Raw genomic sequence first — 58322 nt, forward strand, 5'->3', positions numbered from 1 at the left:
AAGAGTTGTACTTTGGGTTCCTCAATTGTATCCAACAACAAGATTGTATTGACCTATGCAGTGCGAATAGTGTCATTCTATCATCCTCTCCCAAGTACAAATGAATTAAACCACAAATGAATTCAACCTTGTGGTTTATTAGCCGATACAAACACATGATTGAATTTAATTGAGGAGCCTAAGGTTTAGTAGATAAAGAACTCTACCTAAGATTTAACCCTCCAAAATTATGGTATTCTTTAACAGGTTTAGAAATCAATCAGGAAACTTCAAAAGAAAAAGCAGTTGAATCTCACAATTTCTGATGAACCTTTTATACCAGAAAAGGAGAGAAATGAAATTATGTTTAGTAAACTTGTTTCAAACAACCAATTTACTACAATCAGTCTAAATCTAATCCAACAAGTCCCATATATGCATCTCTTGCCCTTATAATTAAAAATTAGGATGCCTAGATAATTTCTTGATGAACAAGTGACCTTTGTTCAACTAACAAAAGTTACAAAACATGCATAGCAGCAAAAGCAAGCAGCTATTCAAAGCTTCAAACACCTTTTACCAACGGTATAAACAGATCTTACACAATGACAAACATTACGAATAAAACTAACCGTAACTACCATTACCATCTAATTAAGCAACAAAACATGACAGAAATCACACCGTAAGCTCTCCTACCGTTACATTTATTCCTCTTAAGAATACATCCTTACTCACTGCATAGAATTCCATTCTGCATTACTGCCAAAAAAAAAAAAAATTCCACTGTAATCAACCCAAGCATACACCTCCCATTTTACTTGTCCATGGTGAGTTCTTGCTTTCCTTTGGCATCAAATATGATAAATGGAAGCAGCCCAAGCTATTTTACACAGGATATTGTATTATCAATCCAATAGCTTCCCATTAGATGCTTTCTTTAGTTTTTCATTGTTTGCCAAAACTTGTTAGACATTTTTTATATTTGAATTTGAATATGAGCAAGATATAATTGCAAAGTCAAAATTCAAATATAATTGGAGAAACCTTGATAATTCTTATATTACAATATGGTGAATATACACAAGCTAATACAACTTTTGACAGTGGGATTGGGCGAGGATTTTAGAAAGACATAAAACACAAGATGATTAACATTGTTGAACCATTTAATCTAGAATCATAATGCATACGATGATATCAAGTAAACTTCAATCCATTCCTTTTCCATATCAGAGGGTTGTACTAAGTTAAACTATAATAATCCTTGTGGTGGAAATGGAAGGAGTTTAAAATTTTGTTTTTTACTTGCAGCCCATACGGGATCATGGGCAGAAGCCTACCCTGATATTGTGACATGTGCAAACATGTTCTGGTGGCCAGCTGGAAGTAAGTGGGAAGACCGTCTTGCCTCTGAACCTGGAACAGGCCACTTGAACCCCTTAGATCCCAAGACTTACCAAGTCCTGAAAAGAGTCATTAACGATGTGGCCACCTTATTCCCAGAACCATTCTACCATGCTGGAGCTGATGAGATCATCGCTGGTTGTTGGAAAGCTGATCCGGCCATTCAGTCCTTCCTCTCAAATGGTGGAACTCTCAGTCAGCTACTCGAGATCTTTGTCAACTCTACTTTTCCTTATATTGTATCTCTAAACGGAACAGTGGTTTATTGGGAAGATGTTATATTGGATGGTAATATCAAGGTACCAACCACAGCTCTTCTTCCAGAGCATACCATCTTGCAGACATGGAACAATGGACATGAAAACACCAAAAAGATTGTTTCTTCTGGATACCGGGTTATCGTATCATCCTCGGATTTCTATTATCTGGACTGTGGGCATGGTGACTTTCTAGGGAACGACAGCCAGTATGATCAACAAACAAGTGATAACTCTGGAAATGGCGGATCATGGTGTGGGCCTTTCAAAACATGGCAAACCATATACAACTATGATATAACATATGGGTTGAGTGAGGAGGAGGCCAATCTAGTGTTAGGTGGGGAGGTGGCATTGTGGTCTGAGCAAGCAGATCCTTTAGTTATAGATGCAAGAATTTGGCCAAGAACTTCAGCAATGGCAGAGACACTGTGGTCTGGGAACCGAAATGAGACAAGTAAGAAAAGGTATGCTGAGGCAACAAATAGGTTGAACGAGTGGAGATAGGCAACAGATAGGCAACAGAGACACCCATTCAGCCACTTTGGTGCATTAGGAACCCTGGCATGCGCAACACAGTTCAGCCTTTTGCTTAGTCATTTCCTTCTTTTTCTTTTTTGTTGATAAGTAGCTATTTCCTTCTTATATACTTCAAAAATAATATACTAATAACTGTTACTGATTTGATTTTTTGTGTTACTTTTCTTGCTATAGAATGCGTTAGTTGAGGAAGATGAATGGTAATTGTATTTAATTTTCCAAATATATTGAGCCTTCAACTCATGTGACAAATAGTTTGACTCCTTTCTTGTTTTAAATCACTCTGCTGTGTGCAACGCTAATTTGAGCAATGAGCCTCCTTAACCTTTTTATTGATGTTTCTTTTACAATTTTTACCTTGCATTTGAATCTTTCTCTTCACCTATCAAAAAATAAATAAATCTTTCTCTTGGCTAGCACTAGCTTGGGAGGGTGTTATATAAAGGAATTAAGATTGTGATGAAGCTATAGAGGAAAATAATGAAAAGGAAGTGGGGTTTTGGCTATGATACTTTCGTTGGTGGAACTAGAACAGGTAATCTTGTACTCTAGTTTCTGTCACAGTGATTAGATGATTGGATTTTTGTTTGATGTTAACAAAATACTTTTAAGGAATTTTTAGAATTATTAAAATGAAGGATTTTACATTAATTAATAGAATTGAAATTCTATCAACTCAAATTTCTAATAATTGAATGAGTATAATTAACGCTAAAGAAAATAGAACATTATGAAAATGATCATATGGATGGTAATGGTGGTGAGAATAACTAGGTAATAGTGGAGGTGTGAAGTCATTGTTGTAGACCTCACAGGAATTTATGAAGCTATGTCTACCACGAAAAATAAAATGGCTTTGATTTATAAAATTATCCAATTTCTAAGAATGTATGCCTGGTATTAAGCATTGTAATCAATTTGTCAATTAAAGTACCTAGAGCCAAAGACAACAATCACAACAACATCCTAGAACCATAGACATTGTACAATAAAATGTAGCTTGGCAGGGAGTTGCAGATGGAGAGGGAAAAAACTAATGTTAGCAGATAAGACACACAAAGATAGCTTAAGGATTGCAACAAACCAGCCCTTATCACAGAGAAAGAAGCTGCAATTTTATGCAGCAAACAGAGAAAGAACAGAGCAGTAAAACAAGGACTCCAGGGCCTGTTTTTTATTCATTCACTGTTTTAGCCAGTAAATTTAGTATGTATACATGAACATGGCTCATATTCAGCCTTACAAGTTACAAGTGAATCACTTCATAATCAAACAACTATTTTTTAGTTGACCAAACCAAACGCAAGTTAAAACTAGTGTTACAACTTATTTTATTTGAAGTAACAGTTCTGTGAACAGTGTCTGGATTTTCAGCCAAAATGGCTTTATATTTTTCCATGGCTTATATAGACAGTTAAGTTTTCTTTTTCTTTTTCCCCTGTAGATAGAGGGTGGCATAATGATATCATATTTCGATGGCTCATTATTTCTTGTTTTTTGATACCATAATTCCAAAAGTACAGAACAAATGTTGAGAGAAAAAATAAGTCAAAGAGCTTTAGTTGTTATTCTAGGTAAAATTTCATAGAACTTGGAAGCAATATTTGCTAATGCTAACGGTTTAGCTAAACTGAGTTTGTCCACTTGTCCAACCTACGCATTTTTCATCTGCTTCTTTACCTGCTTAAAGTCTAGCATAACTGCCTCCATAGACCAGCTAGAGCTACACATTCCATTACACAAATCAGACACTGCTTTGCTGCACTTGAGTACTAGAACTGAGTGAATATCCCTACACTGAAGCTTCAGCATAATTTGGCAAATAGCAAGGAAGGCTGCAGCCTGCAGTTATTATAGAACTTGAAAAATCACTTAAATTGTTTTTTGACACTTAACTGTTTGTTCTGTTTGTCGCCTATACAGATGAAAATATAGTTATTGATATTTGGAGGTTGAAACTAAACATAATCAAGTTTGTGCATTGCGACCAGATGAACAAAGTTTTACCTTATTCCAATCTGAAGTATAATTTATGTTCAATTTATTCTACTGGTTATTGATGTTTGTTGGGTGCAAAAAGAGGGAGGGCCATATGTCTTGAAGTCAAGACGTTAATGCCAAATTATTTCTTGTAGAAACTGTCTTCCATTGATATTGATTGTTTTGGTTGTTTGCAAATAAAATTTGCTGATATTTGTCAATCTTTACCACTTAGCTTTTGTCTCCACTCAAAGCATAAGCCTGCCTCAATCCTGAGTAAATGAAAACCCACCTGAACATGTCAAACTATCAACAGTGCCATTTTAAAACTTTGTGATCTATGAGATGTATCAATTAACTACCTGCTGCCTGCAGTTTGATTTTCCTGACTATTTTGACCCTTTGCAAATTTCAAAGTCAACAATATTTACCAAGGCTACACATTTAAGTTCTTCATAAGTCTACCATTGACCACTTTGTATTAGCACCGTCTTTGTCCAAATTCGCTATGCAATCACACACTGCTTTATGCAAAATATATTATATTCATAGATGACATTGGGTACTTCAACTATGCACTTAGAAACATAGCCTCGCTGACTAAAAAGTTGAAGCTTGATCTATTATGAGGTCAATTTTATCTTTTGAATTTGTTTTTACTCTACACTTGATGAAAAACATTTTAGAGATCACAAATGAATTGTCAATAGTATTGTAAAAAAAAAAAAAAAATTAAGATATAGTAAATGCTACGGATCTTGTTAAAGTGTCTAAGTAACTATTGCAAGTGATGAGAGATGATGAATGGATATCTTCATTGACTAAAGTGTCATCATTTTGTACCACACATGATATTCCTATCTTGAATATGGATGAAATATTTGTAGTTAGTGGGAAGTCGCGACGCAACACCCAACAAAATACAAATTTACATCATTATCGTGTTGAGTTATTTTAAGCAGTCATAAATATGCAACTTTAAGAGCTTAACAACTGTTTTTCAGAGGCGAATACCAATTCGCTACTTTGTATGGCTTGCTTGAATCCAAGTAATTCATTTGTGACTTTTGATAAGGAAAAGTTGATACGTTTAACAAAGTTCTATCCATCTGATTTTCTTGGGACAGATATCTTGACACTAAACTCTCAACTTCAAAATTACATTTTTGATATGTGCAACAATGACTTGTTTTTAGAGCTCCAAGGAAATAGTGAACTTGCTGAAAAGTTAGTGAACACCGGGAAGCATGAGACTTATCCATTAGTCTATTTGCTTGTGAAGTTAGTTTTGACCCTTCTTCTTGCTACAGCAATAGTAGAAAGAAGTTTTTCAGCAATGAAATATATAAAAAATGAATTGCGCAATCGAATGAGAGATTAGTAGATGAATGATTGCTTGGTTGTGTATATTGAAAAAAATGTAGCTTGTAGCATTGATAATGAGACTATCATGTAACGATTTCAAAATATGAAAACTCGTAGAAGGCAATTGTAAATTTTATGTATTTGCATGTTTTTTTATTATTGTTTTTGTCAATATATAAAAATTTTCTTTTTATTAGATTGTTTAATTTATGCTTGTTGAGGAACACTTTGGAAAAAATTCCTGGAGCCGCCACTAGTGAAGGATAACCCTCAAAGCTTTCAACATAGGTCTGATGATATGTATTGGGACCTAAGTACGTGTTATAGGACTAGAGAAGGAACTATAACGTACTCTCTAGAAAGCCTGATAATAGAATCATTTTGAGTCCAAATTTAATTCAAAAATTATATTGAAAAAAATTGCTTGTTTGAAAATACAAAATGAAGGATTTATGTAGATTAATAAATACGCCTCCCTTTCATATTAAGCAATCCGAATTAATGTTTCCTTGCTCTTTTCACAAAATCAAGAGGCGGACCAAAAGCTTCAAGTGATTTCAAAAAATAAAAATAAAAATCTCTGCAAATTTTTTTCTTAATGTGCGAATCAGGATCATTATTGTTTGGTCCTTTATGGTCTTCATAAAATTTGTTTTGGCTTCCTACTGTTCGTGGATCTAGTTATAGTTGTGCCTCTGGCTTTATGTCTAACTCATCTTCCTCTTCTAAGTTTTCTTCGGCTATTTTGAAATTTTTAGTTCAAATATTTATCAGTTAACAAAAATCATCTTACCAAACAACGTTCCCAAGAATGGGAGCAAAAATGGTTTGATTTTGTTGCATTCTTGTAATTGTTGCTAGGAGTTTTGAACATGAGTTCCAAATATTAACCTTACAAGCCCCTTATTTTTTTAATCTTATTTTCACTTTTTCTTTGTTTTCTGGTTTTGGAAGGAGAGAGACAAGATAGAAGAAAAATACAAATTTATTACTGTTTTTAAAAGAGGTGGATTATGAAAGTTAAACGGAGTGAATTTCAGGTGAGTAAAGTGACACTTTTCAAACCACATGCATACACGCAATGTGAATTCGAGCCAAATCACAGATGAATTTAATGTAATTGCCCTTTTTTTTCGGTTTTGGAGAGAGAGATAAACTATGCAAATGGTTTTTGATGTCTTGTCATCTCTTTTTCTTTTTCTTTTCTTTTTACTTTTCCTTTTTCCATTTATAGTAAGAATTTTTTTCTTTTCTTTTCTTTTTCTTTTTCTATTTGTAGTAAGCTAACACTTTTCAAACCACATGCATACATGCAATGTGAATTTGAGCCAAATCACAGCTGAATTTAATGTAATTGCCCTTTTTTTTTTTGGTTTTGGAGAGAGAGATAAACTGTGCAAATGGTTTTTGCTATCTTGTCATCTCTTTTTCCTTTTCTTTTCTTTTTACTTTTCCTTTTTCCATTTATAATAAGAATTTTTTTTTTCTTTTTCTATTTGTAGTAAGCTAACACTTTTCAAACCACATGCATACACGCAATGTGAATTCAAGCCAAATCATAAATGAATTTAATATAATTGCCCTTTTTTTTTGGGTTTTGGAGAGAGAGATAAACTGTGCAAATGGTTTTTGCTATCTTGTTATCTCTTTTCCTTTTTCTTTTCTTTTTACTTTTCCTTTTTCCATTTAATGAGTGTTTGGATCCGGATGAAATGCATGTTTTGCGTTTTGTGTTTTACCTTTTTTTTTTTTTTTTCCTTGCACGTGTTTCTACTTTAGGGGACAAGAGCACTGTTCACACACTGTTGAGTACTATTCATACACTGTTTAGCACTGTTCACGGGTTAAAAAATATTAAAAATAGGTTTCACAGTACTATTCACACATTTAAAAATTATTTTCCTACTGTGTTTTCAGTTTTCAGTTTCTAGTTTCAGTAAAAATAAGTTGTATTCAAACGGACCCTTATAGTAAGAAATTTTTTTTTTTTTTCTTTTTATTTTTCTATTTGTAGTAAGCTAACACTTTTCAAACCACATGCGCAATGTGAATTCAAGCCAAATCACATATGAATTGAATGTAATTACCCTTTTTTTTGGGTTTTGGAAATAGAGATAAACTATACAAATGGTTTTTGCTGTCTTGTCATCTCTTTTTCTTTTTCTTTTCATTTTACTTTTCCTTTTTCCATTTATAGTAAGAAATATTTTTTCTTTTCTTTTTCTTTTTCTATTTGTAGTAAGCTAAAACGGTGCCCGATGGATTCTAAAGGTGGATGTGTTTGACTTGAAAAGTTTGAGTCCCCACTCCACAGCCTATGAGTGAGATATTGAGATTCCAGTTGCTTGCAACTATAATAATTAAATGAAAAGAAAAAAAAAAAGATACGCTGTTTTTGTATTTTTTTTTTTTTTAGACCATGCATATATATATATATATATATATTCTTTCATTGTACGACCTAAAGTTGACACTGACACGGGTTCAAACGTAAGTGTGTAAGTGGGGATTCCGACTTTTTCTTTTTAAGTTTTTCCTTCAGTTTAGAGCATATATGCAATATGCACATGTGACAGAGAGAGAGAGAGAGAATGTGTACGAGATAGAAGATCAAATAAAAAAGAAAGAATCAGTGCTTGCCTAAACTATGGAATGATCAGCTTATTTTTTTCCTTTAGAGAAAGTGATATTTTTTATTCAGAAAGAAAAAAGAAAACAAAGACAAAAAAATACCAACAGTGCTAATTCCCAATTTTGGCCTCGACACCGACAATTACTTGCAAAAATACCATTTGCTGAACATCAAATAATGAAGTGTGAAAATAACCAAACGCATTAATTCAATTATTGTTTTCCGCGTGGAAAGGAAAGGAGGGAGTGTCACTCAAAAAAAGAAAGGAGGGAGTGGAAAAAGAACGAAAAAGTGATGTAATTATATTATTTGACCAACAGTGCTTCCCAATTTTGGCCCGACACCGACAATAACTTGCAAAAATACCATTTGTTCAGCGTCAAAGAATGAAGTGTGAAAATAACCAAACACATTAATTCAATTATTGTTTTCCGCGTGGGAAGGAAAGGAGGGAGTGTCACTCAAAAAAAGAAAGGAGGAAGTGGAAAAAGAAAGAAAAAGTGATGGAGATTGGAGATGACTTTGTGAGCAAACCATACCCTGAGGATGGGCAACGGCTACAATATTTTCCCCCATCTCTTCCTATCTCCTTTGTTCTCTATTTATTTCTTTGAAGTGTGGTGTTGGGTTTTTTACATTGGGTGACCTAAAAACGTCTTAGTTTTAGAAATTCAAAAATACCTAAATTATGTCCTTTTATTGGAAATGCACTTAGTTAATGGAATTGTTGTGTTCAGAGTAAGCAAGCCTAGTACTATTGGGTATGGGTTGTCACTAATGAGTTCAAACGTATCTTATCAAGTTTGATCACACTGAAAAAATGAGTGTTAAGTCCTGTTTTTATTTTATTTTCAAGTAGTTCTTAATATGAGATAATTCTAGGTTGTGTGTGAGAGTAGCAAACTAGCAATTAATCTTTGTAACATGTCACAATATCTTTATTGTTGTTGTTGCGTAGACTACGATATATTGATCTGAAACATGTTAATATTGCAATTATGGATTTGTATTTTTTTGATTTGAAGATGACAATTAATTCTTTTTCTTTTGATACATGTTGAGCAGGCTCTGGCGGATGCTCGCAAACTTATTGAGCGTGAAATGGAATGATTTAAGATCTGCGAAAAGGAGACTAAGACAAAAGCATTTTCTAAAGAAGGACTGGGTCAACAACCTAAAGCTGTAAGCATTACATTTTGTGATGCCTTGCCTGATCACCTGATGTTGTGTAAAGTTGAGAAATGCTGTTTGTAAGATTTTTAAGTGGCCTTCCAAATTGAAAACTTTCTTTTTTTGGGCTAGTGTGATGACAGATCTGCAAGCGGAAATGACCTGTGTCCTTTCCAATTTTAATAATGGGAAAATTGCTCACCTTTGACTGCTAGCTTTGCATATACTAATACAGTTTTTTCTAACATAATATGAGAGTTTGCCTTCTTTTTTGTCTGATGGTGACAGCCACAATGCACGTTGCTTCTTGTCACACATCCTCTCTCTCTTCAATATGTATATCTGTTTTTTTTTTTTTTTGGTTTAATATGTATATCTGTTTGTATGTATAGAGATAGTGAAAGTGGTTGCTGAGGTGACACCATTGAATAAATTAACTATACCTCTCCTGGAGCTGTATTGCTTTCGGTGCAGTGTATGGGCAAATTTGATAGTGTAGTTATCAAGGGTTGAGAATTGTTTTGGTTCCAACATTTTCTTTCCACATATACTTGGAGATCTAAATGAAAACCCACCTGAACATGTCAAACTATCAACAGTGCCATTTTAAAACTTTGTGATCTATGAGATGTATCAATTAACTACCTGCTGCCTGCAGTTTGATTTTCCTGAATATTTTGACCCTTTGCAAATTTCAAAATCAACAATATTTACCAAGGCTACACATTTAAGTTGTTCATAAAGTCTACCATTGACCACTTTGTATTAGCACCGTCTTTGTCCAAATTCGCTATGCAATCACACACTGCTTTATGCAAAATATATTATATTCATAGATGACATTGGGTACTTCAACTATGCGCTTAGAAACATAGACATAATCTTATTATTGAAGAAACAAAAATAAAAATTGGCACACATTACAGAGGTCGGCTAATATACATATTTAACCATTGGTGCCAGAAAGAAGCACCGCTAAAACAGAAAATAAGGCCGAAAAACATGCAAGGCAAGACGACAATAATTTATCGTCAGTTATGGCCAGTACTGAATTAAAATAACTAAAACATAGGGTGAGGTTGAGTCCCAAGCACAGAAGCTTAAGGCGTCCATTTAGAACGACGAGAAGCATCATTGAGCTTGAGATCCCAAACATAAAAGAATTAGTCAAGAGGAACAGCCAAAAATAGGGAGCTCTCTCCAAAGCAATGGCTGTCCCTGCTTTGTGTTCACACACTAATATGGTATCACTACTCCCTCCCCCTACCTCTACGCTATTACACCGACCATTGTCTTTCCAAACTCCAAGAGGAGGGCTGAGCACTATTTGAAAGCTGAATCCTACCCCCAGTGCTGCAACCACCAGAAACATACAGCGCAATACTCCTGATAACCCCCTTATTTCACGTCTTAAATCCACACTCAAAAGCCTAAAAAATTGTGGTATTGACATTGTATGCCGTTTAAATCTAGATGATGGACACGTGCAAGTGAAGCAATCGAAAGGCTAAAATAGAACCCACAAAGCAACTTACTCTCTCTAGAACAAGATCAGGGAAAAGAAATTGAACCCAAGATCAAACCTTAGTTGAGAAGATCGGTGCTTGCCAGAGAAGAGAGGAAACTTATCTGGGAAAATGAAAATTCTTCTGAAGCTTAACACTATGTTCGGTTGGAGGGATTATAGGGAGGATGGAAAATAATGGGTGGAAAATGGTGTGGAAAACAGTGTTTTCCACTGTTTGGGAAGCAAAGGAAAACAGAGGGGATGGAAAATCCGGGAGAAGGGGGAAGTTGGAGACTGTGGTTGTTGGTGATTGGGATAGGGCGTTGGGGATTTGTGGGTACCGTGGGTTCGGGTGGAGAAGGGGGAAGTTGGAGAGAAGGATTTGTTGAGGACGGGGAGCGAGTTTTTGGATAGGGAGGATGAGTTGTTTTCGGTTAGTAGCTTGGATGAGAATGTGGGGTGGAATGAGAGTGCTTTGGATAGTCTTGTGGAGGAGATTGTTGGCGCGAGGGCGGAGATTAATGGGGTGAGGATTTCGGCTTTTGATGAAGGGGAAGAGGAGGATGAGAATGGGGAGGTGGATTTGTTATGAGATAGTGAGGAGGAGGAGGAGGAGGATGATGAGTATTATTAGTGGTTGGTTGGTTATACTTATACAAGGCATGTATATACCTATTTATATACATGGTTTATAATGGCATTTAAGTGGTTCTTTGGGTGTATCAACGGTGTGGATCACGAACTAGGAAGATGTGTCATTTGAAAAAAAAAAAGAGGTAAGCCCCTGATGCTTTTTTTTCTTCCCCAATTCTGTTCATCGTTTTCTTTTACTGCAAATAGAAAAAGTAAAAGAAAAAGAATTCTTACTATAAATAGAAAAAGTAAAAGGAAAAAAAAAAGGAAAAGAAAAAGAAAGACAAACGTCAATAAGCAATAATTATTAATTACTAACACCAATAAAAGCATGTGACTCTTTGAAGAAGTGATCTGGGTTGGTAGTTTTTGAGAAAGAATGAGAGAAGGGAGAAAAGAGAGAAACAGAGAAAAAGAGAGAGGTGTTCAGTTCAGGAAAAATGAGTAAAGAGAGAGAGAGAGAGAGAGAGGGAGAGAGTGCGTGCGTACGTAGGCAAGGGTAGTTGAGAGAAATAATAAAAAAATTGAAAAGAATAAATATTTTATTGAAATATCTTATAAAATAGAAGAACTGATGTGGGTGTCTTATATAAGTGATAATGTAAAATAAAAAAAATAAATCCTCGCTTAATAAAAAAACAATATTTTGTGACACTTTATAATGGCATTTAAGTGGTTCTTTGGGCGTATCTACGGTGTGGATCACGAACTAGGAAGGTGTGTCATTTGAAAAGAAAAAGAGGTAAGCCCCTGATGCTTTTTTTCTTCCCCAATTCTGTTCATCGTTTTCTTTTACTGCAAATAGAAAAAGTAAAAGAAAAAGAATTCTTACTATAAATAGAAAAAGTAAAAGGAAAAAAAAAAAAAAAAAGGAAAAGAAAAAGGAAGACAGACTCCAGTAAGTAATAATTATTAGTTACTAACACCAATAAAAGCGTGTGACTCTTCGAAGAAGTAATCTGGATTGGTAGTTTTTGAGAAAGAATGAGAGAAGGGAGAAAAGAGAGAGACAGAGAAAGAGAGAGAGGTGTTCAGTTCAGAAAAAATGAGTAAAGAGAGAGAGAGAGAGAGAGAGTGCGTGCGTCTCATAGACAGCACACTTTAGCCAATTTTAGACTCATCTGTCATGTTCAAGCTAATAGACAGCACACTTTAGCCAATTTTAGACGTGCAAGCTCTATAGTGCATGCTTTGACTCATCTCCCTTACACACACACACATACATTCTGTTGTGACTCTTTGCGTCTCACACTCACGCATGTATCTATACGCTTTTCAAACACCCACACACACACACACACACACACAAACCCATGAAATTGAAAAGCCCCAAAATTCCCAAAACAGCCCCAACTCACCACCCTTTATATCAGTTACAACACAAAGTCTGAACCTGTAATTTTCTCAAATCCCAAGGGCAAATAATAGCAGTTGTAGTAACAAGACAAGAACAAATGCTACTACTTTAGCTTTTACCGCGTCCACATTGCTTGCTACCAGAGCAGAAAATTTAAAAAGAAAAAAAAATAAAAGAAAGAGTGAAGCTTTGGAGGTGAGCATCTTTTTTTTTTTTTTTCTTCGATCAGTCTAGTCTTCTCGAATATTTTGCTTTTTCTCTTTTCTTTTCTCTCTGTCTCTTAAAATTCCCTAGCACTTTCACTCTTTTTTAGAGTTATATTTCTCAGAGCTTGAGAGAAAGAGAGAGAGTTTGGATCATATCTGTGTTAATATATGTCTATTGCTGTATTCAGCTAAATTCATTTCAAATTTTGGTGTTTTTCTTTTTAAGTGAATTTCTGTTAATTTTGTTGGGTTTTTTGGTTACTAAATTTTGAGTTTTTTTTTTTTTTGTTCTTTTTTGGTGGGTTGGTTTTAATCAATTAGCATCGTTTCTACAGAGAATTACTTTAATATTTCTTGGATTTTTTTTTGTAAAGTTGTGCTAATCACACATATGTCTGATTTGAAATGATATGGGGTGTTTAAGAGTGTTTGCTTTTGGTGGTTCACGCGCCGTGCAAGCCGCTCTTAGCTCGTAGATCGGAGAGTAGTTTCTGGGTTTGAGAGGTAGAGAGACTTGATGATTCGGGTTCGGGTTTCGACAGGCGTGTGTTGGGTCCGGGTTAGACCGAGACGCAGAGAGCAGAGGAGTGGTGGTGATCTGTGTGTGTCACGGTGGAGCTTGGATGATGCTCCGATTCCTTTAGACCGTTGAAACCGAGGTCTAGGAAGAAGCGTAGGCTTAGATCGGGTCTGGGTTTGAGGCATTTGAGGGATGAACCACCGTGAAGTGGTGGTGGTTGATGATCGGAGAGGAGCTTGAGTTGTTGACCATGGAGAGGTTTAGAGAGAGCTCAGGCCCAGATCGAAGAGAGAGAGAGAGAGATGGTTCTCAACACATACGGCCAGGGTTAGAGGAGAAAAGGGTTGGTTTGGGCCAGACCCGTTTCTTTAGTGGGTTTCTTACCCGTTTCTCTTAATGGGATTTGGGCCAGGTGTGCCCTAGGCCCAATTCGAGGGTTATCTCCATTTTGAACCCAATTAGCCCATCAGCTTATAGGTATTGGGCTTGGTTTGCTCCCTAGCACTTATCCTTCGTGGCCCACGTTTTCCTTTTAACCCATCTCATATTTTATAACTGACAGCCCACTTTGGCTTTAAATCCATTTCAGGTTTTCAAACACACTTTCAGCCCATTCTTTTAAATAAAAAGGGAGCCCGTGCATGTTTTCTTTATTAAAATGCCACCTTTTCTTTATTTGCTATTTTTGTTACATTCTTTTTAATCCCTTTTCTCATATTTGCATATTCACATATTTTTGCTATGTTTGCATTTTAATTCATTTTATCATGTTTGCATCTAATTACGTATTTTCCCATATTTGCATATTAATTCATAAATTTCCAAAAATCATGTTTTAATCTCAAAATTCCCAAAAATCATGTTTTAATTCATAAATTCCCAAAAATCATGTTTCAATTATCAAGTACTAAACAATTAAAATTCAACAATAAAACTCATAGATAATAAATAATCAAGAGCTTATTGCTACGAACACTATGAGCTGTGAGATCACAACTTCAATAATATTCTATATACTCAATAGTAGATTTTAAATCAATTTTGAAAGAACTGGGATTTGTCTCAACTTTTTCATCTTCTTTTTTTATATAAACTTTTGGTCTCAAATTTAGCAATTTCTTTGTTTTGGATTACATATTTGGCCATATAGTGGATCTCACTAGCATTACATCAGTTCTTTATCTTAAAGATAAGGCTTCTATTTCTACAGCAAGAACCATTTAAGTATGTATCCTTTGCAAGCATACATGAACTTAAATTGTCTTTTAATATATGCATGATTTATTATTTTCCAATAGTTTTCCCATGCATTGCACAGGTTAGGGACTAGTATTTGCATATTCACATATTTTTGCTATTTTTGCATTTTAATTCATTTTATCATGTTTGCATCTAAATATGTATTTTCCCATATTTGCATATTAATTCATAAATTTCCAAAAATCATGTTTTAATCCCAAAATTTCCAAAAATCATGTTTAATCCCAAAAATTCCTAAATTCATGTTTTCACATTTTAATCCAAAGTTTTCAAAATTACATCTTGACCCCAAGTCTCTCTTAAATTGCAATAAAGCCCTCCATCTTTTCAAAAATCACAAAGAGGCTCCCGAACCCTTTGGAAGTTTTTTAAAGGCATTCAAACAACTTCCAAGGTCTTTCAATCATCTTTAAATCCACACTTTTTACTTATCTTCATTTGGAATAATTGATTTGCACCTTGTGTGATGTCTGCATGCCATGCCTAGGTTTACATACTCACATGTTTGCTTCCATGCTCCTTACCCCATCTATGCTTAGATCTACATGCTCACATGTTTGATATCATGTCTATGGTTATGCCTTGCTTAGATCTACATGTTTGTATACATGTTCTATGCTCCTATGCCTATGTTTATGCCTTCACATGCTTGTATGCTTGGATTTGTGTTCTTCCATGCTTTTACGCTCACATTCACATGCTTACGTATTTGTTTCCTTGCTTATATGTTCCAAATGTTCTATGCCACCTTCCCTGTGCTTGTGCGCTCCATGCCATGTTTGTGTGCTTAGGCCTAGACCTTGTTTGTCATGCCACGTGCTATTGTAGCCCTTTTATTCCTTTTATCTTGCTTTCTTGCGTTTTTGACCTAACGGTTAGGACCCGATCTAGACCCTATGGTCTTTGTCATCGTCCATATGCCGAGGCCTACATCAAAGGGTTTGGATCACCCTATTTTCATGTCTATGCTTGCTTGCTGCTATGTTTTATGCTTGTGTTAGCCTCTCTAGTTCTAGGCTTTGCCACGTTTGATGCCCTTAGCGGGTTTGTGGTCGTGTGGTTACATCCAACGCCCATAAAGACTTGTTTGGATGTAACCCTTGTAGGGTGCCTAACACCTTTCCCACACGTAACCAAACTTTCGGATCTAAGAATCAAGATTTTTTACCATCCACATTAGATTAGGAAAAATGCTATTTTTCTTAACCTAGAATTGGTAATAAAATCAATTAAAAACAGGTGACCAATCACACCTTAGAAAAACTTAATAATTGGTGGCGACTCCACTCACCTTTGGTAATCACCTAAAATTTGGCCCAGATTCCTTTCATAACGCTAAAGGTAGACCTACCTTCCTTCATCGAGAGAGCACTCAAAGCTCCGCGCGAAGCACGTGTGTGCGCAGCCACTATTGAGAGGGGCCCATGTGCGGGAGTTGTCGCCACGGTGGGTGGTCGAACAAGGGCCCGCAACGATGGCGGCAATTTTTCCGCTACCGTCCCGATCTAGGCTGGGCGTCGACATTAGTTCCTAAGACTATTAAGACCTGTTTATCAGGCCCTTGAGGTGGTTCTTTGATTATTGGAGAAGCGTGCATGGGCTAGAATAGGTTTTGTGTTTCCATCTGTCCCAAAAAAAACCCTCCTCTATTTCTCTCCCTAAAAATGTTTCATCCTTCCCCTTTTTGAATTTCCCCACTTTTATACTCGAGTTGGTGGTCGATAATAATGGGAATCTTCTACCTTTGCATTGTTCCTACCATTTTTTAGAATCAAGGTGGCCATCTGGGTCTGGTCTATTGTTCCAACATATCTAATTTGTAATTAGAAGGTGGGCCCTCCTAATACCGTCGTTGTAGCAATTTCCTTGTAACTTGTGCCATGCATTGAAACCTGTGCTCAGATGGCGGACTCATCCAATGCGTCATATCTCTTCGTTCGAGCTCCATTGATTAGTTACCCTCGGCATTATTATCCCTCCTTAGTGGGGATAGTGCAGGTTGGTTGGCCTTCAACACGATTTTTTGTGTTATGGATTTGTTCAGGACCTTTTATATGTCACATGTTGGGCCCTTAGCCTCTAGGACATCAACCCAAATTCAATTTGGGCCAAATATCATCCACCCCAAGATTCCACTTTCGTTGTGTCCGATGGTGGGATTGTGGTTTAATCCTTGGCAAATTGGATCGTGTTTTGTCAAAGCTGTCAATCCTTAATGATGTTAGTTGTTAGGAATTAATTGCATCAAATTCAACCTTTCAGTTTTCACTCACCTCTTAACACTTGTCCAAGATCAACAATTATGATTGATTGTCTTTTGGTTCCTAAGGAGTGCAAATTTTAAAAGGTATTGGAGGCGGCGAATTTTCCCGCTCATTCAATCTTCATAAATGCTTTTTGGAGGCTCTAAGCCCCATTTTCCTCCATTTCTTTCCCTTATATAAAGAGTTGCCTCCTGAAACTATTCGTTCACTCTCTCTATAAGTATCTTCTTCCCATTCTTTGCTTCTTTACTAGTTATGGGTGGGTTTGCCCATCGCTTAATAATCCTCCAAGTCTTAGTGCCTTTAGGACTAAATATAGGGTTCCTGATGATGTAGGGATAGAATACTATCACGAGAATGACATATCGCTTAGGAGGGGATAGAATACTATCACGAGAGTGACATATCGCTTAGGAGGAGACCAAAAACTGTGTTCATCCCATTAATAGTAATTTCAAAGGGAGAGGTTAGGTTACCTTTGAGTCTCCCCTCATGTTTTTATCATTGAACCCAATCATTTCTTTCGTCGACCTTTGTCTCTTTTCTTGCCAAGCTTTAACATCCTAATCTTGTTGGGGGGTATTAATTAAGATCCCTCAGCACCCATTACCATGGTTGCCACTCATCGGCACAATATGAATGACCTCAATGATTCCCATGAAAGGTGGCACGGGCCTTTCTCTACTACCCAAATTAGATTTCAAAGGTCCATCCCCTTCAGTCATCATGAATTACTTCAAGAGCCCGGCTTTGGCCATCCACTTTAAGTGATCTCAGAAAGTTTGGCATTGCTCGATGGTATGGCTCTTCTCTTTGTGGTAAGTGCAATAGAGATTCTGATTTCTTCTTGAAGGGTCATCGCTCATCTTACTAGGCTAACGAAGGAAAGTCTCATGCTTTATCATCTCCAGGATTTTATGCACTGGCTCCTTGAAAGCTAAGTTCACAACCTCTCCCTGAGGATTGGGATTCTAAAATCTGGGATCTTTTCTCTGCCTTGGAGGAAATTTTTTTGTCCTAGTCTCCCTTCTATCAAGTGTAGCGAGACGACCCTTCCCCCTTACTTGGAGTTGGTTGTCATTGAGCCTCTTATATTCTTCTATCCATTCCATGAGATGTTGCATGTCTTCGGGGGTGCGTGAGGGGGGGCTGTGTCAGTGAATTCCTCAAATAGGAATTTAAGGGGAGCCACAACTTAAATGTGCTCACTGCTACTTCGTCGTTTCTTCTGACTGCATCTGCTTCCACCACCACCATAACCAACTCCACCAAGCGAAAGTTGCTACATAGAGAGAGAAATGGCAACTATAGCCATTGGTTTCAACAAAGAATGAAACATGATGCCAAAAGGGTGGCACACCTTATGAATCGCATGGAGCAAGTCGATATTGTGGGAGAAGTTGTGTCTGGTGTGAATGAAGGAATTGGTGAGTACATCATTCTGATAGCGATAGGTTCCCCACCAATAGCCTAACATGTAATCATGGACATTGGGAGTGACCTAATCTGGGTACAATGCGAGAAGTGCCAGCAATGCCATAGCTAGTTTGACCTTATTTTTGATCCGACACGATCTTCTAGTTACACAGAAATACCATGTGAATCTTTAGCTTGCGATAAACTCAATGGAAAGTTGGATTGTGATCATGCAAGTAGTTGCTCATACCGGGCATTATATATGGTGATGGGTCCGAGTCCAAGGGAACCTTTGTATTTGAAACTATAGTGTTTGGGGACGCTAGAATCCTAAACATGGCTATAGGGTGTGGTCATACGAACAAGGGCACATTTGGTCATTAGGCAGGGATTATGGGTTTAGGAGCTGGCCCTTATCCCTTGTGTATGAGATTCCAGTTGGTGGATTTTTCAGTTACTGTTTGCCCAACTAAGATCACCAAGTGTCTGGATCGCTCGTGCTAGGAAGAGAAGCTATCTCAACCGGTTCTGTATGGGTTCCTTTGCTTTCCAGCATAAAGAACCCAAGTTTTTACTATGTTCAGATGACAGGGCTTGGAGTCGGAGGCATTTGGCTGCCTATTTTCGAAGACATTTTTCATCTAACAGAATCAAGTGATGGAGGAGTGATCATGGACTCAGGGACCACCATGAGTAGATTTCCAAAAGTAGCTTATGAAGCATTCCGTGATGCTTTTATTGCACAAACCATGGACATCCCTCGAGCACCCAGAGTGTATATGTTTGATACTTGTTTTAGCCTACCCACAAACCCAATAGTTATGCCATAAGTGTCTTTCCATTTCTGGAGTGATATTGGTGAGGTATCATTGGTGATTCCACCAAGAAACTTTCTCGTTGCCATAGCTGATATAGGAACAACTTGCTTTGCTTTCACTCCATCACCTACCTCATTTTCCATCATTGGGAATATCCAGCAAGAGCATATCAAGATTTCATATGATACAGTTGGTAGAACTTTGGGATTTGGTTGGTCAGGACCAAATCCCAAAGTTCTACCAACTGTATCATATGAAATCTTGATATGCTCTTGCTGGATATTCCCAATGATGGAAAATGAGGTAGGCGATGGAGCGAAAGCAAAACTAACTGTTCCCATATTGTCTACGACAATAAGAAAGTTTCTTGGTGGAATCACTAGTGATACCTCACCAATATCACTCCAGAAATGGAAAGACACTGATGGCATTACTGTTGGGTTCGTGGGTAGGCTAAAACAAGTATCAAACATATGAACTGAGTGCTCTGTCCATGGTTTGTGTAATAAAAGCATCACGGAATGCTTCATAAGCTACTTTTGGAAATCTACTCGCGGTGGTCCCCGAGTCCATGATCACTCCTCCATCACTTGATTCTGTTAGATGAAAAATGTCTTCGAAAATAGGCAGCCAAATGCCTCCGACTCCAAGCCCTGTCATTCGAACATAGTAAAAACTTGGGTTCTTTATGCTGGAAAGCAAAGGAACCCATATAGAACCTGTTGAGATAGCTTCTCTTCCTAGCACAAGCAATCCAGACACTTGGCGATCTCAATTACGCAAACAGTAGTTGAAAAATCCACCAACTAGAATCTCATACACAAGGGATAAGGGTCCAACTCCCAAACCCATAATCCCAGCCTAATGACCAAATGTGCCATTGTTCGTATGACCACACCCTATAGCCATGTTTAGGATTCTAGTGTCCCCAAGCACTATAGTTTCAAACACAAGGGTTCCCTTGGACTTGGACCCACCACTATATGCCTGATATGAGCAACTACCATCGTGATCATAATCCATCTTTCCATTGAGTCTATCGCAAGTTGAAGATTCACATGATATTTCTATGTAACTAGAAGATCATGTCGGATAAAAAATATGGTCAAATTGGCTATGGCATTGCTGGCACTTCTCGCATTGTACCCAGATTAGGTCACTCCCAATGTCCATGATTACATGTTGGGCTATTGGTAGGGAACCTATCTCTATCGGAATGATGTACTCACCAATTCCTTCATTCACACCAGACACGACTTCTCCCACAAAATCAACTTGCTCCATGCGAGTCATAAGGTGCGCCACCCTTTTAGCATCACGTTTCATTCTTTGTTGAAACCAATGGCTATAGTTGCCATTTCTCTCTCTATGTAGCAACTCTAGCTTGGTGGAGTTGGTTGTGGTGGTGGTGGAAGTGGATGCGGTGATCCTAGATAGAATTAAAATGATCACAAAGAATGCCATAGTGTACCTGTATTAGAAACCCTCAATTAGTGGATACCAAGGTTGCGTTTGGGATTAAAGTTTTAAGTCAGCTTATTTTACTTTTTAGTTTATTCTTCTACTATTCAACTTATTTTTGGTACTATTCATGGGTCTCAGTGTACTATTTCAGTTAACTTTTACCTTTATTTACAATACTTTTAGTAAAAAAATTTCAATTTCAGCTAAATAAGTTATTCCCAAATAGACCCTAAATTTCCTATGCGTAAATGTAAAATACAAGAGAGAGAGAGAGAACAACAATAAATGAATCGAGCTAGAAAAAATTGAGATCTAAATGGATTGGACATTTTATTGTTAAAAATGTTTTCCCCCATGGTGCCATAGAAATTGAAAATCCTAAGAATGGTAACATATTTAAGGTGAATGGACTATGTCTTAAGCCATTTCTTGAGAATTTTTCACAAGAGGAGGAATCCATTAATTTGGAGGATCCCATTTATCAAGACTTGCCAAGCAATTACCATGAGAGTTTGTGTCGTAGTTTTTTTTTTTTTTTTTTTTTTTTTTTCTAACCCCTTTTGCAGGTGTTGTTTTTTTTTGTTCATTTATGTTCACCTCTACAAGGTACTCTCTGTAATCTCTACTCTTTATTGTTTTTCCTTGTTAACATTGAGGACAATGTAAGTTTTAGGTTGGGGGAGGAACTTGAGATGATTTGCATTTGTTTTTATTTTATGTTAAAATTTTTTTTGGGGTTATTTTTAGTGATTTTTGTTTTTTTTTTTAGTCCAATTTTCCAAAAAAAAAAAGAAGTGTTGCTTTAGCAAAAGTTTTAAGTCAAAGTTCTTTATGCTACTTCTATCTAAAGAATTCCACTTTTTTTTATGCTCAACTATTATGCACATGCACTTTAGCCACATGAACATGTTTCTTGGTTGAGAGATGGATTTGATTTTGAAAATCTTGAAAATGTAATGTAGAGACTATAACCCAAGTGAGTTCTTGAGCCATTCATTTTTTTAGAGCGTTATTTTCTTTTGATCTCATTTTTTCATTTGGAAGCACATTACTTTGTTGTTGCTTAGTTTCATTATTCTTTGATTTGGTCAAATGCTAAGAATTCATCAATTTTATGCCATACTTGAATATATTAAAGTCATGGATTTTGAAGAACTATCCCAATCCTTAAGAGATGATTTTAGGCCATCTTTGTTAATTTTGAGCCTTTATTATTTTCTTTTTTGATATATTACCGCTAGTCACCCATTTGAGCCTATTATTTTAGCCATTCTTTCTCAAACCTTTTCCTAAAGTGTTCCAAGAATGAATACAATCAAATTGTCTTGTTGCGGTAAATTTATGGTGAAATAGTTGTAAGAAAAGGAGGACTCACTCAAAAAAAAAAAAAAAAAAAAAAGAGTCATAAACAAGAAAGGAAAAATGTTGAAAAAAAAAAGGGGAATGTGAAAGAGGAAGAAATAGAGAATGAATTTGTTGATGAAATTTTGAAGAAAAAAGAAAGAAAGTGAAAGTGCAATATTGAAGAAAACTTGAGAGGATAAATCAATTGTTATATACTCAAAAGAAGTTGTTTCTCTAGTTATTCTTGGGAACACTTTTTATTTTTACCTATACCCTTTGTTCTAAATTCCTCCTCTTTACCCTACATTACGTCCCAATCAAAATCCTATTTGATCTTAAGGAGGGTATGGTTTGGATCTTGACATAACTAATCAATGTGTGTGGTGTAATATTCTTAGTGTTTGGCATCCTTTCATGAAACTATAAATGTCCTTTATTTTGCTTCACCGTTCTTCATCTTATTTATATGTGAGATATTAGACTTTGTTCTATATTATTCTACTCATATATGTTTGAGAGTGTTACACCCTTTTCGGAGTGATTTTATTTTGTTGAGTGTTAACAACTGTGAGGTTTGAGTTGAAGCATAACTTTGGATGGAAATTCAAGCCATATTTTATCTTAAGACTAAAGTTGTGTTTGTGGTGGCTAAACTATTCACACACTAAGTATTGATGGTATGTGGAATATCCTTAACAGTTGTTAGTGTTTTGATCTTTGATTAACTATTTCTACTAAAGTAATAAATTTTTGTTATTTTGTGTCTTTGTCTCGAGTCACTTAAATTGCTAGGAACTAGCAATGAGCTAGTTGGGGAGTGTGATAATAGCTTAATTTTGCATATTTATATAATTATTAGAAAGCATTATCATACTTATTTTGAGTTAATTCCTGCATTTTATAGTTGGTTTTGGAATAGTGCTAAATAGTCAATTTTGTACTTAATTAAATTTAAATACGTGAATTTGTCTTTTGTAGGATAATGAAATTAAATAAGTGGATTTGTGCAAAGAAGAAAGTTAATGGACTTCACTTTTATAAGGGCCATGATGAAGTCAAAGAAGGCCAACCCAATTAAATTCAAATCCATTGGAGCATAAGGAGATAAAAAGTATTCTATCTCTTTGGGGCAGATCTGAATGTGAAAATTTTGGTTGTTTTTATCTTTTAGACCATCTACATAAAAATCTATCTATTTTTCTATAGCTTGTGGTTGTACACATTGACTTGAATGGTCACCTGAAGGCCTTGAAAGACTATTTTCTTTCAGCAAAAGGAGATTTCTTCAAGTCCAGATTCTATCTGATAGAGAATCTTTTCTAATAGGATCTGTAGAGAATCTTGTATATTAAACTCGCTAACAACTGATTTCAAATGATATGTGACTGGAGTTATTAATATTTTAATATTTAGGATTTAGTGAATTGATTATATTCAGTTTCATAATTAGGGAAGATGCCAAAATCTGCAGTACAGGTCCATAGCAATTACAAGATATAATTAAAAAGCTATGCTCTAGAATAAGGGGTGAAAATTGAATAAGAATTTTTTTTGCTTAACTCTGTTTTTGGGTATAAGCCTTCAAAGTTGTCAATTTATTTAGTTTTTAAATTCGACAGTTACAATGGGAGATGAGAGATTTAGATCTTAGATGTTTTTGCTGAAAACGTTAAAATGTATCAACTAGTTGAGCTACATTGTTGTTGGCAGAAAGTTAGCAAACCATTGGCCAAGTTCACATCAATACATAAAACGAATTACAGTTACAATTTTGCAGCCTCTTTCTCTCATCCTCTTTCTCTATCTTTTTATTTGTTTTTGGTTGGTCATCTTCTATGCATGAACTCATACTCCCATTGCATTTTATGTGGATAGAGTAGCAAGTGCACAACTTGAGACCTAAATCAACAAATTACCACCGAAAACTTCCAAGATAACCATTCAAGATCTCAAAATTTGGACAAAGGATAATAATATCACTTTTAGTTAATAACTTGCCTAAGCCTTTGTGGTCAAGTAGCGATCCTTTCCCCAAAGTACAGGTATGGGCTAGCAACCCTTATTAGTCAGTTAATTAAAGAAAATGTAAAGATTAAAAAAATAAAATTATAAATTAAAGAAACAATAACAAACTCTTCAGTCAAATTGATTCCATCATTCGATGGATATGGTTCATGACTAAAATAGATTCGCAATTTTGAAGAACAAATAATCATGGACCATTGATGTGCCAACAACGAATTTAAATGGATGCCTGGGCGACAATGCTAAATTGAGAAATGTCCTTTCAGCCCAAGGTTTATAAAAGCTTATTTTTATCATCTAGAATGAGTGAGTCTAATAAGACTTGGGTGACTTGGGTTCAAATTATTTTCCACTCTTATACTAGGGCCAAGAGTGGGCTAGGCAAGAGTTGACCAAGGCAAATTAACTAGTTGTTTAAAGACGGTACAACAAAGTGGTTCCTTCATGAAAGAAATAACCCAAACACTTGACAAGGGTTTTTGGGCCACTGAATTAATCCAATTCTAGCCTCAAGTCCTGGCCCATATTAGGGTTGGGGACAATTAGGTTGGTGTCCAACAACAACACCACCTCCCACCCTAAAGAAAATGTTGGGGACAATTTTCTTGGCAATAACTTTTTAAGATAGTACGTTGTAATTAGAACAATATCATTTCAATAGTAAGTTGTAATTAGAACAATATCATTTCACATGAGATCACTAATGCTTCTTTCAATTTGTACTAATCATAGTATATCATGTTAGTAATTGTAAAAAACTTTTGTACCCGTAAACTCATTGAACTTAACTAGTAAAAAGTAGACATAAATATTACACAATCCACACTAGTAGGGGTGGCAAAATCTTACATGACTCATGGACTTGACACAAATTTAGCTAGTTATAGGTTGAGGTTTAATGAGTTCATGTCATTTTTGGCTTGAAATAATTGACCCATTTAATAAATGTATTGTATTCATGTTCAACTCACAGAATATGTTTGATCCGTTTAACTAAATGTTATTTTATCAATATACCCTTCAAAACCCTAGGTATATAAATTTATTTTCTTTCCTAGTTGCAATCTCCCATGCCTTATGGTCGCCTCTCACTCTCATACCTCAATCTCACCTCACCTTACCTTATTTTCTTAGCCACTGCTAACCTTTCGTCACTATGATGGCAAGTTGACGTTAGGGATGACAATGGGGAGGGGCTGTCACGCCCCAAACCCGATACTCGGATTTGTGATTATGACCAGCATGCTAATATCAAGCTTAAACCTAATATTAACAAGAACCAACTTAACTTTTACAAGAGCTTCCCTCTTTCTTACTTTACATTCTTGTTTCTTTACTTCCTGATATAACCTATCACTTGACATTCAGAGCATCTACACTGTACTCAAAAATTGACATAATCCACCAGTTATTCAAATTCAGAATTTCACATAATACATCTCTTAATACTTTAAGGTACATAACTTTCATTAGATCCTAAAATAAACAATACTACAAAACTAAACATCAAATACAAATTTGGAATCTATACATTTAAAACTAAAACCAACTCCTTCCAAAACTCGACTAAGGCTCCCTCTGCTCCAAATTAAAACCTGTTGACTAAAAGAGTGGAAGGGGTGAGCTACATAGTTCAGTAAAGGTAAGATACATGAGAATTTAATAAGGACGTATGTAAATCAAATCATTTCATTCTATGAATATTCAGATAGGAGAACATCTTTTCATGCATAGTATTTTATACTATTCATAATAATAACTTATATGCTTTTCATAGGTAAATAATTGTTCTCATTTTTCTTATCAGAATAATATTACCAAAACCTTTCGGATTTAATTTCTTTCATTTCTTACAAAGTCATCAAATATAATATTGATTGTTTAAAATCAATACATATGCATTCTCATTACAAAATAATCATTTTAACTTAAATCAGATAATCAATAACCTTGTCTTAAACTAGAAACATCTTAAAGAATAACAAAACTTTTCTTCATAAATTTCTTCTCGTAAAATATTATAACTTTCATAGTCATAAAACTTAACGTTTCATAAAAAACAGATATCTTATAACTTTTTAACATAAACTTGTACTTTCATCAGAAGCTTTATCTTTAAAGCGTAACAAAATTTGAAAGACTCTTATCTTTAAAAAATAGCTTTTCTTTTCATCATAAACTTCTTTTCATCATAAACTTCTTTTCATAATGCATTTAAATAAAATCATTCTCTCATGATTAATAACATAATATAGCTGTTCATAAATAACTTATTGGTTAGCCCATATCTGATAAGTCTATACTTATTTGGGAGGCTTCTAGCACCACGGTGTTATGCATCCAGCATTTCCCATAATGCCAGATATTCCTGGGATCACATTATAATACATATCTTCCAACCATAGGGGTAGGTTGGCTTCCTCCACAAGTTGGTCGTAACCAACAAGCGCGGGTACAGCAGAGCCAGTCCCACTTATAATGGTCAATCAGATAACGTTTTCATGGAAAGCCAGTAATTAACTCCTACAGACAGAGTTCAGATCACCAAAGGACATAACCCAAAAACATTTCATACTTTACATCATATTGAAATTTCTTATTTTGCATAACATTTCATAATAATAGTATTTCCATTCTTTTCTTTAAACATCATGTTCGTGGAATCAGTAATAACATCAATATGCTTAAATCATATACATAAATTTTCGAAAATTCACGAACATACCTTTGTCTGAAACATGATTATATGTCATATCTCAAATCAAAAACCTTTTAATGCATAATATACTTTAAAATAACCTTATGACTTATCAAATGCCCATATAAATTATCCCTTACTTGAAAGCAGAGGAACCGAGAGCCTACAGTCGAAGGAGCTTAGACTTGGGGAATTAGTAACACCTAAACCAAATATCAAAACTTATTACTTACTATCAATTATTCCTTATCATAAACTTACACATTCATCTTAAAGTCTATCTCTTAAAATCAAGGAAGTCTTAATCCCACCTCAATGAGGTTCCCACAAACACAAAATACATTCATCAGACAACATGATGTACTAAATCATAGAGAAATCAACATTCTCACACTAATCTCAAATCTCTAGAAGAGCCAAATTTATTTCAGAAGGTGCTTTGAGGTTAGGGCAATAATGCATGCATAAATATAAAATCCTTTAAGCATGGTCATGTAACTATATACATTCATATGGTAACATACAACACATCGGACAAAACAACTTCATAAATACAACTGTCGCATGGTTTAGAACCCCTCCTTTGAGTACTAAACCTCAAACCAAGTTACACAAAATTAATCTATGATCTAGACATACCAAAAGATAAGCATATTAAATTATAGCTCAAAATATTCCCCTAACTTAAGAATTAAATCCTCAAAGTCAGAGTTATCCTTTACTGTTTATTGCTCATTACAGCAGCATATGCCTCATTTGTAAAATACAAATGGGCTGTCCATACACATCCAAATGTCATGAAATTTTACAAAACCACTCCCCTGTATGTCCAGTATATACCATAAAATTTTCGGAGTCAAAGAATAAAACCATGATTTATTAAAAATCATACAAGGCAACATGCTCAAATCTGTCCTGACAGAGTTTCATGCAACTTAGAAATTAAACAATTATTTTTATATTGATCCAAATGCTGTGAGACCACTTCCATTACAACCATATGTGTCTTAGATTTCATAAGAAATATCCCTAGCATCCAAATTCACTGCATAAAATTTAATACATAATTTATCATGCATAAACACAGAATCTGTCATAGTGACAGCTTTGCAACATTTTCTTGTAAATTCACAAACAATTATCAAACGATGGTATTTTCACATGGGGATTTTTATACAGTCATTAAACATGTTAGAAAAAACTTATATACAGTCATTTAACTATTTAGAGTAAAATTAAATATAACAAAAATCCCAGCAGTAACATCAAAATTACTCATCCTAACCTTTTCTTACTTCCTTAATCATGTACAATAATTAATTAGTAAAAACCCTAATCTACCTTCAAAAATCACCAACACAATTTCAAAGCTTCTTAAAACACTATAAATATATAGATTTACAAGTTCATGATTTTCCTAATTTTACAAACCACAAATACCATTACTAAAAATTCTTTAAAGAAATCATGGATTCTAAGGTGAGAGTAGCTAGAACCCTTATAAAGTTTATGGTTCTTGAGGGGAAAATAGGAATAGAATCTCTCTTGCATGAAAGGATTTCCCTTTCCTAGTGGTTGGACCCAAAAGTATGATAGGTAGAGAGCTTGAGAGAGTTTTCTTTCTTTTTGGTGTTGGACCCGTAGGCATGAGAGGGAGGGAGTTTCTTGATTGTTCTAGTTTCTTTGAGAAAGTGTGAATAAGAAATGAGACGAGTCTTGCCTTTTTTTTAATGTGTGGACCCGTGAGTTTGACAAAGGAGACTTAAGAGAGCTTCCTAGCTCTTTCCGTAAGAGAAAAGAGAGTAAACTTAGAGGTGAGAATTCTGATTTGTGTTTACCTATGGGAATGGAGAGGCTTCTTGGATGTTTGTCTTGAGAAAAGTCAAAGAAGAAATGAGGTGGAACTTGGTTATTGCATGGCTGGCCAAGTCTTGGTCTTTGGGGTTTGTCAACATGCATGGTACATTGATATTACTTATCTTGAGTTTCCATTGGTTGCATGTGTGGGTGGAATTACAACTATAACATCTCATGAATCATATGCCTAATTAAAACACCACTTATGTATTTAATAACTTAAACCACTTAATATAGTTTTGTACATACTAAGTATATATTTATAATACAAATAGTCATTTCAATTATTTATAATCTTTACAATTCTTATTTAATGGCATTATAAAATAATATGTTTATTAAATACTCTTATATTAATTTTACAAAGTAAATGGCTTAAAAATAATAATTAACCACTCAAACACATAGTTTAATTATAAAATTGGGTCGGGGTGTTACAGGGGCATGATCAAAGGATGAGATCTTCACCCCCGCCCACCCCGCCCCGCCCCATATGACGGGAAAAACTTTCTTGTCCCATCCTTGCCCCTTGGGTCCCGCTCATAAAATTATACCTTGTGTTAATTTGTTCCACAGCTATTATAATTTTTTTTTTAATAAAACCTATTTTATTAATATAAATATGCTTGAAATTATAACTAAATATATCCCATCAAATCAAACTAATTTTTAGTAAGAACTGAATAATATTATTGTAGTATTTAACAAGACAATATCTCACAAAACAAAAATCTTGATATCCATGCATTTAAATAAGCTAATATTGATTTGTTTGTTTAAATAGTAGGAATTTAGGGTATGAAAAATTACAATTATAGCCCTTATCAATGTGGGGCTGGATAGGGATGGGGTGGGGAGAGGCTAAAATGTCTAAACCCATCTCCGTCCCATTTAGATCGTGAGACGGGGAAAACCCGCATAGGGCAAAGTGGGGAGGGGCGGGGCAAAATTGCCATCCCTAGTCGTCATCCCTCTTGTCCTTCATTTCTCTCTATCACTCAAAATCCTAGTCATCATCATCCTTTACTTTTATCTCTGAATTCTATCATTGCTTCATCTTTGTCATCCTTTACCTTCACCTTTATCTATTTTCCTTAAATTGATTGTTGGGATTTGACATTAGATGTTGTGGCTTATTTTGTTTAACATATTGTGATTGATTAATTGTGATATTGAGATATTCGTTAGTTGTGAATGATTATTTGTGATACATTTATTCTGTTTCTAGATTTTATATTAAAAAAAACTATATGTTTGATTTTTCAGGGTTCATATTAATTGTATTAATACTAAAATTTGAAAAAAAAAAAATCACTTTAGCAACATCTGATAAATGGATTGTCACAATTGACTCATTTAATAAACAATTCATATTAGGGTTAAGGAATCACAACCTATTTAATAAACTTGTTGTGTTTGTGTCAACCTATGTAGTCAAATACTCATAGATTGACACGACACAAACCAAACACACAAACACGAATTGCTACTCTTATAAACAACTAAGAGTTCAAGACCAATCAACCCCTAAAATAAAGAAATTCCTAACATGGCGGGCATACCCTTCGCCTTTGATTGGCTTAACAATAGATTGGATACAATTATACAATTTTGTCAAAAGGAAAAGAAGAATGGTATAAAAAAAATGTGGTGGAACTATTGAAGTAGAATTGTAAAAAAATGCACGAGTGTTTCAAATTTTAAAGCCTATCTAATATAAGGCTAACTCTCTATATGTTATGTGAAAGACTTGTATACCTTGTAGAGTGTGTCATTATTCTAAGATAAAATTTGGTTTCAAACATGTTTTGAACTTTGAGCTCCAACTATTAATAAAAATATAATATTTATTTTTATCATGTATGATGTATATGACCCTTTTTTAGAAGGATATATGACCCATTTAATGCAACCTACCAAGTGAACAAAATATATATCATTGTCGGAAAATTATTGTGTACTCCCGGAGTACCATAAATGCGTACTCCCTCCTCTCACATAAATGGTGAGTCCCACTAATTAAATTCATGATGAGACCCACCATTCATGTGAGAGGAGGGAGTACGCATTTATGATATTTCGGGAGTATCTAATAATTTTCCATTATTGTCCTATTGGTAGGCGGCACCCAAGGTTTAAAGGATGTTTGACATATATAGTGTTACAAAACATACAAAATACAAAATCTTAATTGCAAGAAGAATAATGTTACGAACACAAATTATTTTATAAACTGTTACTATGACAAATTTTTATTAGTTGTCATTTAACTAACTATTAATATCACATTTTCACTTACTAATAACAATGTATAATTTATAATTTTGAAAACAAAATTTTAAAACAAGTATGTCACTCGAGCAATTTTTTTTCCTGGCAAGAAAGATAGATTCTCTCAGTTTCAAAGTCTAGCATCACACCAACTTCCACAACTTTGCAACGTGGCGACTCGTGAGTAGTGGAATCATAGATCTACCATTTTATTTCCACTACTTACCGCTCCCTACGTGACAAAGTTGTGAAAAAATTGTGAAAATTAATGTGGTATTAGACTTACCCATTTTTCTTGTCATGTAGATTGTCTCCGTTTCAAGCGGAACAAATAAGGTTGAATTTAGGTTGTCTACGGCTTTTAACTTTCTAAATGGACGAAATGGCATAGTTGTATTAGCCAGTTGGAATATGCGCACAGACGATGAGGAAGATTCTTAGACTAATGCGCATCTCCCGCTTCCTTTATTCTCTTTTCTTTTTGGCCTCTCTATAAAACTAGACTCTGCCCTTTTCAACTGAATCAACCACCACCTTCTTTCTTCTCTCATATCACTACTCTTATTCTTATATACACACACAAACCCAACCCCATTGGTGCATCTATCCTCAGCTTCACCAGGTTCTCTCTCTGTCTCTCTCTCTCTCTCTCTGTGAATATATATATGTGTATGCATGGCAGTTGGTAGTTTAATATGTTGGTATTCTTATGTATATATGTATGTGACGTTGCTGACTAATTGGACCCATCTAAGATTTTGTTTTTGATTTCTATTTTCGCTTTGTGGGTCTTTCATAAAAGAGATGAATTTAAAGATTGAATGGTTTTTAGGGGGAAAAAAAACAGATTAATGGGTTTAGTCTTGAGTGTGTGTTGGTGGGATAAGGAAGTGCTTATAACATGTTCGACAAAATGCGACATAGTGATCTGAAAAACACCTTTTTGAAGAAATCATGTGGAATTCTTAAAATTTGGGTTTTGCGTATATGGGCGGGTGTTGAAAAAAGTTGCATCTGGATTCAATTTATATTGATTGATTGGATAGCTGAAGTTTGACGTTGCCAAGAGGCAACTTTGTTTCTTAGTAACTCGTTCTCCCTTTTATTCTTTCAAATGTATCATGCTAATCAAGGCACACACTTCATTAGGAATGTAAAGGCTTATTTGGTGGGTCATACGATTAAATTTGAGCTCAAAAGACCAACTGTTCGGTTAGTTTCTTATGTAAAAAAAATAAAAATTTTAATTTTCTCTCTTCCTTGAACAACCGTAATCGATATATAGTGAATTGTTGATTATGTTTGTATGTCTGTATCATATGTTGTAAGTAAGCCATAATTTTAGGCCCTCTACAATTCAATAGTGCTTGTGGCAGCCAAACAATGGTGGAGCCATGTCTAGCTTTTCCAATGGGCTTAGTTATGATTAGAACTGATATTTTGAACACTGAAGCAACTATATAATGTACTTCTTTGAATAGCAAAATATTACATGTTACAGTTCATTAATTAAGTTATGGAATATTGGATATTACAGAACTTTTGACTTGCATTGTTCAATTGAAGCTCTGGCTAATTTTCAATTTCATTGTGTTCTGCTGTATTGTACCGTTACAGAATCAAGATCAAGCAATACATTCAGTTGCTCTGGGCACACTTGTTCCAATTGATGCCAGCAAGTTCTGTCTGGCAATTGAATTGATTCAATTTATTACTGGAAAGCCTATGTGTCCACAGAGTACATTGAATACAAGTAGAGCCCTAGAGGGCGTCCATGGGGTGCATGTGGTGCCTCATTCACCATTTGCATTGGAAGAGACTACTAAAGATGGAGACTTTCCTCAGTCAAACAATAGAACTTCGATTATTGAAGTGAATCAGAGCCTATTGATGCAGTTAGTGAAAATTTAAGGAATAAAGAGTTGGTTATTGACATATGCTTTAAAGTATTCAGATATTGTTGAGTAATTAGAATAATTTATCAAAGATAGGAAAACTAATTACTAATATGTATAAGTAATTCTTGTGATTCATTCCCCCATTTTTGAAGTCTCATTGCTATCTGCATTTTCCTTTACATAGTGGTTTGCATGCAAAGTTGATGCAGCATGAGCCACACTAATTTTTTGTTTACATCTCCAGATGGGTATGGCAGCATAGACCAGCCTGTTTGAGGCCCATCCAGGGATGTATTCAAGGTATTGCAAAGAGAAATACCCTTTCTCTTACTTTGTTTTTGCATGTCAGGCTGCCCAATCCCTTGTGAAAAAATTAATATGTTTGCTACCTCTTGCTAGGTGATCAGAATCTTTCAGAAACAGTGGCTAATGTGCTCACTTCACTTCCTTTTGTAGCTCTTGGAATCCAGGCCCCAAGGTGAAATTTTGCTGCAATTTAGTTGATAAGCATAAAAAAATATATAAAAAAAATTAAAAGAATCTTCTAATATTTGTTTTATTTGCTTGACTGGAATGCAGAAAGAGTATGAGCACTAAGCTGTATGCTAATTCATTAATCGGAGTTGGAGTTGCCTCAAGTTTGTACCACACTTCAAGAGGAAAACTGAGGCAGTATATGAGATGGGCTGATTATACAATGATAGCCACAGCAACAGTAGTAAGTCGAAGTTAATTTATAATTTGAAAGACAACATAGTTCGCTAATCAATCAGAATTTTCAACGTGAAAAAATATGTGGCCGATTGATGTCATCACATGATTCTATAACATCAGCTAGAATGAAAATTTAAAAGGATTCCTATGCAGAAAAAGTATTGCAGCACACCTGCTTTGAATTGTATAATTTTTTGAGATTCATGAATCTTGACCTTGCATATCAAAATTAGCGGAGCTAATGTGTGTATCAGTGTGTGTATACTTGATGATTCAGTCTTGATCTAGTATTTTCTTTTGACTGATCTGGTTTAGTTTGTGCTAGTCCACATACAAGTTGCTTGTGTGTGTCTCAAAGTAGCGAGAAACATCAACTATAATGCTAAATCAATGTGCCGCATCAACCTATGTGAATTACTTTAACAATTAAACTCAACTTCAGCTTTGAAGTTAACTTAGATCATGCCTTGTCAGTTCTCCCATATGTTAAGTCATTCTCCTTATTTCCTAGAAAAAGATGACTTTCATGATTAATTGCACAAAAATTATTTTATTATGAAAAATGAAGAAATTGGCTTAACTTACCAATGCACATATTTTTACATCTATATAAGAAAACTGAAATAATTTATGCATGCATGTGTATGTATGCACACATCACACATTATAAGTTTTTTTTTTTTGTTTTTTGCAAACAATTAGCTCCACCAGCTCACATTTTTCTTCAAGTTCTTTCAATTGCTCACTTGTCCATAAAACTGAAAACTGGTTAACATTTTGTCAGTGTCTATCAAGAGCCCTCAGAGATGACAACCCAAAGTTTTTGATGGCAGCATCAGCATTTCTTCTACCTGTCCAGCCTCTAATGGTTTCGGCTGTTCATACAGGGATGATGGAGGTAATTCACCGATTTTGATCTTTGACACTCTTTTTTCATATATCAGACCCCATAATTTTTAGGCTAAATACTATTTACACCCTTAAGTTTGGAACCACTTCTAAATCAGTCCTTTACTATGAAAACTTGTGTGTTACACGCTTGAGTATTACAACAATGTCAACATGCCTATTCCATTGACATCCATTAGAATCTTTTAATTTCATTAACCAATCCAAAAACATCTTTTGGAACCAAAAAACAGGGGAAAAAAGAGAGTCAATTTTAGGCTGGTTAATGGCAAATATGTGACGGAAAATAATGGAAGGGGCACATGACATCATTATATATAATATTTGATGGAGTAAATTGCAAAATTTGAAAGTTGAGGAACTGAAAATGTAAAGTGCATTTTAGCCTAGTTTTAGTTGTGTGGCTTAGCTGATAAATATCAGTGCTCGAGAGCTTGTTAATCATTTTACAAGGTAATGCAATTTGGATTTGACCATATTGTTCTGCTGTCAAAGTAACTTCTTTTGGTGGATTACTTATTAATAAAAAATTTGGTTACTTCTTTTGGTGAATTTCGTTTTCTATAATTTTTATAAATACTGTCTAATGTATTCAAAATTAAAACTTTCTTTGTTTAATGACAATCAAAATCCACATGTAACTTCAACATTTAGGGGTTCATCCACTAATTTGGAACCACAATTTCTGTCGAGTTTTATTTCTGACTATGCACTGTTTTCCTGTGACCTGACCAGATTATAAAATATTTTTGTGATCTACCATCTATGATAGGCTAGTGATCAGTAATCACTAGAGCTGAACATGATTAGCACATTTTGAATGGTATGAAATGTTACACTGAGCTCAAAACCTGACCAGAGAATGAATCCTTGTTGTATGCTACATGGTATGATAGCCTAGTCATTACTACAACTTAACATGACTAATATTCATTATTCAAACAATATGAAGTCAGTTTGAAAAGTGAAAACCCACTACATGCCTCTTAGTTTGTTCACATAAAATTATGTATCCCATATCAGAGCTAGCTGACTGAAATGTAGTGGCTATGCATTCAGCATCCATTCTAAAATCTCTACTAGACATAATTTACCAACGTCATCTCATATATTTAATATCCAAATCAGATTATATTTTTATAATTATTATTATTTTAAAATTTCCATCCCCCTGAGCGTTTACTTTCGTTTAGCTAGAATAATTTTGCCTTGTTTTATTCCAGGTAGTATTTGCAAAAAGAGCAGCAAAAGATCCAGATTTGAGGATGGCCCACAATGTGCATAAGATGTCATCACTGTTGGGCGGTGTTCTTTTTATTGCTGATGATGTTTTTCCTAGGACTCCATACATTCATGCTGCCTGGCATCTCGCTGCAGCAGTTGGTGTTGGCACCTTGAATAAGCTTCTTGAATAGTTGTATATTTTATATATATGAATTCTTTGTATCTAATTCATCCATTGAGCTGCATCATATGTTTAGGAGAAATATTTCCATCTTCAGTTGTGAGTAAATCTGCAGGTTGAGAGGGAATGGAGGGATTTGTCGTCTTGATCAGTTAAGTGTAGTCCATGAATTTAAACTGCATCAGTTCTATTATCTTTTGCTCTCCAAATACACTTCCATTTTACTAGAATAGCAATGTAATTATACTGGGATGGAATATTTCTTGTAAAACAGTGGCAACTATTGTACTTAGATCACCATTGACCAATGTCAAAGAGAAGAAATGTTTCTTCTACTTTATTATCTCTTGCAAATTCGGACTATCATTATAAGTTCATCTAGAATATATATTGTATCTATAAGACTGTTAACTCCTAGATGGAAGTATGTCTGTTACATCTTGCATGCTTTTTTAAGACTTCTATGTGGATTAAGGGCAATTCTTCCTCACCATCAAAGATAATAGACCTCCTGCAGAATCAAAAATAAAGTTCAAGGTTCCTGCAAGCCCGCTGGGCAAGTCTATTGGGGATTGAATAGGATCAAATTCCTCCTTGTCAAGTTTGGATTTGAGATTGGATCAAATTCCTACTTTGAAGTGAATGGTATATTTTTTGTAGAACAGTGGCAACTATTGCACTTTTAGGTCACAATTGAGCAATGTCAGAGAGAAGAGATGTTTCATCTTTTTGGGAATTCTATTATCTCTTAAAAATTGGACAATAATTATAAGTTCATCTAGGATATATATTGTACATGTAATTGCTAAATGAAAGTATGCTTGTTACATCTTGCATACTTTGTTGAACCCCGCAAAATGTTCTAACTTCTAAATTTAATGTTAATTTCCTTAAAAATGGCCAAGGTTTGGACCCACGACTTCTATATGAATAAAGGACATGTAAATAGAGTCCGGGTCATGTTTTATTTCTTGTATCTAATAGAATGTATATGGTGTTACATTATGTGATATTAAATATACATTTAGATTTGTAAAATTTAATTTGAAACATAGTAAAAATAAATTTATAAAGAAGATCCTGAATCGAAATGTAAAAGCCAACCTGTTGGGTAGGTCTACAGGGGATTGAATAGGATCAATTTCCTCCTTAATCAAGATTGGACTTTTGAGTGTAAGTAGGGGCTATCTCACGTGCACAAGTTATTAATGGCTTATCATATTCAATTTTATCTCTATGATGCCAGCTCATTCCTAGAGGCTAGGCTAAGCTAACCTTTCCAATAATTTTCTAATCATGGTTTGCGTCACACAAGAGCGTAGACAACAAGTATATATATACATATATGTCAACAATATTTAAGTTAGCAAGTACAAATAATTCAACAGTTATAACGTCCAACCGGAAAAAATCCAACAATAATGATTTCCAGAGATGGTCGATGGACACCAAGACAGAAGCATGCAAAATCATTTTGCCATATTTATGAGTTATGAGTTATGACTATATATAGTTAAGAGTTGGGGAACAAGTCAGGTTGGTGTTGGCTAAGACAAAGAGATAATAAATATGATGAAACATATGGAGTAATGGGAAAACCCTATATGGAACTAATTAGAGAGGCAACACGATCGACAACATCATTGTGTGATTTGGTACCAAGCTTTCCTTTACATTGGACAACCTTATTGCACGGTTAACAAACACACGTATAGACATTATTGTGAGGATGGAGCTAGCTAGCTCTTTTAGTTCTCAACTTAACACACGTACGCATAGACATTATTGGGATGTCCTCTCATGATTATTTGTATATATATATATATATATATATGCCCTCCTAATTCCATATATATATATATATATATATATTGTACTCCTAACATGATTATCAAAAATCAAAATTCTTAGTTAAAAATCTTATAATTCAATGACATTACCTGATTCTCTCAATAATAGAAACTTGGATCTGAGTCATTCTTTCTCTTTTATTATTATTATTAGAGAAATGCTAACGGATGTCATTAAGGTAATGGTTAACAATCCATTTAAAAAAAGTTTTTGTGGGAAAAAAAACAATTAATATTTCGATAGTTTTTTTATTTCCCATAACAATGGTGTTAAAACTTTCTTAAAATAAATTGTTAACCATTATCCTAAGGACATTTGTTACCCTAACACTTATTATTATTATTATTATAATTATAAAAGGATACACATCCTTGTAGAATAAATTCACCCTCATTTATATGACTGTCGATCTCCATATGTTTTTGGACAATTGTCATCTCAGAAGTCAGAATACCTCTATTATAGCATATTAATTACTTATCTTGTGGTTTGTCGGTTTGAGTCCAAACTTTGATGTTGGAAAGGAAAAGAGATATAAATGTTGTCAGTAATAACATTTCTATCATTATTATGTAAACAATAATAATAATAATGATATGATGAAGATGATATTGAAGAAGATAATTCAAAAAATTGACTATCATTTGTATGATATGTTTTTTTGATGAAATATCATTTGTATGATATGTGAAAAGAAAATAGCCACAAAAATTATAATGCATGGGGCCCTATCAAACAATTGGGGGGGGCAATCATCCAACATTTTGTTATACAATATATGGACACAGGAAGAGTTCATGCCTTCACGGATACACGTACAGAATATACTATTGGTAATCTCTGTATGTGTGTGAGAGAGAGAATTGAAGGAGAGAAAATATTGAAGGAAACAGTACGCTGGATTGAGAAGAGTGAAAGGCACAAGACAGTGTAATTAAACAATAATAGTGTGGTGTGTCTTTGAATAGGGCTTTTATGATACAACACTATCATAATGGTCACGTCCTTTTTATACCTCCTCGCCTCCCAATATCTCTCTCGCAGAATTCCACGCTTCACTGCACCCATTCTTTAGCTTTGTCCTCCTATTGCACACCTCTCTTGTCTCTCTCTCTCTCTCTTTTTCTTGTATGTACGAGTTTTGAATCTTCTCTCTCTCTCTCTCTCTCTCTCTCTCACACACACACATATATATATATATATATGAAAGCTTGGTCAACCTTGCTACTGTCTTGCTTGCTACTTTACACTTTCTTGTCTCTCATTTGAAACCCAACTTTTTTCATTCTCATTCTTCTTTCTCTTATATACTCCTTTCTCTTTTTTTTGGGGTTGCCAGGATTCATATCTTTTACTCAAACCTTGGAATGTATATGACATTTCTCTAGAGAGAGAGAGAGAGAGAGAGGGCACAGCTTCATTGCAGTGATTCACAAAGTGGATAATGGGTTGTGGTGATGGTAAAGAGTTTAACGTGTCTAACTCATTCACTGGTCTTAAACTTCGACCCCTTATTCCAAAGCCTATGTCAGTCAGTCCAATATTAACCCCTCTTTACTCTGATTCCACTCATTACACCAATCTTTGCTCACTGAATCACCATCCAGGTATATGCGACATTATTTTTCTCAATTCTTTCCCATTTTTGTGCTTGTGTGAACAGAACAAAAGGGTTGAATCCATGTCTCTCTCTCTCTCTTTAGAATAATAGTTGAAGAATATAAGTTTCTATAAAAATGGAAAATACCCTAATTTTGAATGTGGTTTGAACTATTAATTTATGTAATTGGAAGTAACAAAAAATTTATTTTAAAAATTTTGAGATAAGTGGTAATTTACTATTCTACAACAATGGGGCATGTCTGTCTTTATTTTTACACGTTCTTTATTCCTACTTTTCCTTATATTTGATGTACTTACATAGTTGTAGCAAGCATTGGTTATTTTCTTTCACTCACATATGACTTTGTTATCCTTACAGCTTATGTAACTCAACAAATTGAGACAAATTTTAACACAAAACCGCTGGCAAGTTCACGGTGGAATCCAACTCCGGAGCAGATACTAGTCCTTCAAGAGTTGTATCAACATGGAACACGAACTCCAACAGCTGATCAGATCCAACAGATTGCAGCATATCTTCGAAGGTTTGGTAAGATTGAAGGGAAGAATGTTTTCTACTGGTTTCAAAATCACAAAGCGAGAGAGAGGCAGAAACGCCGGCGTGAACTGGCTTCACACTTACAAGTGCAACAACATGATTGTAAAAGTCTAGTTAAGAAAGAACCAGGTACCAATTATATATACATTTTTTTATAACCATATCCAATTTTTTCGTCATTTTCTTAGATACCATACCCTTAATGCTCACACAACAATTATATATATATATATATATATATATAAATTATTGGTAAACAACAACTATCATAGTTTAATATGGTGGTAAAAGTATGAGTTAGAAGGTGATGAGGTTGGACTTATGAAAATCCAAAAATTGAGAAAAAGAAAAAGATGCAGAACTTGTCATTCAATTATGATATTTTTATTGCACCATATATTGATCTAGAACATGGCATCCATCACAATAGTGACCAAGTAAATACAAGGGAACAAGAGAGAGAGAGAGAGAGAAGCTAGGCTAAAGGGCTTTCGATTTCCATTTAAAAAAAAAAAAAAAACAGAAAGTGAACTGTTTTGAGATAATTATTCTTGAAAACATATGCATCTTATTTTCAAGAAAAAAGAATCAAAATGAATAATTTTCCTAAAATAGTTTTAAATTAATAAAAGTATCTTATTTGTGAGTTTTCCTTTTGTCCTCCAAAAATAGTGTTTAAAAACTATTTTATGAAAACACATTAATCCTTAACTTCTTGTCGTTTTTATTTTATTTTATTTGTGGTTTTAATCTTTGAGATGTGTAAAATTGAATTTGCTTTGTTTCTGATTCTGTCTACAGTGATGAGGAGGAAAGTTTATAAAGTTGAGCAGGCAAAGAAGTGGGCACCTCTTTTAAACTGCAGAAGACTCATAGAGGTCCGCCAGTCATTTTTATCTATGTACTTTGTGTAATATTCTTGACTTTAGCTGAAAGTTATACCCAAAAGAAAATTAGATGCCCTATAAATTTATAATTAGAAGCTCAAAGAATAAGAGAAAGAAACAAGACCTTTTGGATGTTGGGAAGTAGAACTTGTATTCCTTACTTTTTGTTGGGGCTGTGTGTAAGATTTTAGAACTTTTTTGGACTAAGTTTTAACTTTTATTGATAAACTATCATTTGTCCAAAAAAATTAAACCATTTAAAAGGAGTAAAAAAAATCAAGATTAAAATATTATTATAAATAATCTATTCTAACCCTAATAAACTATCACGTGCTCCACAAGTTTAAATTAGGTTAAATTGTATATTCGATCCTTAATTTTTATCTTTATTTCAAAATTGTTATTATACTTTAAAATATTTAACTTTAGTCTATATACTTTTGAAATTGTTCAAAACTTTCTTTATTATCATTTTTTTTTTTGAGAAAGTTTCTTTATTATCATTTGATAGATGAAAAATAGGGTCATATCAAATAAAATTCATGCCGCATAATAGGCTTCACATCATCAAATTGACTTAATATCATGAATTCTGTTTTGTCAGTATTTTCTATTCAGCAAATAGCGGTAAGAACCTTTTAGAAATATTTTAAACTATATGGTTTTTGAAACAATGAAAATTATTCATTAAACCATTAACTATCATTCTAACATGTATTATTCGTGATTTTCAGGAATCTGCTTTGATGCATAGAGCAGCAACAGCAGAGAAAATATCACTTGGGTGGATTCAATTTGAGGGGAGAGTATCACAAAAGAGTAGAGCAGTAGAAAGGCAAGCTACGAGTCAAGATAAGGAGATGGCTCATGATTTGTCATTAAGGGAAGCTTTCCCCGACCCTGAGGATCAAAGAAGAGAGTTTAAAACCCTTAAACTCTTTCCATTATATGGTGATGATCAATGTGATTGTGATTCCAATATTGGTGTCACAGAAGAGGACATCAAACTAGTGCCTAACAAAACTAGGGACAAAGAGCTTGCTCCAAGCCAGTACTTTGAATTTCTGCCTCTGAAGAAATAAACAAAGCTAAGAAGCCCACGTCAAGTGGTCAGATTTGTATGTTAGATTAGATGCATGGTTAATATATATATATATATATATATATATGTGTGTGTGTGTGTGTACTAGATAGTTACTACATAATGGTGGAAATGGTAACTGGTTAATATATATATGTGTGTTAGATAGTTACTACATTATGGTGGAAATGGTTACTGTTTTTCCTGTTTATTATGGTCTGCATGGTGCACGAGTGAATGACAAAGACATGGCAAAATAATCCCTAGCTGGTTGTACCAAGTTGTAGAGCTCCATTCCATAAAATAAATATATAAAAAAAGAGTTGTAGAGCTCTATCATTTTCTCAAAATAGCATTTTGTTCAGACCATGTTTTTGTTGTGTGCACAGCTGCACATACGCGTGTTGGAATTGGCAGTGAATGTTTCATTAAAAATGCAAACAAACAACCAAACAAAGGAAATAATTACAATGAATGTGATAGTACAGTACTATTTGTCTGATGAATGAATAAATGGTGTTGTTTCCTTTGCGATCTTTTTTCCTCTTGGTTTGTGGAAAACGAACCCACGAGAATAATTACTTGCAAGGTAAATATGTGTAGAATCTTTTTTTATGTAATCTTCAGTTAGAGTTATCAGATGGAGTACGTTTTGTCAAAGCTGAAGAAAGTTGGTACGAGATAGAGTGATATACTGCGTAAACCTTTATTGGAATTGAATGCCCCGCGGGGGGAGGGGGGGGGGGGGGGGTGGGGGGGGGTTGGGGGGGTGTGGTCGGCAAATAAAAAACACTTTCTTTTCCAACCCAAACTATAATGTTAATAGCAACCTTTCTCTTAATTTAGCGAACGCATATAAATAATCTTTTTCTTTATTACAATTGAAAACAGAAAATGTTATAATTATTATCAATTTTACTTTTAAGTTCACAATTTACTAATTTCATGATCAAAATGTGATTGAGTCAGCTATCAAAAAAAAAAAAATGTGATTGAGTCACTTCAATAACAACATAATATATAAATACTTTAATTACTCTTTTTCTAATTTGTGACACATTATATTGTAAGGTTTATGTAGTAAAATTTGTAATATTTCTAATACAATCATTAAAAACTATGTATAGGTATATATTGAACATAAGAAATGCTTACATGTATAGTCACAAAACCCTAGAGTTGACATTGCTATATAAATCTGCCAATCGCACCCCCCCCCCCCCTCCCCCTCAAACTTAAAATGGGTTACCTAAAATCAACTATAGTTTAGATAAAAAGTCATGAACATGACCCTGATGGATGAGACTTAGTGAAGATGTCTACAAATTAATCCTACAAAGAGACAAAATGAAGTTGTAGCATGCTCAATAGGAGATGGTGCCAAGCAAATGACAATTGATCTCAATATGTTTATTATACTCATGAAAAACACCATGATACACAACAAGCCATATCTTATAGTAACCAACATAACCGAAGAAACCCAAAGGCACCCATGTATGGACTTTGGCTTGTTATATATACTATTACTAGCAACGTTAGCACTAGGGTTTTGTGCATATGCTGCCATCATCCAGCAAATTGTGACACCTTCATTTGCCAATATCACCATTCTAACCACGGTACAAACATCCTTCGGCCATTGCAATCATCCTCTGGCTATTATTCTTCGCTGACTGCCATCATCTAGTGTCATCAACATTTGTCTCGCGTGTTTCATTCCACACCATCCATTCAAAACTCAAGGTCCATCCTGAAATTGAATAGGGATGATAAAAATATTAGTCTAGATTCAACATACACGCACAACTTGTACCATTGCAATACTTACACTGAAATTGAATAGGGATGGTAGAGATATTAGTCTAGATTCAATATACATGCACAACTTGTACCATTGCAATACTTATACTAAGAATCGTAACTTGTACTACATTCTAAGAATAGTTGTTAGGATGTAGTACAAGTTTTAGCCTAATGATAAAGAACAATTATCATGAGCGAACGTCATAAGTTAAAAATTATTTTATTCTCAAAAAATGACTCATTTTATAAATATTTAATTTTAAAAAATTTAAAGATATATAATATTACATTATATTATTAAAATTTGAAAAATATTAAAAATAGTATCATTATATTTGAACTTGACTCTATTAACAATTTATTTTAAACATTAGGCTTGAGTTTGACTCTTTTATTAAAGAAATGAATATAAACAAGTTTTGATTGAACATAAAAATATGCTAGTAGCATTTATATTAAACTCTAAAAAATAGTTTGAGTTACAATTGGATCTCTTTAAAAAATATTTTGACCTAAAAAATACTTGATGTTAGATTTAGCACACATCCGAATGACACCCGCTTATATCCAAATTAACCTACATAATTGTGTTTATAACAATAATAATATGGAAAAGTTAATAAATATCATAAAAATATTGATTTAGGAACTATTTTAAGAAACATTTTATAAGAAAAAAATAATGTTTTTTTACAACTTTTTATATTTCCTTAGTTTCAAAACTTTTTAAAAATAATTTATTACTAATTGACCTAAAGAGACCGATTAATATAACCATAATAATAAGAGAGAGGTATTAAATTGGAGATTGATTAGCCCGTCTTGGTGGAAAAGTAATCTGTTGAGAGTTGAGACTTTCGAAAACAATCATGATAAAAGTGCCACTTCAACTCTTGCTGGGTGTCCAGACAAATACTTTGCGGTGATTGCGTACTTAACAAGATAAAAATCTGGCAATCAGTATGTTTGTGAAGACGTAGGGCAATGGGCATGATGAGAAACAGAGAAAGTACCCAAAAGAATAAAACTAACGAGACAAAATCCATGATACAATCAATAAAAACGTAATGTTCCCTCTCAAAAAAAAAAAAAAAAAAAAAAAAAGTAACGTCCTACTAGGAAAAGTAATAAGAAGAAAAGAATTTCGGAAGATAATTCAAACCTTTTACATAACAATAAATCTTAGAGAACCAAAAAAATAAATTATAGAAGTATTATTGAGCTATTTATGATTGTCCAAGTAGAAATTTATTATTAATAAGTAAAAAAGTGGTATCAATTATAAGTCTAAATGAGAATCGATAAAAACTTATTAACTCAATTATTATGAAAATTATTGTATCTATGAAACTACTCTTCATGTGATGGAGTCAAAAGACATTACACATCTTCATTAGAAAAATATACTCCCAAAAAAAAAAAAAAAAACTCTCTTTTGCTTCACATTCAACAAATTAGCTATTGAAAACTAATATATGCCAAATTCACTAGAATTATTGGATTAACAGAATCATTATCATATCGTAGATAGAAGTTGAACATGGCTCAAACTTGGACATTTTTAAAACAAAATGATCATTAGAGAGAAAGAAAGAGAGATTACCAGTAATGTACAAAAAATAATTATTTGCTTATTTGTTGAAATTTTGTAAAAGTATAATAATATTTTAAAATATAATATATATATATATATATAACTTAAACAAAATAAACTTAAAAATTAAAGAGAAAAAACTACTCCAAACAAACAATTGTCTACCATTTGTAACTAAGTTAATGTAATTACTACCTTAAGTTATTATAAAAGTAATTTGATAGCCACTCACAATTTACAAAATCTCGACAAAGTTTGTGACTTATCTCAACTGCATGGATGAAAGAGATAAACTGTAAGAAGACGGTACGCACGGTACAGCCGAGGGACCAAAGAGACCGACCATGATCTAGGTGAAAATCTTAAGCATTGTCATAAACACTGCCCAACTGTCATTGCCTTCTTCAAAAGTAGGGAGAGGCTGTCTTAGACCTTGACAAATATCTCTCTTTTACCATCTGTACTGCCCTGTCTCCTCAATAAGACAAACAACACCTCACATTTTCAATTTACAGCAATAGAGTTGTTTTGTCCTCTTCATCATCTCATGTACAAATGACACTGTTTACACATTATAGAACTCTTCTATTGATGGGGCCATCTCTGAACTTCCATGTCCCCAACCAAGTCTCAGCTCATTCAAGTTGTTTTCTTTTAATTATTACTCATCATATTAAAGAAGTACTCTGTAGAATTATGCTAGCGACACAATTTTTGATACAATTTTGTGTCATAATTCGTCATACGTTGAGTTATAATTGATAAGAATGTGTGCCTACATGACCTACTGATATACTCTTACCAATCATAACTTATCATACGGTGAATTACAACACAAAATTGTACCAAAATTCGTACTCCAGACTGTAAGAGCTAAAAATATCCACCCACACACACAATAATTATGTCCAGTACTCTTTAAGATATTATTGTTGATGTCACCTACAACCAGTGTCCCTTGGGTATTAGATTTGTCCATCCGTACCACATAAATAGAATGTACAGGCCCACCTTGCAGGATCGGAATACTTTTTTTTTTTTTTTTTTTTGCTGAATTGCAGGATCGGAATACTTGTGATTTGTGAATCATGATTTATTATGTTTAATTATCTAAACCCGTCATATTATTCTGAATTCATTTTCCACTAAAAATTATCATGAATTACCTTAATACATAGTTCTCGCGGATGAAATCGTATATCCCCGGTTTACTCCACAAGGGTTAGAAACTTAGGATAAGCTATAGACTATAGACATCTTAAAATTTTCTTGAATTATCTTAATACGTAATTTTTTTTTTTAAAGAATCTTAGTACATACTTCTGGCCGATGGAGTTGTGAATCTCTAGTTTTCTCCATAGGGATAGGTCTAAAGGGCAATGGTGAGTTGGGTTTAAGTTACACTTAATGTAAAACTTTAAGCGATGTTATACTACTCAATAACTTGTTATTGAATTCATATTTTGAAAATACAACTGTTGAATTACATATTCTATACGTTCTTAACATGCATGCCAATTTTTATGCCAATCAAATATAATTTACCATTCGATCCATACACTCATCTTTTATGCATTATTTTAAACTACAAAAACTTGAATTTAAACAATTGATTGATAACATGACTATTAATCTTTGATCATCTTTAAATTTTGTAAGCATAGAGAATATACAAAGATAAAGTAATCCAACAGTAGATTTATCAAAATTCACATATAATTAAAAAAATTAGGTAGTGTAACATTATTTAAAATTACACTAGGTGTAACTTGAACTCAATATATATATATATATATTGTAGGCTCAAAAGGGAAAGAAGAAGAACAAGACAAAGCTAAGTTACACAGGCATTGATAAATCATTGAACCCTTCACCTATACTTACAAGGAAAAAACGTATCTTTGAATTTGAATTAGAACTCATTAACATTGATAACAACAAGTTCATAAACTAAAATTGTCTACAATTATTCTTACAAGGAAAGAATGAATCATTTGAATTAGAATTGATCACTATCGGGTTCATAAATTAAAATTTTCTTTCTAGCCTAATAGAATTATACCATAAGATTTAAGTCGTGCTTGCAGTTAATTATTCTTCTTCCTTTCTTTGTTTTGGGGGAGGGGGGAGGAGTTTAGTCCTCATTCAAACCAAAAAAAAATGTCTTTTTTAATGTACAAAACTCATACTTTTGATTTGGAAGAGGTCATGGTAGACAATTTTACCCTCAATTTGTTTTGGAGAGGTCGATTTCTAAACTTGAATCCACATGTCACTTTAGGTAGAAGCAACTTGTCATCACACCAGAATTTGACCTCTAATTCGCAATCAATGATAGTATTCATGGAAAATGGAAAAACCAAGCAAAAAGTCTAATTAAGGGCAAAAAAATATGATAAAGAATCTTCTTCCCACACCCCACCCCCCCCCCCCCCCCCAACAAAATGTCCCCGCTCTAAAAAGCACAGCATAAAAAGGCAGCAGTTGACATGAATAGCCCTTGCTGTCTTGCAGTAGCTATTTGATTTGCTGGATTCTAGAGAACTACCCTATCAAGCCAAAGACATGGAGTACTAACTGATTATCATATATCACGGTTGCTTGTACATCTGATGAGGGTCTAGGATATGCTCAATCATATAAAATAGATTCCTTCGTATATTATCAACAAATGAATTCTCATCTCCACCAATCCTCAGGGTTTTGTGAGTACTCTTTAATTAAGTTCTGCCTTCTCTGGAGTCTCTAAGAACTAGTTAAGCTTTAACTTTTAATAATAAAACTTTTGCGATTCAGATATTTTTTAACAATGTTTGACAAATTACAATAGATATAGTGTTTTAAAACTTTGACTTTACAAAGCATGAAAAGTAAATTATCGAATTTTTTCCTCCCTAAAAAACTCCAAATTTCAACTTTTCCTTGAAAAGCTTTTGAGGAACTTTTAAAACTCTTTTGTAGAAGCTTTTACAAGACAAACAATGTTTTTTTAGCACTAAGGCTTTGGTTTTACACAGAACAGCATAGCTAGATAGAGCCTAATACTACTAAAATTGGAAAAGATCTGTAAATAAGACCAATAATAGAGAACCAACACACTGCAGGGTTCATTACAAAGGGTTGGCAGTAGGATAGATACATTAGGTACATATTTGGAACGAAACACTTATATGATAGGTACATGCATACAAAATACTTATTGGAAAGGAACATTACAAGACCAAACATGGCAAGTAATGTAGTATAATGTAGACAAATTTATTCTGATTTCTGGCTACATCTTCATGCGGAGACAGTATGTCATTTGACGGGAGAGCAAAAATAATAATGAAGAGAGAGAGAGAGAGAGAGAGTTGCTGATGACCACAAAGACGAACCTAAGAAAACATTACAATTCTTACCAACAAGTATTATAACGATTTTGTTCATGATAATCTTAAATCTTCAGTATCACATTACCCCATTACAAGAAGTTTACTACAGCATATAAATTATTCTGCTTGAGATGCAAAGGTAGCCATTTGTAAAAGACTGTTGATGAAGTGTCTGGAGATATTAAGATACATAGAGGGGCTCTGGCTCCACTTTTCTTCTGATCCTGAAAAATAAATTTAAAAGAAACAACAATGTTTAAAATAAAGTGGTTATAGCTAGGGGTGAATAATTCAAAACCATCTTGTTAACCAGGTGGTTGAGTTCAATAGTGTGTTGAGAAACCAGAGAATTGGGCAGCCGTGAATGGTTAATTGATTTTGACGTATAGATAACACCACCACACCACCACCAAGCAAGCCTTAGTTCCAAAATTTTAAGATCGATTATGAATCCTTAACAAACTAATTAGGGTCATTCACATGTATTCTTTTCCGTCATTCAGAACAAAGTGACTAAATTTTACTCTAGTCGTTGACCTACTACAATTTTCCTTTTTCTAGGGTTAGGATTGGCTGTGAACAAAATATACAATAATACGAAGCTATACCAAAGACACTTAGAAAAATATAGAATTGGTTCTTTTTTTTTTTTTGAGGGGGGAGGGTTTAACTGACCAATGCAAAAGAAGAAGCAAAAATATTCTGAATATAAATACTGTCCAAACAATCCAAATGTAAAAGCCAAACAGTACTGCTTCTTAGTTTAAGTTACACTTGGTGACCAGAAATTGTTCAAAGTTGAACTGGTATTTATTCTAGGTTTGGTTCATTACTAAGTTTATAATTCACTGACAGCCACTTTAAGATCTAGTTGGATTAGTTTATTTCCTCTTTTGTTTTTAGCAATTGGAACAAAGTCTTGCCTCTTCCACCAGAAACAAACCAATAATTTTAGGATGTTTTTAACTATCTTGAATATTTTTCTGTATAACTTCCAATTCTCTGTTGATTAGAAAACGAATTAATTTTATCACCATCAGTGCATGTATTACAGTAAAGGAGACCTCAGAGTGCGTACCAATTATCTGGGGCCCATTTGCAGCCATCAGTATCCACCACATGCAAGCTGTAGGCGTGCCTTGATTTTGGGGACTGATTCTCAAAACTGTAGTCCAAATAATATGAAACGAAAGAAGTAAAAAGAGAGTTTTGAGGCCATGATGCTATTGGGGAAAAAAGTCTTATTTCATTGTTTCAAAAAGAGTTACAATGAGAAATCCTAACCAACCTTTGATGAATAAGATCCCCATGAATCACAACCATAGACCCAGCTTTCACTTCAATAGGCACAAAATCTTTCTGGTCATACGTCGGCAAAGGCCGGTCAAAGGAAACCCCCTCTTCACCTCTAATCATCCTTCTAACAAGCCCATCTGTAAACAACACAAAATAGAACATTAGATTACACCAAACATTTGCCAGGGTTTTTTTTTGCCCTTGTGGTAACGTGTTATCACACCGTACTTTTTCAAAATACAACTTTTTCAAGGTATGGCCTTTTCAAACAACTCCACTTTTGAAAAGCTGAAAAATAACTTGTACCAAACAGGATGGGGGAAAAGGCTACATAGAAGCAAGAATTTTACTTTTTTGAGACCCAGGAATAGCCCAAATGCAACCATTCGTTATTGTTGCATCTTCAAGTGCAAGCCACAGCCCGGTACATGTTGGTGGTTCAGTATAAAGAAATGAGTTATCCTGGTGTGGCACTACTTCGCCTCCAATACCCGGTTGCTGCCAATAAAATAATGCAGATTACTTTGCACATGAATTATACGAAATATGAGCACATTTGAACTCTAAATATGGTGCCAGGGTGATTAATAAAACTATCTGTAGCATATTCTGCTACAAATCTGCATGATAAAGTTTGGAGAAATAAGACTACTGTAGCCTCAGTTTATTGTGGTGTTAGCCTTTGAAACATATCCCAACCAATTATGTACAATATAGGTGTACACATTTTGAAGCATCCACTTGACACACTTGTTTAGAAATACTCAAAAACAAAAACTTAACAAGCCCATTAATCACAAGATCCATCTGATGGAAGGAGAAATGTTCATTGCCAAAAAATAAGCTCAGAGCAAATACTTGTTTTGTTTTAAAAGGTAAGTGTGTATTATCATTGTAACCAGTCCTCTTTTATTGGGGGTGATATCATGTTTTAGGACATGAGGTTTGGCCTTTCCTCTTCACTGGGTAAAAAAAATCTAGAACCAAAAACCAATCAACTATAGTTGCAATTAAAGAAATTATATAGAAAAATAAGCCAACGAATCAAGAACATAGGTGAAATTCATATGATTAATGCTCCACGAAGAAAATGTTCAAAATATGGAAGAAAGAGGTGTTTCCACAACTCGCCAATCTTGTCATTGCATAAGCTCACAAATTGCGGTTAGGGCTGTGAAACAAAGGGAATTAACCAGCCTGAACCCAGCCCTATTAATGCATTCCATCCTCTAAAACAGTTTATATATATATATATATATATATATATATATATATATATATAAACTTGTTTAAGCAATATAGAAACTTAATAAGAAAAAATGTCCAATGATAGGATATTAGATTAGATGGCAAGTGGAATGAAAATATCTATACCAACATTCAGTATTAAATTCCAAATTCAATTGATGAACCCAAGATGTCTAAATGAAAAGAGCAGGTTAATTCATCAACCCCCACCCCGCCCAACTTCTTTTCCCCTATGGCATAAAGATACACATATACTCATACATATATATACATGTAGAAACGTGAATATCAATGTACATCACCAATTTTGGCACATGCTAATTATTCACTTCAAATAACACATCATGAATCATGCATCAACTATCTTACTTTTAACAAGCAGAGAAAAAAACTTGCTTGCAGAAAGGGGGCATACGTTTCTCACTCTTAATTTAAGTTCCCCTCTTTCAATACATAGCATACATTAAAATAAATAAAAAATTAATTAAAAAAAATTAAAAGAAAGAAAGAAAGAACAAATAAATTAATTTTCCATCTATTTTTATGTGCATATAATGTGTTACACACTGCAAGAGCTAATAGTGGACTTTAATATGGAAATGTCTTTCTATAAATTAAGCCTTCTTGATATCTCAACTAAGAAGCCAAAGAGTTTTCATAATGACATCATTTCAAATAAACTCCAAATAGTCAACAAGAAACTGGAATACCTTAAAAATGTACATGGACTGAATGATCACTGGTCTCTTGTAACCCAGGGAGAACATCAAACTAGAAAATTTCTCAGAGCTGGAGAATTTTTTAAAGGCTGGTTCAATCTCATGCAACGCTGCACATATAGATACACAATATATACCAATACCCCATTCATTACAAGATTAGTTTTGATGAAAAAATGAGTAGGCAACTTCCATATAGAAAAGATGTCTAAACCGCCACAGAAAATGAGTAGGCAACAACTTCACAACTTACCATGGCCAACTTTATTGATGGAAAGTTCTTTTGGTTGCCTTAAGTTTCCATCATCCCCAAAAGCTTTCTCTGCCAAAAGTAACAGATACCAATCAGAATAGCATAGTAACAATACCCTTCCATGAGCACCAAACCAAAAGCTCTTACTAGTTAAAGCAAACATAATTTCCAATAAATAAACCTATCAAAAAAAAAATTTTGTTATAAAACAACAATTATCCACTAAACTATGAATCTCTCCCCTCCGAGAAAAAGCAATTCAGCACATAACTTAACAAAACCTTTCTAGCCTTGCCAATAAAAGATCAGGACCTAATATTTGGGACTTAAAAATAAGGATCCATAGCGGACCCAAAAATTTGGACTTAAAGTACCAAACTCTTTTCTTGATGAACACTGTTCACGAATTCCACAAAACGGAGTACTAAGTGCTCTAATTGTTACAAAATAGAAAACACCAAACTACGCAACTTCCTTTGCAATATTGTCACATAGACAAAAGGCAGCCAATGAAACAACAACCCGAAGGTGCATTTTTTCCCAAGTTTGGTCCCAGGTTAATATTGTAGCTAAAGGTATTTTGAATGCTAAAGTTTCAAGCATACTAAAACAGGGTTCTTGGCACTTCCCTCCAGCAAGTTCTGAAGCAATGGTGCATTTCCAATCTGGGTTACCACAGATTGCTTTTGCTGATGAAGATTCTATTCAGTGGATGATTTCAACATCTAGGAGATTCACTTGCTCCTCTGCTTGGAATGAAATAAGGGTCAAGCATGAGGAGGAGGATTGGTGGAAATTGATATGGCATCATACATCCATTCCTAAAAACTCCTTTATTTGTTGGTTGGCTACTCTAAACAGACTATCAACTCGGGAAAGGCTGGTTAAATGGCATTATGATGGTGAATTCAATGTGTTTTCGGTAGAAACACAATGGAGAGTTGTGATCTTTCTTCTTTTTTTTTTTTTAAATGTTACATGGCCTGCGGAGCTTAATTGGGGATTAGATTCTGTTAAAATGAAAGGGTTCAAATCCATCCTTTGCAGATTGGTGTGAGCTGCATCAATGCTTCAAGTTTGACTATAAGGGAATGCTAGAGTGTTAAATGGTAGAATTTTATCAGAAGACGCTATCATTCAACTAATTAAGAATGATGTGAGGCGGCATCACGTGTAAGAGGTTGTAAGGCAATTACTAAATCTCTTTGTAATAAAAATCTATGTGGTAGATGGAATTCCTGATTCAGTTGGTATTAGAACAGGGCATGTTTTGTAATTTGGGTTGGTATGGTCCCTGCTGTATGAGTAGCCGGCTTCTGTTGTGGATTGGTGTTTGTATCCTACTTTGTTTGATCAATACTATCACTTATTCATCCAAAAAAAAAAAAAAAAATCACAACCAAGTCTTAGTCCCAAAATTTCAGCCGGCCATATATTCTTAACAGACTAATAAGAGTCAGTCACATGTATTCCTTTCCACCCCAAAAGGCAACTAATCAATACACACAAAAGCTGAAGATTAACAAGCCAACAACATACATACCCTCAAAGAAATACGAAACATTCTCAGCACTTTCAAAGAAGTAATTGTCGGTCGACTGTTGCTGAAATAAAAGAACCCGAAAAAATGGTTTTGAATTATTGAGTTCATATAATCAAAAAAAGAATTCAAAGTTATGAAATTGATTTATCAAAATTGAATAAAGAACCTGGTTTTTGGTAGAGAAAATTGAGGTGGAGGAGCAATCAAACTCATGTAACAACTGCTCCATTCTCTTCATCATGGCATCGATTTCTTCGGGGCTCGCAAACGATTCAAGCACAATGAAACCTGCACGAAATTAATATTAAAAAACCAAGTTTTAGAACAAAATGAAAAAATATATATATTAAAGTTTTTTTTTTTTTTTGGTTTGAAGAAACCAGTTTTAAGGATTGGGGAAGTGGGCTTTGGTTTACCTTGTGAGTTGAAGGAGTGGAGCTGGTCGGAACTGAGGTTTCCGATGATTCCCATGGTGTCAGTTTTTTCTGTGAGGTCAAACGCTTGAATTTTTACGGTATCGAATTAGAGTATGAAATATCTCACATATGACTTTGTGTTTTTTTAACGTTGCTATCCAAAAGGAAAAGAAACAAGGCTTTTTGTTAAATGATTACGTTGTCAATGGAATAAGTGTTACATTAAAAGTTGCGCAATTCTTAAATAAATAATTTAATAATAATAAAAACTGATTCGATTGTAATAAAAAAAAAAAAAAAAAAAAAATTTACTGTATCCATAAAAAAATAATAATAAAAATTTTACTTCAAGCAATGCAGATGGCAAGCCTACACAAAAGTACAATGATTTTGGTTAACAAAGAATTAAAGCCTACACATTAAGTACAATGATTTATGATTTTGGTTAACAAAGAATTAAAGCCTACACATTAAGTACAATGATTTTGGTCAACAAAGAATTGTGGAAGTACAGGTTTTATCTAGCTATACTTTGCTTTCTCTTTTTATTTCTTTAAAATATCAATTAAAAATTAAAATTGAACTAAATGAAACAGTAATTTTATTGGATGGATGGTCTTGTTTTCCCACCATCTTGCTTTGCATATTTCAAGGATTACTGCGTGAATAACATTTTCCATTTTGCGTGATATAAATAGAATGATGTTGATAAATATTGAATAATGAGTACAAAAATTGACTTTTCAACCATTTCTTCCATGGAGAATTCTTATAACATCTTAATTTTTTTTTTAAATTAATTAATTTAACAAACTAGATTCATTTCTCGTACATTATAAAATACTAATTAGGGTAGCACGTGACTTGCCGTGAAAAAAAAAATACTAATTAGAGCAGCACGTGACTTGCTGTGAAACAAAAGTAATGATTAAGATCAATTCTAGATTTTATTTATATCATAAAACAAAAATATATATCATTTGACTTTTAAAGTACATAGAGATTTACATTAGTTAAAAGAGACATTAATTTTAAAAATTTTGATAATTATGTCATAAAAAGTTATTCTCATTCTTATAAGAATTTTGATCACATACACAATTTTTTTTTTTTTAAGAGAAGAAATTCAATGAAATTTTATTAAGTAATTCCATCTAAATCAGCTTGAATGACAGAAAAACAATGTGGTGCAACACCCTCCATCCACATACAAAGTTAGGATAGCTATTTAACATATAAATATCTATTTTACTGTAATAGTATGTTAGTACCTATTTGCTAAAAACAATCTATCCACTCACTAAAAATTTCTAAAAATGATAACAAATAACATCATCTTCTAACAATAAGTAACTGAGTTTTGTTATAAAAAAATTAAAAAAAAAAAAAAAAAAAGGTAACAAAAGGCATGTGTCATCGAATTTTCCATTAAATAAACCTGTAAAATCAATGTTGTTTAGATAATAAATAAAATATCTTATATTATTGTGGGGGCTAGTTAATTAGGAAGTATTGTTAAAGCAGTATTAACTGGGCCTATGGCCCTATCCGAGGACGTTAGACCATCCGAAGAGGCCCAAAAAAGGTTATGAGGAGAATAGAATGAAAAGAGAAGTAGAGACCATGTGAGATAGGTCCAATAAGCGTTCAAGGACAAAAGCCTTCTCGGCAACATATGTCCAAGGTAAATCTGAGTGTCATATCATCAGTCATCACGGACTTACTTTGGAGTTACATCACAACTAAGGGTGGGACATTAGACCAGGGATAAGAAAAGAAAGGTAAACAAATATCTTCAAAAGCTGCTACCTCTGCATTAAATGCCTCTCAACCAACTATTTGGCCGCATTAATGTGGAAGTGATACCTGAACAGTGATCAAGCAGCCTTACAGCTACTGGTTGATGGTTCTGGGAGGTGCTGGATGGGACAGGAAGGAATCCCCTAAATCTAACCTACACGTGTGTGGTAAGGATAACACCAAAATTGTAGTATATAACATGGAAAGATGTACTGAGAAAGGGGGGAGGAAAAAATAAAGGATAAGGATTGGAACTCTTGTACAATTTTATTTTTTGAACGAAACCATATGATACGAACTACGTAATCTGTTCCGAGGATAGATTTACGAATCTTACTTGCGTCAAACCGTCTTTAACCGCTAAATTTAATCGTTTTTCTTCTGGGATAGATCTAGTTCTTCTATCCACGCTCTACAAATTTACTGTTTGGGCCGTTAAGGTTTGAGCCCAATCCGGTTTTGGGACCAATCCAATTTCAGTCCTTACAATTATCATCAGTGGTGGAGACACGTTGGGGCCATTCCCCCCCCCCCCCCCCCAAATTTTTTCAAAAAAGAAATCATTTATATATATGAGATCCCGTAATCCATGAAACCAATCTCCCAATATAAGCTCCCGGCCCACCAATCTTGCTATTAAAATTATTTTCCTTTCAAAATTTTCTTTAAAAATAAAAATAAAATAATATGTTCACAACATTTTTCATAATAAATCTAAGTGATGAGATATTATTGTTTCTAATTTATATATTTTTTTTACCCACCACTTAAATCCAAAATGACAAATTTATTGTGAAAATATTGTGAACATAATATTTCAAAAACACAAATACAGTAATTATCAGAATATCTATACAATAAAAGCACGAATTTATTTTTACAATTATCTCATAAAATAAAGGAGACAAAAATGGGTTTCAATGTTTTGCACTTCCTCATTAACAAAAAATTTACTTGGCTTACTTTGAAATTAAGGTCCAAGGAGGCTGTGTTCCATGCGCTTATCTCTATCGACTTCAGAAAACAACACCAGTTTATTTGCATTTGGGCTGATAGGTGGGTCTTTAAAATCTTTTCAGTTTCTATCCTTTTTGGCTTTCTCTCGCACTCTCTCTTATTAGCTTTTTGTTGTTTTATTCTACAAGTTTTTCAGTACTAATTTATTGTCAAAGCCTTGGGCTTTTTTACTCTCCAATTCTAAGAGGATGACCTCCACGTGTGGTGAAAAATTAGACACTTCAAAAGGTATACAGTAAACACTATTTTATCTACTCTCCATGCGGGTGATGTGACTCCACTTCAATTTCTTATTTTTTTGGTTTTTTATTTTTTTTATTTTTTTAAAGACGATCCTTTTTTGTTTTGTTTAATTGTGTGTATATATATATATATATATATATATATATTTTTTTTGGTATTTCCTCTAAACTTTCAATTAGAAACTAATCACTGTTCGTGACGGGTGGGTTCATAGCGGGATAAATCGTTGGCCTAGGGAGTTTTTTTCAAAGTGTTGGTGTCCGGACTTGAATTAGAGAGCTCCTAATCAAATCCAAGACTGCCACTTTGAGACCAAGTGCCCAATCACTCGGCCAACCCCACTGGGTTTATGTTTGTTTTGTTTAATTGTATGTGTTCTATAATATAACATATAAATCACCTAATATATCATATAAGTATATAACCAGAAGTATACATACACAAATAATATTGATTTATATAGACTTATAAAGTACTTAAACTCTGACAAAGACTTTTGATGAAAAAAAAAAAATTTATCATTTCATTTTCTAGTTGCCCCCCCCCCACCCTCACCACACATAAAATCCCGGCTCCGTCACTAATTATCATTCTAACTTTCTAAGCATTACTACCATTTAAAACTCAAAATAAGTGAAGAAATTTTTTGGGATATTAAAATTTAGTGAGAGTATTTTAAACATTACACAATAAAATATTTTCTTCCATGGAGAATTCCTATAACATCTTAAATTTTTTTAAATTAATTAATTTAATAAACTAGATTCATTTTTCGTACATTATAAAATACTAATTAGAGCAACACGTGACTTGCCGTGGAACAAAAGTTGTGATTAAGATCAATTCTAGATTTTATTTATATCACAAAATAAATATATAAATCATTTGATTTTTAAAGTACATAAAGATTTACATTAATCAAAAGAGACATTAATTTTAAGACTTTTGATAATTATGTCATAAAAAATTATTCTCATTCCTATAAGATTTTGATCACACACAAAGTTTTGTTTTTTTTTGTTTTTTTGTTTTTTTTTGTTTTTTGAGAAGAAAGACAACGAACTTTTATTAAGTAATTCCATCTAAATCAGCTTGGATGATAGAAAAACAATGTGGTGGAACACCTTCCATCCACAC

The 58322-nt window shown here is 33.9% G+C and overlaps 3 protein-coding genes and 1 pseudogene across 3 annotated transcripts; 3 read left to right on the forward strand and 1 right to left on the reverse strand.

Annotated features, from left to right (window-relative positions):
• The window catches only part of LOC126692463 (beta-hexosaminidase 2-like), a 3342-nt pseudogene extending 1012 nt beyond the window's left edge, over positions 1–2330 (forward strand).
• A 29042-nt stretch (positions 2331–31372) lies between these two features.
• Positions 31373–36236, forward strand: LOC126715104 (uncharacterized). Its single transcript, XM_050415546.1, has 7 exons — positions 31373–31592; positions 32588–32865; positions 33113–33168; positions 33268–33346; positions 33448–33586; positions 34367–34480; positions 35715–36236. The coding sequence occupies exons 2-7, from the start codon at positions 32696–32698 to the stop codon at positions 35904–35906; spliced, it is 750 nt and encodes a 249-aa protein (XP_050271503.1). The 5' UTR covers positions 31373–31592; positions 32588–32695; the 3' UTR covers positions 35907–36236.
• A 2354-nt stretch (positions 36237–38590) lies between these two features.
• On the forward strand, positions 38591–42087 carry LOC126715113 (WUSCHEL-related homeobox 1-like). The gene is made up of 4 exons (XM_050415556.1): positions 38591–39354; positions 39729–40037; positions 40710–40786; positions 41530–42087. The coding sequence occupies exons 1-4, from the start codon at positions 39192–39194 to the stop codon at positions 41875–41877; spliced, it is 897 nt and encodes a 298-aa protein (XP_050271513.1). The 5' UTR covers positions 38591–39191; the 3' UTR covers positions 41878–42087.
• Positions 42088–48382: 6295 nt separating this feature from the next.
• LOC126715122 (phytanoyl-CoA dioxygenase) lies at positions 48383–54292 on the reverse strand. Its single transcript, XM_050415567.1, has 9 exons — positions 54126–54292; positions 53876–53997; positions 53710–53770; positions 52167–52235; positions 51905–52023; positions 50297–50444; positions 49939–50083; positions 49729–49815; positions 48383–48874 (listed from the first exon to the last, which is right to left on the reverse strand). Exons 1-9 carry the CDS (start codon positions 54178–54180, stop codon positions 48832–48834), a joined length of 849 nt encoding a protein of 282 aa, XP_050271524.1. The 5' UTR covers positions 54181–54292; the 3' UTR covers positions 48383–48831.
• Between the last annotated feature and the right edge of the window lie 4030 nt (positions 54293–58322).

This window comes from Quercus robur, chromosome 1 (assembly GCF_932294415.1).
Source record: "Quercus robur chromosome 1, dhQueRobu3.1, whole genome shotgun sequence".
Classification (NCBI taxonomy): domain Eukaryota; kingdom Viridiplantae; phylum Streptophyta; class Magnoliopsida; order Fagales; family Fagaceae; genus Quercus; species Quercus robur.

Bases quoted from the DNA above. Each gene is read 5' to 3' on its own strand.
- LOC126715104 (XM_050415546.1), top strand. From the start codon at position 32,696: ATGTGTCCACAGAGTACATTGAATACAAGTAGAGCCCTAGAGGGCGTC. The intron at 33,169-33,267 runs GTATTGCAAAGA...ACCTCTTGCTAG, and splicing joins CATCCAGGGATGTATTCAAG to GTGATCAGAATCTTTCAGAA. The intron at 34,481-35,714 runs GTAATTCACCGA...GTTTTATTCCAG, and splicing joins TTCATACAGGGATGATGGAG to GTAGTATTTGCAAAAAGAGC.
- LOC126715113 (XM_050415556.1), top strand. From the start codon at position 39,192: ATGGGTTGTGGTGATGGTAAAGAGTTTAACGTGTCTAACTCATTCACT. The intron at 39,355-39,728 runs GTATATGCGACA...TTATCCTTACAG, and splicing joins CTCACTGAATCACCATCCAG to CTTATGTAACTCAACAAATT. The intron at 40,787-41,529 runs GTCCGCCAGTCA...CGTGATTTTCAG, and splicing joins ACTGCAGAAGACTCATAGAG to GAATCTGCTTTGATGCATAG.
- LOC126715122 (XM_050415567.1), bottom strand. From the start codon at position 54,180: ATGGGAATCATCGGAAACCTCAGTTCCGACCAGCTCCACTCCTTCAAC. The intron at 53,771-53,875 runs GTTCTTTATTCA...CTTTTATTTCAG, and splicing joins TTTTCTCTACCAAAAACCAG to CAACAGTCGACCGACAATTA. The intron at 50,445-51,904 runs GTATTCCAGTTT...TTTTATTGGCAG, and splicing joins AGTCCATGTACATTTTTAAG to CAACCGGGTATTGGAGGCGA.